Source organism: Ascaphus truei, unplaced genomic scaffold, assembly GCF_040206685.1.
Source record: "Ascaphus truei isolate aAscTru1 unplaced genomic scaffold, aAscTru1.hap1 HAP1_SCAFFOLD_1340, whole genome shotgun sequence".
NCBI classification, from domain to species: Eukaryota; Metazoa; Chordata; class Amphibia; order Anura; family Ascaphidae; genus Ascaphus; species Ascaphus truei.
Window position 1 is genome coordinate 18674 of NW_027454218.1, and position 72089 is coordinate 90762.

A 72089-nucleotide genomic window follows, 5' to 3' on the forward strand; every position below is an offset into this window, starting at 1 on the left:
AGGCGTTTACATTCCTCTATGTAGTCTTCCTGGTTCAAGATAACAATATTTCCACCTTTATCAGATGGTTTGATGATTATATTTTTATCTTGTTCCAGGTCTCGTAGGGCCAATCTCTCAGAATAGGTCAAATTTTGCTTATTTTTGTGGCTATGGAGTCTTTGTATATCTTGGGTTACAAGTTTGTTAAAGACATCTACATTGGTACTACAGTCGAAGGGAGGTACAAAAGTGGATTTATTTTTAAGGTCTGTGAAGGGACCTTCCCCAGGGGGTCTTAGACTTTCTTCTTCGAGTTGTTCAAGAATGTCAATAGTGTCTAGCTGTTGTGTGTTTAGTAGTTCCATCGGAGTATTTACACTTTTCCACTGTCTACGTTTTTTTTAAAAACTTATGCAGTGACATCTTTCTACAAAAGAGGTTTAAATCTTTGACACATTCAAAGTGGTCTAATTGGTTAGTGGGGCAAAATGATAGACCCTTAGATAGAAGATTAGTGTGATATTTAGTCAAGATTTTGGTAGACAAATTGATCACCTGTGTCTCCTCATTCGTCTGGCCCTCTTGGGAGGTTCCTTGTAAGCCCACCTCTGTCGGTCCCGTAAATAGTCCTCCCTTTCCCCTCCTGGTTTTCCTCTTGTGGCTGGTATATGGAAAAGACCCGGATTCTCTAAAAAAAAGTCTCCGTCCTTTGGGGTAGGGGAAAGGGGGTTTCAAATCCTGAATTGAAAATGCCCTGTATATGTGTACCTGGGTCTACTTCTGTATCGCTAGCCGAGACCTCCCATTCTGTGGAAGATTCCTGTGTTTTTGGATAAGGGTTGTAAGCGCCGATATCTACTTTTGAAATGGAAAATTTCCCCTTCTTTGAAATCTTCGTAATCACGAATATATTTTTTGTGTTTCCTATCTTTTATATCTTTTTTTATTTTTTCTATGTTTGTTTTTAATTTATTTTCCAAAGATTCAAATGTTGGATCAGGTTTCCATTTATTCATATCTGCCAAAAGGACTTTAATTTCAGCCTTCACTGTGTCTAGTTTTTTTGTTTCATATTCAACCAAAAGGCCCATTAGTTGTGCTGAGCATTGGAGTAAAATCTTATTACAATTGGAGAGAAAAGTTGCATCAGTAATTTGGTGAGAAGGTGGGAGCTTTACTCTAAGGCCCCTTGGGACCAAGTCGGTTTTGACATAATTTTCAAGACTTACCACTTCCCACCAAATTTTAGTTCTTGAGCTGTAAGTTCTTTCTAAATCCCTAAAAAAACTTTTGATATCTGCTACTGGGGTCTCTGCACTAGGTATGGATGTAACCAAAAAGGTTTCTTTTGCCTCATTCATCCACTCATCAAAGTCATGGTCATCTGTCAAAAAACTCGTCATCATGTATAGTGTCTCAAAAGAGTTAATGTACACCTCACACAATATGGATCAGAAGGTTCTCACTATATATTCTGGAGAATTGGGAGCTGGTTTATGATCTTCATATGTATGTAATGTAACCCAGTTCCCTGCCCGTTCTTGCTGCCCTGGTTTGTGCTGAAGCAGTGTATTATCATGATTGCCATTTACAGATTAGATGGCAAAAATCAGGATAAATAGTTTATATTTTGGGTGACTGATTGTGCAAACACAATTTCTGGTTACAGATAGATGACAACCCCAGTTGTTCTGTGCAGGTCCCCCTGGCCACGCACCGACAAACTCATGTTCCCCAACAGGACGCACATGTATACACGGTGACTTTGCTGTACTTGGAGATGCTGTAGGAATGATGATAATCACAGAAGATGAGCTTGGTTAGTGCAGATATAGGTAACATTTGTGCATCATTTGCAGTTTATTTTTTGTACAAAATGTGCAAAAATGACAATCTTTGCAAAGAATCCCCAAGTATTAAAGTTCAATGAGTGAGGTCACAGGGTCTTTTATATCCTGCCTTTCACTGCCATATTCTGGTGAGAAGTGGCAAAATTCTATGGAATTGGCAAAATATGAAAACATTTGTGATATTGGTGAAGTTCTGAGCAATGTGAACTAACATAACATTTTTCATAAATGCAAAATGAAAACAAAATCCAACACAGTTTGCAAAGTAAAATTGAAGACACTCGCACATCTCTAATGATTAGTGGGAATCTGAGCTTACAGCTGGGATTCCTGTTTCCCAGCGATTACATTTCTATTTGATGCTCTTATACATTATTGTATAGATTATTGTATCAGTATTGATCTGTAATAGCATTATTTGCACAAATTAAGTGTAAAATTACATGCACTTCTTTTGCTTTACAAAGGCCAAGTATTAAATACATATTGCACTATTTTATATATAAAGATATACACATAATACAAATAACATCTTAAATACTAAAACCAGATAATGATTGACACAAACGAAATTATATTTTATAGTTATCTCCTCTCATTGTTATTCCTGATTTATTTATTTCCGTTTATTAAAAGGCGCACACGGGACAGTCAGTGAATCTAGGTTTAAACACACTGACTAATGTGGAAGTGCCCAGTATGATGGGGGATCTCTACAAGAACTCATGGCTGGAAAGTTTCCAGTTCGGTTTCAACCATGGTCTGATCATCTTGACCCTCAAAATCATGGTTACACCTCTCACTAAAGGTATTTTCCAGAATAAATGGAATTGACTTGTTTAAGATCTCCTTGAAGTCACGACCGATAAAGACATAGAGCAGGGGATTGAGGCAGCTGTTGAAGAAAGCCAGGCAACTGGAAATGTTAAGAAATAGGAAATCAAAAGTCCAGTCCGTTTCAATGTCCATGATTTTCAATAGAGGCCAGAAGTTGAAGGGGAACCAGCAGCAGAAGAAGCAAAGCACAATGGCAATCATAACCTTGAAAGGTCTCCAAGACCTGGATAGACTTTTACTTCTCCTCAGCCTGAGTGCGATGAGACCATAACAGACCAGAATGATGGAGAAAGGGATCAGGAACATGGACACAAATTGGGTGATTGACATAGCATTATTCCTCAGACTCCATGTGAGATAGTCAAATGTGGTCCCGTTATTCCAGGAGACATATACAATATAACAGATGGAGATATTCTCATCAGGGTCATGCTCAGGGTCATGCTCAGTATCATAGAAAGCAAGGTACGGGGAACTGGGAATCAGACACAACTCCCAGATAACAATTGAAATGATGGAAGCTAACATGGGTGTCCTATGATTTTTTGACCATACCGGGCAAAGGGTAGAGGTGCAACGGTCAACACTGATGACCATAAGGAAAGAGACACTGACCAGCATGTTTAGATAAATTGCAGTAGAGATGACCGTGCACATTATCCGACCAAAGGGCCAGTGACCATCCATAGCAAACTCAGTTATCTGAAGTGGAAGGAAGATGTTGAATACAAAGTTGGCCACAGCCAGGTTGAGAAACCATATGGTATTGACCGTCTTCTTCATCTTGAAACCAGCAATCCAGATGACCAAGCCATTCCCTATAATCCCTAGGATGAATGTTATGCTGAAGAAAATTATACATATTACTTGCATCAAGTGGAAGATATCGATAAACAGAAAACCCTTCTCCAGATCCTCCTCTGGAACACTGGTCTCAGGGCTACTGAAGGTGAAAGGAACAGGATGAACAGAAGTCTCCATTTCTAGCAGTGTCCTGTCATGTGCAAGAAAATACAGAGATTAATATTATGAAACTAAAATGTTATCTATAATACAGAACTGACGCGACTTTGAATAGATTCTTTTAAGCTTTTGGTGCACTAAAGATGCCAGGCAAAGTATGTTTCCATTTGTGTCATTGTATTTGCATATGGCCTAAAAAACTGATTTAATAAATGAAATATTTAATATATAATACAACACATTTTTATTTATGGGGGAACAGGTAACACATTTGAATTAATTTGCGTGCTCATTTGCATACATTGTGCGAAAAAATATTGCCAGCCTATTGCAGGAGTAAAATCTCATTCTCACTGCTTCACCACTGGTGATAAAGAATTAGTGAATAGGTTAATAAATAAAATTGGCATTAAACACTAATATTCCCAATTTTTCATTTATTGATCATTAGTGAATTTAGACCATCATGCCCTAGGGGAATAAAGGGGATTAAGAGATGTTTGTCACATTCCTCTGCAAACTATGGTAAGAAAGGGCAGTTATATGTTAGATTGAGAGATAGTTGGTAACACGAGATGAGAAACACAACAGCACGTCCATGTAACACAAGTTTAATACGCCTCCCTGAGATCAGAGGGCCTCTATATATGGGATATTAACCTGAAGAGCTGGCACTCTGTCCTGTTAGGCATGTATAAAACTAACCCCATTACAGCTGACTTTCTGATACCGATAATTAGATGCATGAATGCACAGACTGGCAATGCTGGGTCTCTCATTCTTGTGCCCTTCTCATTTCATGCTTACTATTAAGGTACCAGGATCCGCACACTGTGCCCCCCTCACAGAACATTACTGAGATGCCAGGCTTTGATCTACTGCACTCATAATTGAGGGATACAGGAATGTACCCTACCTACTCTCAGACTGGGGAAACATCAGCAGGGTACATTGTTATTTTTATCCCATGTTGTTATGAGTTATAAGGATTTCAGCATTAAAGACTGAAACCTTTATATCTGCAGCACTTATTCTGTCATGTTGGGTGATGCAGAAACCTCCAATGTAATATCTCTGGGGAAGGGCCATATGCAGCATTGTTTGGATGAATAAAAATTAAGATTCAAAGGGGGCATCGGGGCACTAACACAGGGAACATACCATTGAGCTCAATTGTACCTTCCATGCAATAGTGTCCCGATTCCCTATTGGCACTATTGCAGTTTAATGCATAACCCCCTATGTATCTGAGGATTTATTACCTAGAGGTGCACACTGTCAGTACTTTATTACACCATAACATGTTTATACTGCAGATCAGGACATTGATGATATCTCTTATGTCACGCAGCATTACGTGTCACAAGCTATGTATCTCTACACTCACATACTGGCTGCACACTCCCAACTGGAGATACAAGTGATAGGATAGGTGAGTGATTCCCAATAATCTCTGCATCCCCGCACTCATACCCACAGAGTCACACTTAGAAGACCTGTTCCCTTTACAGTTAAAATGAAATAACAGGTGACCCCCTTACTCTGCATTTCCTCTTTTCCATGAGCACTTCTCTCTGGTTCCACACCCCTCCTTACCAGGTAACTCTGCGGGACCTGCTCACCTCTGTGGCTTTGCTCTGTTGTGTCTCTCAGAGCCGCAGCCAAAAGCTTCAATGATCCTCACAAGGGGAGAACTTTTTATGTGAATCATTCTGATTGGTCTACAGGACAACGTGATTTTATTCTTAGATAAAATAACTGCTTTAACCAAACATGGACATTGTCATCTCTAACAGCTATCTCCTGCTGTAAGCTTGGACCCGTATCTATCTAACAGCTATCTCCTACTGTGAGCATGGATCCGTATCTATCAAACAGCTGCACTATCTCCCAAACATGGATCAGTATCTGGTGCTGAACTTCACATGGGGAGTTATATATTAAAGTCTTCTGGTAGCAAATGTGGGGCACAAATAAGAACCAGATTTATCAAAGATAAAAGAAACCCCATTTCTTTCGATGACTGTTTAATTTACTATTTCTGCCACACTTTATTCCCATTTTTTGCATCATTTTCATCTTTTGTCTCTTTGTATCAATGTACAAAGGTCTTTGCTCCAAGTTTAGTGCCATGTGTATCCGCTTGCAATTTGTGAAGTGTCAATAGGAGATCGGGAGGAGGTAACTGATGCACAGATTGTACTGAGATGTATCAAACTTTGTGTCTTTATTCGTCATTTTCATATCTTGTGTTTGAGGTAAAAAAAAAAAAAAATCAGCCATGTCTGAGATGCAAAATGTAGGAAACAGTTCATTCATTTTATACAAACAGAAAATAGAACAATGTGTCAAAACAAACTTCTATGTGCACTTTATATATGGACACTTTTTATCCCCACTGTTTCGGGTAGCTAAGTCTCTAGGATCAGATGCACATTAATATTATGGTAGAAACCATGACATATATCAGGGGTTTCACCAAGGTGGGAAATAGAGAAGTGTGAGAGAACAAGAGGCCCTGCTCTGAACGTGGCGGCTAAATGTGAGGAAATATTCTTCATGCAAAGGGCGGGGGATTCATAGACTCCTAACAGAGTTGGTAGAGTCTAATATGGTAACCAACAGTTTGTATAAAGATATGGAGGTCGCATTTATGCCTAGGCTATATCAGGATAAATTAATTAGAGACTGGTCATGAAAACTTCCCCTCAGGGTTACAACAAAAATAATACAATGTTATTAACATCACTGTGTGTGTTATACAATAAGTGTGTGAATCTTTAAGAACCCCGGTGGTGAGAACCGGATACTCAGCTGTAATGGAAATGCACAGGCTTTTACATTGAACCCATTTAAAATGTAATCCATTGTATTGTATGTCTTTATTTATATAGCACCAAAAGTGTACTCAGCACTTCACAAAGAATACAGTACAGGGAATTATAATAATACAATAAGTGCAGCAAAATCAGACAATAGGAAAGGAAATCCCTGCCCCTAAGAGCTTACAATCTAAGAGGTTTGAGGGGAAACTTACAGAGACAGCAGCTGAGGGAATGTAGAATGCTGTAGATGGGTGTGCTTGGCCACAATGGGCGGTATAAGTGACTGTGGGACAATAGCCATGAGTGCAGGCTATTGGGATGCTTGATTTGTGGGGTGAGTTTTAAGGTTGGTTAGTGTTAAATGAAATGGTTAACACCATTTACAGGGGAAGAGATGGCAGAGAGTCGTGGGTGAGATCAGGTGTGTATGTCTGGCTTCAGGCTTAGGGGAGATCCCCAGCAGCAGGAAGGAGTAGATAGAGGGTGTGAATAGAGGATTTGTGTTGGTGTTTTTTATTGAGGGGTAAAGAAGTTGTTGGGAAAGAGGTGTATAAATAATGGGACAGTGGGGAGTGGGGAAGGTGGAGAGAACAGGGACATTCACCAAGGAGTGAGGAAACAGTAAACAGAAAAAGCAATAAGGAGGGCATAGTGAGATACAGGAGGAGAGGCTTCCCAGTTATTGGAGGATAGGCAGAGTACAATTAATCACAGCTTTAAGAAAGTAAAGTTCTCACAGTTGTATAGTTGTTGTTCAGAGTCCAGATCTATCTCCAATCTTCATCTCCAATTTCAACTCCAAGATTAACTCCACACACTTAAATGTTACACTTTGATGTTACACAGCCATTAACTCCATCAACTGCTGGTATGGTAAACCTGATAAGGAAAATGGTGAACAAATGTATAACCAATTGAATACAGGTTCACTATATGACACTCACATTTAACATAAGGAAGAGCCCTGGGGTTCAGACAGTTCCAGTGTTATCACAAATCCAGTTGTATATAAAGACAGCACACTCTGCAGTCCCAGCTGTAGTTAGTGCAGCATAACAGCATGGGTGTGTCAAGTGTGTTCCCTATGCATGCATAAATACTGCCTTTGTATATGCTATTTTAGCCATGGTGTTTGTTCTAAACCTTTGTAGAGACAGTAAGCGGAGTCCACAGCCTTAGTATTCAGGCTATCCCTGGCAGTGTCATGAGGAGTATCCTAATTACAGGTACATAGGGAAAGAACAAACCCTGTAGTCTTGGCAGTAAATAGTGCAGCGTATGATAACAGCAATGTATCAGATTTGTTTCCTGCCTAATAAATGCATGCATCAATATTTAGCCATAATTAGCCACAGTGGCTGCATTCAACCAGAGTTTGCGCCAGATAATATTAAGAGTACTTTTGCCAGGTCAGCTGCCTAATACTTCCTGCCATTAAAAATCAAGTGGATCATTGCTATACAACCAGATTACAAGCTGCAGCATGTTACTCCTCTGCCTCCGCATCACGTCCCACCACCAGACGCCACCGTCGTGACATCCATAAATCCCAACGCCGTTTCATGTAACTAGGTACGCTTCTTCAGGGGAAGAGTAACTACCGTCAGTACAGTCTCCTCCTAAATAGCCAAAATAGAGGGCGTGTTAAGGATGCATCAAAGAGCGTCATAATCATAGGAGACTCCAGCCATGCCCACTACCCGTGGTCAAATAAGACGCATAGTAAAGGAAAGATAGCAGATACAATCTCATCCTTATTAAAATAACGAATTAGATCAAAAACAGCTAATGCCCTGTGTGGAACAAGTATGCCAGGGAATTTGTGCAGCCATATCAATCATTATGTGGGTAACATATATACACCCTTGCATGTATTTCTGAGGCAGAATAGCCTATTTGGTTCTCTCATATTGATGTGAAGGCTTCTATTTGCTTACACGCATCTTAAAATGTCTACACTTTTCACGACAGTGTTATATGTAGGGTGTAGGCATGAACTGCGTCTAGGTGAACCGCCTCTACAGACAATACGGTCCATAACTGCATTTAATCCTATATACCTGGATCCCAAACCCATCACTAAAAGTTTCTACCAACCTAGTTGCTTGATGTTAGTTCTTAATGGCTGATCCCTTATGCTTAAAGAAAGATGCAGATTATTGACCGATACATATCTTAATCGTCCAGATCTTTACAGATTTGGTGAATAAATTAATCCCTCATTTAAACCTAATGTGTTCAATGTCTCTAAGTCGAAAATCCACGTGCAGTCAGGCTGTAGAAGGTGTTTTTCCCAATCTTCTTTGCGGGAACCTTGGCAGATATGTAAAGTGCAGTAAAGTGCAGAACACTAGTATCCCTTTTATGGGCACAATGGTGTGTCTGGCTACTGGGGTATCTAATGGGGCATTTCTAACAGTACATTGCCCAACACACCTGGCCCTGACCCAAGAGTACAAATGCAGCCACCGGTATTCGACCAGAGTACATCCTGTTGGACCTCTCAAGATTCCCCAAAATTTACCACCCGTGCAAAACTAACCAGTCCACACCCCTCCAGCTGTGACATGAAATTTAATAACACCACCAACACCTTAAACCCTAACTGTCACATGTGACCAGGTACTTTTTACCCCATTTATAGATTACCGGGATCATTCATTAGGCAAAACATGATAGTAAAAATAGATTGCGTTTATTTAGGTAGACCCATGTACAACAAGAAAAAATACACAAAAAACGTTAAAAATACACTTACTGGGGGTCTGGGGGAAAAAGCTAGGTGCAAGGCGCAAGCTTGGATGTGCTTACCCTGACCGGGATATACCCCTGGTTCTCCCAGTCCTCTTTTCGGCTACAATTCCTAGCCCCGACCTCTCCGTTCAATTCTGAGAACTTGGGCGCAAAAGACGGGACTTAGTCTCTGCGAGGCAAACTTTTCAGACTTCAAAACGAAGCCGGTTGATCTGTTATTTCGAACAGAGCAGTTTTGAAAAGCCCGCCTTAGCTTCATTGACTCACCTCATTGGTTGGCTTGGATGGACTGTTTCCCTCTCTTGTCAGCACCTTACATACACTCCGCTGGGCTATCGCCAGAATAGAGGGGGAAGGAGCAGCCAATCGGAGCATGGGAATTCCTCCCCGTCAGCCAATAGAAAGAGGGGCTTGTCCCCAGCTGACGTAAGAGGAGTAGGCGTACCCAGCAGGTTCGAAAAGCTGGGTGAGCGGGAAATATGATTTTAGCCAAAGTGACAGCAGACTCTATGGCTGCATCCTCGCTGGTTAACTCTTTGCCACCTGCGGGGCTGGCTCCTCCAAGTCTGGAAACTACAAAAGGTGTCCCCACAGGGTGCCCTTTGTAGTCCGGACCTCTCCATTCACCCTTCCCTCGCCCACCAAATGTTTTCAAACCTCTGGACATCCTCTCCTCTTTGAAAATAAAATGGGGATAAATTGGGGGAATCCTTGATAGACAGCAGGCTTAGCAATAGTGCCCAATGTCATGCAGTAGCTGCAAAGGCAAACAAGATCTTTTCTTGCATTAAACGGGCAATGGATGGAACGGAAGTAAACATAATTATGCCCCTTTACAAAGCATTAGTAAGACCACACCTTGAATATGGAGTACAATTTTGGGCACCAATCCTTAGAAAAGACATTGTGGAACTAGAGAGAGTGCAGAGATGAGCCACCAAATTAATAAAGGGGATGGACAATCTATCTTATAAGGAGAGGCTAGCTAAATTAGATTTAGTTCCCTTAGCAAAGAGGCATCTAAGAGGGGATATGATAACTATATACAAATATATTCGGGGACAGTACAAGGAGCTTTCAAAAGAACTATTCATCCCACGGGCAGTACAAAGGACTCGGGGCCATCCCTTAAGGTTGGAGGAAAGGAAATTTCACCAGCAACAAAGGAAAGGGTTCTTTACAATAAGGGCAGTTAAAATCTGTTGTCTAAATTTAGCATGTGTTGAACCTCATCTACTATGTAACTCTGTAACTACGGACTCTATGCAGATTACTGCTTGCTGGCACCTTAACTGGATGCCCGGGCAACCTGTATGGAACCTTATAAGAAATGGATTAAACATAATAAAACATACTTTAATACATGAGGGACATTGGGGAGACTCATGTCTGTAAGGAACTTAGGACTGGGATATCGGGGCTCGAAAAGCAGGAGTCTGGGGAATGCTGGACTGCCCCGATGTAATTCTACTCGTCTACCGGCAAATAGTGCCTGCTCGCCGGGTAGAATGAAGGTACTATCGGTAGCTCCAGACCCCGAACGCCTGCAAACAAAATAATTGCATTCTTACCCAAATATCCCACCTAAAACTTACTCACAGCAAGTTTCATGAGTCTGGGGTAAAGGGAACATGGGAAGTGGGAAAGCGGGGTCACTTTAACTTTTCATGCAATGATACTGTACCTGGCCCCTGGCTTATAGGGCTAGGTAGCTGCCAGGGACCCACGGGCAACCAGAGGGCTTAATCTTTATTTGTGTAGCCTGGTTACCCTTTCCCGTCACACTAACCTTTCTTCCTCGTTTTTTTTTAATAAGAAAAGATTTACAACACAATCATAACAATACGCATAAACATAGCATTAGGCCTTGCCCCCGCTGCATGCTGCAGCGTCCGCTGTGACGGACGCTGCGCTCACCAGAGCCCTCCCCGCAACGACGCCGGGCCCGCTGCGAGGGGGGGCCGCAGCGCTCGCGCGAGAGCTACTCCTGCTCTCAATAGAATTGAGAGCAGGAACTCGTGTCAAGCGGCTAGGCACGCCCCCCGGCGGTTCAGCCAATGAGGGCGAACCTGCCGGGTGACGTCATGGCCGCGCCCCCGTCACTCCTCCGGCACGCCCCCCCCGGTCTCTGCTCCTGCAGTGAGCTGCAGACCGGGGAATCGCCGGAACGCGCAGCCGAAAGCGCGGGCGCGCATTAGAGCGCCGTGACCGGGGCCTTAGCCTTACACATAAACCTGACACCCCAAAAGGGGGGGGGGAAACTTTGGGGATGTGGAAAGAGGAAGAGAGAGGTAAGCCACTGGGCAACAGCCCCTCGGGCCAAAGGTCATGTTTCCCTTCTCCTAATAGGTCAGGGGTTTCTGGAGACACAGGACAGAGACAGAGACAGGAGACACAAGACAGAGACAGACAGAGTTACATGAGACACAAGGCAGAGACGGACAGAGAGTAAAAGAAGCCACAGGAAAGAGACAGTCACAGAACAAATACACACACAAAGACAGTCAAAGAACAAATACACACAGGACACACACACGCACACACACACACACACACACACACAGCTTCTCTCTCCTGCCAATGCTACTTCATACTCTGCTTGGCAACACCCTAAGCTCCAGGCACATCCTCCTGATTGGCCGCATTACCCAGCAGCAGCTAACAGAATGGAGGAAACTGCCAAGCACAATAGCAACTGGTGATTTACAGTTTAAAATGTCAGTTTTACTAAAAGAGAATAAGTTCTGCGTACATCAATAAATGTAAAAACAAGCGTTTGCTGTTTGCTGAGCCACCTCTCTAGAAGGGCTGCAGACGCACTTAATGTGAAGCTACACCTATAAGGTCACCATTATTGTTTACATATTTATATATTCACTATATTACAATATAATTTTATCACTATTATCACGTTATTAGCTGCACCATCACTGTTTTTTTACAATAGCAACTGCCCTGCTCTAATCTCTGTCCTGGGAGAATGGAGAAATTATGTGACCCCTTTTGTTCCTCTCATAGAACCACAGGGTGCAGCAGAACTTTCTCATCCTCTGACAGAACACCAAGGAGCAGCGGAAACTTCTCATCCTCTGACAGAACCCCAGGGTGCAACGGAACCTTCTCATGCTCTGACAGAACCCCAGGGTGCAGCGGAACCTTCTCATCCTCTGACAGAACCCCAGGGAGCAGTGGAACCTTCTCATCCTCTGTCAGAACCCCAGGGTGCAGCGGAACCTTCTCATCCTCTGTCAGAACCCCAGGGTGCAACGGAACCTTCTCATCCTCTGTCAGAACCCCGGGGTGCAGCGGAACCTTCTCATCGTCTGAGAGAACCCCAGGGAGCAGCAGAACCTTCTCATCCTCTGACAGAACCCCAGGGAGCAGCAGAACCTTCTCATCCTCTGACAGAACCCCAGGGTTTGTGAAACCCTGGTTGGGAAAATTGCCCTAGTATCGGTTTATCAAGGAAAAAGTGGTGCAATTCTGGGGGGAAATCTGTGCTACATGTACAACAGAGAACAATCTCCACATTCACATTCATCGGCTGCAGATATGTTATTGCCCCAGAATTGCCCCACATTTGCCTTGATACATAGACCCCTCTGTGGGGCCTATTCTAGTATCATCAATGAGTTTGCTGCCGCCTCGGAAGGTTTGGCATGTTCCCGCCGAACGGTTTGTCAGTTGAGTTATCACGGTAATCAGAAAAAATCTGAAACCCTCTCAAACCGTGCAGCAGGCGAATGCCTAAACCACTCGGGACAGCAGCCATGAGATCGCAGACTCCCACAAAGTTCTCTTCCATGCGATCTGGCTGCAGAGCTGCACAGAAAGAGCTGCCTCTCCCTGTGCATATCTCACCAGCGATCGCAGTGTTTTTTTATTGTATACATGTATGAATGTCTTTATTTATATAGCGGCATTAATGCAAAAGCACAATATTACTCTGACAATCTTCACCAGAATACATCAAACCCAGCTAACTTCTGGAAAGTTATCCACAATTCCAGCCTTCTAGCCATCAACACCCAAGGTATATCAATAAGGAGGGCATTAATCTGTGAAATTCCACTGACATTGCAAATGCATTCAATGATTACTTTGTGGGTGTGCCACTAACTTATTAGCTAAACGTAACCCAAACCACAAACATAAATCTCATTCTGTGAGTACCTCCATAGCCCCACCCCCTCCCGTCACCGCCCACCATTTTCAATTTGTCCCATTATCCGAAGAGAAGATTACACAATCGCTCCTCAAATTACTAATAACTAAGCAGCCAATGTGGACCTTACACTACAATCTAGGTTCCTAAGACTTGCTGCCCCAGCCATTGCCAAACTAATTGCTTCCTTTGTGTATTCTGTCTGCAGGCCATATCCCTAATACCTGGAAAACTGACAAAGTTGTCCCAATCTTCAGAAGTGGGGACAAAAACACTGTCTCAAACTAGAGGCCAATCTCTCTTCTCCCAATACTATCCAAAGTCATGGGAAAATGTGTTCACTCCCAATTAAGCGATTACTATACCAAGACAAATTTCCCTAGCCAATTCCAATCTGGCTTTCGCCCCAAACACTCCACCGTAACTACCCTGCTAAAAGTTTACAATGAAATCCATATTGAAATGGAACGGGGGAAAACTCACTGGTGCAATATTCATAGATTTTGCAAAGGCTTTTGATACTGTTGGTCATTTTATCTTGCTTAACAAACTCCAGTGTTCATACTTCAATCTGAGTTTTGAGACTTGAAAATTGGATTTCCCAAAACAAACTGTTTTTAAACACTGACAAGACTGTATCAATGGTATTTGGGACCAAGTCTACATTTTTACTCATATGCTTCGTTAAGCAGGTGTGTTTTAAGGTGGATCTTAAAGGTGGATAGAGAGGGTGCTAGTTGGGTATTGAGGGGAAGGGCATTCCAGAGGTGTGGGGCAGTCAGTGAGAAAGGTTTAAGGTGTGAGAGGGCTTTAGAAACAAAGGGAGTAGCGAGAAGACACCCTTGAACGGAACGCAAGTGTCAGGATGGTATGGGGTGCAGGTATCTCCCAACCGTTTTAAGGTCCCGGTCACGTGACGCGGGGTATTTAAATGTTGCAAGGGATACCGGCACCCCATAATGGGGCCTGTATCTCAGGAAGCAGGGGGACCATGGACCTCAAATCAACGCGACACTACTTTTAAAATTTTAATTAAAACAGCTATAACCAATGAATATAAAATAAAAATAGCAGATAACCGCTAAGGCAATGAAGGGGTGAAACCTGAATAGCATGTTAATTGGAGGCTGAGGGGGGGGAATGAAGGGTGTAGTTGCCCTGGGTGGGTGGTTAGGCCTGCCGAGAAGGTTCCGGCAGTGGTTAACCCCTTTCACTTCCTAGTAGTGGGAACCACTATGGTAATGAAGGGGATAACCACTCCTGCTACCCACCCGGTAGACATAACCTCCCACTCATAGGGAACTACTCCCTTCACCCAATCCGTATACCCCCAAGAATCATTAAAAAATACAACGACCATAATATCCACCTCCTCTACCCCCAACAACCCCCCCCCCAACACATACAGTAATGGCAAAATTACTATTATCCAGATATGGATAATAGTGCATTTGCCCATTCAAAATAAAACAATATGTATTTTTATGGCTTTTTTTAATTACATTTTCGGATTGTTTAGGCATTTAATTTAATTGTTATGTTTGTTAGGGGTTACATTTATCAAGGCTAATAGAATTGCACGATTTTATAAACATTGCGATTTGGTGCTTCTCGCCGGCTACCGCGCCAAGTGTTTGGCCAGAAGCCAGAAATCCCGATTAAATGCTTTCACCGCACAATTTAATCAACTTATCGAGGCTTTCTGAATAACTACCTTGTGAGAACAGCTCAAAAACCTCGATGAGTTGGTTATCGAGGATACTAGAATAGGCACCTGTGTCGTTGTTCAGTGCTTTCTCTCTTTGTCTCTGCTCTTTTTAACACTAGCTGCACAGCAAATGTCTCCCAAACCAGTACTCGTGTAAATCTTTATAGCAGACAAGGAGACGCTCAGTTGTAACGTGCATAACACTGGTAATGTAATCACTGTTTTACTTTGCGGTTCATTGTTTGGTGACTTGATCTTTTGATTAGAATTCAAGATACAGGTTTAGAAGTTACTGGACCAGTTGATCAGAGAGGAAGAAAGATACTCAAGCTACACAGGAAGCATCCAGCTCCACCTTAATATCAGCGTCATCATCTCCTTCCTTGTAGGACTGGTCCGACCGCTCGTTAAAGGCATTTTCCAGCATAGTGGGTATGGACTTCCTAAAGCGTTCCTTAAAGTCTTTGCCCAAGAAGACATAGAGGATGGGATTGAGGCAACTGTTGGAGTAAGCCAATATCATAGAAATGGAGTAAAGTATAACAGTAATTGCGGAATCTATGCCAATTATGGAGTTTCTAATCATGCATATGTGATATGGAAACCAGCAGCAAAAGAAGCAGACCACAATGGCACTGATAACCTTGAAAGGTCGCCGAGACGGAGTAGGCCTTTTAATTCTTCTTATTTTGAAAACTATGGGGCCATAACAGACCAGGAAATGGTAAAGGGGATCACAAACATGCAGACAAACCTTGTAATAATCATAGCCCAGTTCCTTAGATTCCATTTATTATCGTCAAATGTTTCATCATCAAAGGAAGAAACTGCATAGTCAGGAAAACAAGTAGAAACATTGTTAGTGATGTCATGCTGGACATCATAAAAAGCCAGATTTGGGGCACTGATTATCAGAGAGAACACCCAAATAAATACTGCAATGGTGGACGCTAACCTGGGTGTCCGGTGTATTTTGGCCCAAAAAGGCCACAGGATGGAAACACAGTGGTCAATGCTGATGACCGTTAAGAAAGAGACACTAGCAAGCATGTTTAGGAACAGTATGGTGATGCTGACCTTGCATAGTATTTGGCCAAATGGCCAGTGGTACCTCCTATAATACTTTGTGATCTCAAAGGGAAGAAAGATATTAAATATAAAGTCAGCCATGGCTAGGTTGAGGAACCACATGGCACTGACTGTCTTCATCTTGAAGCCGGCAATCCAGATGACTAAACCATTACCTATAGTCCCCAGGATGAATGTGATACTGTAACAAGTGATGTATAGGTTTGGCATGTGAAACATATTCAATAACAAAGTCTCCAGATCTTCATATGTATATATGTCCTCAGTGCTGTTGTTGGTGGGATAAACAGGCGGAACAGGCGTCTCCATGCTGGCTGCTCTCCTGCCACATACAAGGAATATAAAGTACAAAGAAGAATATGGTGAGTACTCAGAACTGAATGAGCTTTCACTTTATAAAATAATATCAAATACTCCCCCAACCAAATTGCACAAAAAGAGAAAACATAAATGACCCTATCACTCCATCACATACAAACTCATCACATACAAGACATATTAAAAGGCTTAAAGCCACATTAAGAAAGTTCAACAATACAAACATTGACAAATTCCAAAATAGCATTTTTAACACAAATAAATGTATCTGAATAGAAAAAATGTATAATGCGTAGGCAGGAGCCTGCTAACTACTCAGTACATTATAATGGTCACTAAATAGAACTCACTGCCCTTGTTCTGAAAACAAACTAAATGCAGGCGTGAGATCGCCAGTAACTATTGAGGTGCACACTATGAGAGCAGATGTTATGCAGCAGCTGGTGGCTGGGTGGGTGGGAGTGAGACTGGAAGATTATATACAGCACATGTGATGACTTCCTCGTTTCTGTGCTCTCAGTGCAGCACTCACACTGTGCTCAGTATCAAGCTCAACGCAGCCATTCACATTACCGTAGGTCACCAAACATCTACTGCAGGGGCGGCCAACTCCAGTCCTCAAGGGCCACCACCAACAGGTCAGGAATTCAGGATATCCCTGCTTCAGCACAGGTGACTCAATCTTTGATTGAGACATTAATTACGCCACCTGTGCTGAAGCAGATATATCCTGAATACCTGAACTTGTGATGGCCCTTGAGGACTGGAGTTTACCACCTCTGCTTTATTCCAATGCATCTTAAGGCCTCATGGGAGCAATTATGGTGAGTGTCATCATGTTTCCATAGAGCTGTCACTTAGGTAAATAGCTACATAGTAGATGAGGTTGAAAAAAGACATACTGTATGTCCATAAAGTTCAAACTATATCACATTGAGACTGTTGAGGGTTAATGCCCCGATGTAAATGACTAATGTCTGTTGAGGATCAACTAAAAAATGTTCATTCTGGATCAGGTAAATGATCTGCCATCAGACCTTGGTGAATCACCCCCTTGCTGAACTATCCCACCCACAACCTCAGTACCATTACCCATAACTATCTCCTAATTCCAATCAATTAGGTCTTTCCCAGTATTTTTTGCTTGTCTCCCACCCACCAACCCCCCAGTTTAAGATCATGTCCAACTTTATAGTCATCATCCCAACCAACACAGCAGATCTCTCTTCAGGCATGTACAATCTCTAATAAAAGGACAGCACCTCTTAGAAAAGGATCCCACAGTTCTCTACTTTCCCCCACCCCCCAACCTTGTGTTCCTACACCAATTCCTCAGCAATGCATTAATCCCCAAGCTCCCACTGCTCCCTCTGGTTTGCACATTATTTATTTATTTATAAAGTATTTTACCAGGAAGTAATACATTGAGAGTTACCTCTCGTTTTCAAGTATGTCCTGGGCACAGAGTTAAGACAAATAATACATGTTTACAAATACAGTGACATAAATGAACAGGGTATACATTATATACAAGACATTGCATGCACAGTTAAAGAAAATATATATTATGAGCGTATGAAACAGTTACAGACCAGATTAAAATGTGAGACCGCCTTAGATTTGAAAGAACTTAAACTGGTGGTGGATGTGAAAGTCTCTGGTAGGTTGTTCCAGTTTTGGGGTGCACGGTAAGAGAAGGAGGAACGGCCGGATACTTTGTTGAGCCTTGGGACCATGAACAGTCTTTTGGAGTCTGATCTTAGGTGATAAGTGCTGCATGTGGTATGGGTGAGGAGCTTGTTCAGGTAGCTGGGTAGCTTGCCCATAAAGAATTTAAAGGCAAGACAGGAAAGGTGAACTTTGCGCCTATACTGTACTTGTGTAATGACCAATCTAGTTCTTTGAGCATTTCGCAGTGATGTGTGTTGTAGTTGCATTGGAGATCAAAACGACAAATTGAATTGTAGAGGGTGTTAAGTTTGCTACGGTGGGTTTGAGGTGGGTACATGGCATATGTACTGTAGTATTGCTTAGTACCTTAGAGACAGTGCGCGTGACAGTACACTAGTTACTTGTAGATGAGAACTGCAAGGTTCCTGGAATCTCTGTACATTCATTCCATTACTTAACAATTATCATGTTATCCCATACAAATGTATCACAACCGGCAACTATTTTTCAACTTTCCAGCACCAGAAAAACCTCTGACCTGCTTCTTTAATATGATGTACAGAATAGTGTAATTTGTGTAAACACATGTGTGCATCAAACCAACAATGTGTGTCTGTAACAGTCATACAGATATACAATAGTGTACACATTAGAATTAATTGCAATTCATGAATATCTGCCACCTGGCGGTTACGCGAAGAATTGCCCCAAATTAAATCCGAACCTTTATAATTAAACAGATCAACCGCGGGTGCTGGGCGGCGCAAATGCGGCATGAATGCGGGGATGCCCAATTTATTGCGCGTGGAATTCAGAAGATGCAACAGTTACGCCCCCGAGAAGTGTTAAAATAAAGGCTGGCGCAGCAGTAGCAGACATTATTAACCCCTTTATCATGAGGCATTGTATTAATGACGCGTTACCACGTGCGCCATTGGAACTATCATAATTTGTATGTTCGTGCCCTTTAATTCAATGTGAATGAATATATTTGTATGGTATTCAGGCTTAACATGGGCAGTAAAGTCTGCTACTTGAACCTTTGCCGCCTGCCTTGACCTCTGCTTGATCACAACTACTCTAACAAGACTATTTCCCCTGACTCTGGTCGGTAATTTTATACCCCTACCTCAGCCCTGTGGGTCCGCTTCCTACTCAGAGACGAGCAACATTACAATTTCAAGACACTGGTGTCTTTTGTGCACATCAAGGTATCCCAGCCATCACCCACCTGATGAAGGGGCTATGACCCCCAAACATTGTGCTTTCTCTGTAAATGTAAAAAGGGAAACATAGAAATGTCCCAATGACTACATCACATTCCCTATTAATGCAACCAACGTGTGGGCGATGTGTGCAGATGTGAAGACAGGAGACCTGCTTTGGGAATATTAATGTAGGCTTTTATTTTGCCAAAGTGCAATAAACAGAAAACACAGGCTTTTCCTCAGCCAAGGTGCAGCAAAAGTCAGGGCAGCAATATAAAGGATAGGGTTTTCCTAGGCCAAAGTTCAGTTTTCCCAGCGTATGAATACACCATTGGGCCCAACACAACTGGCCCTGACCCAAGACCGCATCCTGTTGGACCTCTCACATTCCACCACATTTACCACCCGGGCAAAGCTGACCAGTCCACACCCCTCCAGCTGTGACATGAAATGTAATAACACCACCAACACCTTTAACCCTAACGATTCTAACTCATTTTGTATTTTATTTTTTTCAAAGAAAAGATTTACAACACAATCATAACATTACTCATAAACATAACATTACACATAAACCTTACACCACATGTGTGGGTGGGTGGGAACCTTTTGGGGATGTGGCCAAAGTATGAGAGAGGTAAGCCACTGGGCGACAGCCCCTCGGGCCAAGGGTCATGTTTCCCTTCTCCTAATACAGTAGGTCAGGGTTTTCTAGAGACACATGACAGAGACAGTCACAGGAGACACAGGACAGAGACAGACAGTCACAGAGACACAGTGCAGAGACAGACAGGCAGAGGATAGAGACAGACAGACATGGGAGACAGAGGACAGGGACAGACAGTCACAGTGACAGTGCAGAAAGAGACACAGGACACAGGACAAAGACAGACAGTCACAGAGACAAACTGACACAGGAGACACAGGACACAGGACAGAGACAGACAGGTAGAGGACAGAGACATATACACAATCACAGGAGACACAGGACAGAGACAGACAGGTACAGGTTAGAGACAGAAAGACCATCACAGGAGACACAGGAAAGAGACAGAGACAGTCACAGAGACACAGGGCAGAGCTAGATATTGAGTAAAATAAGCCACAGGGCAGAGAAAGTGACAGAATACACACACACAAAGACAGTCACAGAACAAATACATACAGGCCATACAGACACACAGCCTCTCTCCTGCCCATGCTGCTTCATCCTCTGGCAGCCACAACTCAAGTTCCTGACACCTCCTACTGTTTGGCTGCATTTCCCAGCCAATGAGGATTTAGGAAACTGCTCAGCACACTAGCAACTGCCCTGTTCTCTCCCTATCCTGGGAGAATGGGGAATTTCCATGACCCATTTTGATTCTATCATGGAACCCCAGGGTGCAGCGGAACCTTCCCATCCTCTAACAGAACCCCAAGCTGCGTGGAACCCTGGTTGGGAAACATTGCTCTAATGTCTATTTATAAAGGCAAAAGTGGTGCAATTCTGGGGGGGGGGGGGGAATCTGTGCTACATGTATAACAGAGAACAATCCCCACATTCACATGACTAGAACTCTCATTCATCTGCTGCAGATATGTTAATGCCCCAGAATTGCCCCACATTTCCCTTGATACATAGACCCCTCTGTGCCTTTGTTCAGTGCTTTCTCTCTTTGTCTCTGCACTTTTTAACACTAGCTGCACAGACAATGTCTCCCAAACCAGTGCCTGCGTTAATTTGGGACAGCAGCCTGACAAGGAGTCGCTCAGTGGTAACGTGCATAACACTGGTAATGTAATCACTGTTTTACTTTGCGGTTCATTGTTTGGTGACTTGATCTTTTGATTAAAATTCAAGATACAGGTTTATAAGTCAGTGGACTAGTTGAACAGAGAGGAAGAAAGATACTCAAGGTCAACATGAAGTATCCAGCTCCACCTTAGTATCAGCGTCATCATCTCCTTCCTTACAGCCCTGGTCATACCGCTCATTAAAGGCATTTTCCAACATGGCCGGTATGGACTTCCTAAAGTGGTCCTTAAAGTCTTTGCCCAAGAAGACATAGAGGATGGGATTGAGGCAACTGTTGGAGTAAGCCAGGCAAGTACAAATGGAGACAGGTGCCATAGAAACAAAAAAATCTGTGTTATTCAGGGATAATATAATTGGGCATATGTGATATGGAAACCAGCAGCAAAAGAAGCAGACCACAATGGCACTGATAACCTTGAAAGGTCGCCGAGACCTAGTAGACCTTTTAATTCTATTTATTTTGAAAACTATAAAACCATAACAGACCAGGATAATGGTAAAGGGGATCACAAACATGGAGACAAACCTTGTGATAATCATAGCCTGGTTCCTTACATTCCATTTATTCCATTTGTTATAGTCAATTGTTCTATCATCAGAGGGAGGAACTGCATAGTCCAGATAACACCTAGAATAATTGTTATAGTAGTTATGGACATTATAAAAAGCCAGATTTGGGGCACTGATGATCAGAGAGAACACCCAAATAAATACTGCAATGGTGGACGCTAACCTGGGTGTCCGGTGTATTTTGGCCCAAAACGGCCACAAGATGGACACACAGCGGTCAATGCTGATGACTGTTAAGAAAGAGACACTAGCAAGCATGTTTAGGAACAGTATGGTGATGCTGACCTTGCATAGTATTTGGCCAAAGGGCCAGTGGTACCACATATAATACTTTGTGATCTCGAAGGGAAGAAAGATATTAAATATAAAGTCAGCCATGGCTAGGTTGAGGAACCACACGGCACTGACTGTCTTCATCTTGAAGCCGGCAATCCAGATGACTAAACCATTACCTATAGTCCCCAGGATGAATGTGATACTGAAACAAGTGATGTTTAGGATTGGTATGACATATATAATGAATAAATAAGTCTCCATATACTTAAATCTGTACTCAGTGCTGTTGTTGGTGGGATAAACAGGTGGAAAAGGCGTCTCCATGCTGGCTGCTCTCCTGCCAAACACAAGGAATATAAAGTACAAAGAAGAATATGGTGAGTACTCAGAACTGATTGAGCTTTCACTTTATAAAATAATATCAAATACTCCCCCAACAAAATTGCACAAAACGAGAATACATAAATAACCCTATCACTCCATCACATACAAACTCATCACATATTAATAAAGCCACATTAAAAAAGTGTAACAATAGATACATTGACCAATGGAAAAATAGCATTTTTAACACAAATAAATGTATCTCAATAGAAAAATGTATAATGTGTAGGCAGGAGCATGCTAACTACTCAATACATTATAATGGTCACTAAATAGAACTCACTGCCCTTGTACTGAAAACAAACTAAATGCAGGAGTGAGATCCCCAGTAACTATTGAGGTGCACACTATGAGAGTAGATATTATGCAACAGCTGGTGGCTATGGGAGTGAGTGAGACTGGAAGATTATATACAGCACATGTGATGACTTCCTCGTTTCTGTGCTCTCAGCGCAGCACTCACACTGTGCTCAGTATCAAGCTCAACGCAGCCATTCACATTACCGTAGGTCACCAAACATCTACTGCAGGAGTGGCCAACTCCAGTCCTCAAGGGCCACCACCAAAGGTCAGGAATTCAGGATAACCCTGCTTCAGCACAGGTGGCTCAATCTTTGATTGAGACATTAATTACGCCACCTGTGCTGAAGCAGATATATCCTGAATACCTAAACTTGTGGTGGCCCTTGAGGACTGGAGTTTACCACCTCTGCTTTATTCCAATGCATCTTAAGGCCTCATGGGAGCAATTACTGTGATTGTAATCATGTTTCCATAGAGATGTCACTTAGGTAAATAGCTACATAGTAGATGAGGTTGAAAAAAGACATACGGTATGTCCATCAAGTTCAACCTATATTAAATTTAGACAGTTGAGGGTTAATGCCACGATGTAAATGACTAATGTCTGTTGAGGATCAACTAAAAAATGTTCATTCTGGATCAGGTAAATGATCTGCCATCAGACCTTGGTGAATCACCCCCTGGCTGAACGATCCCACCCCCAACCATAACTATCTCCCAATTCCAATCAATTAGGTCTTTCCCATTATTTCTTGCTTGGCTCCCACCCACCAACCCCCCAGTTTAAGATCGTCTCCAACCTTATAGTCATCATCCCAACCAACACAGCAGATCTCTCTTTCTTCAGGCGTGTACAATCTCTTATAAAAGGACAGCACTTCTTAGAGAATGATCCCCCAGTTCTCTAGCCTCCCCCCCCCCCCCCCAACATCTGTTCCTACACCAAATCTTCAGCAATGCATTAATCCCCAAGCTCCCACTGCTCCCTCGGGTTTGCACATGGCACATATACTGTAGTATTGCTTAGTACCTTGGAGACACTAATTACTAGTTACTAGTAGATGAGAACTGCAAGGTTCCTGGAATCTCTGTACATTCATTCCCTCACTTAACAGTTATCATGTTATCCCATTAAAATGTATCACAACCTGCAACTATTCTTCAACTTTCCATCACCAAAAAAACCTCTGACCTGCTTCCTTAATATGATGTACAGAATAGTGTAATTTGTGTAAACACATGTGTGCATCAAACCAACAATGTGTGTCTGTAACAGTCATACAGATATACAGTAGTGTACACATTAGAATTAATTGCAATTCATGAATATCTGCCACCTGGCGGTTACGCGAAGAATTTCCCCCAATTAAATCCGAACCTTTATAATTAAACAGATCAACCGCGGGTGCTGGGCGGCGCGAATGCGGCATGAATGCGGGGATGCCCAATTTATTGCACGTGGAACTCAGAAGATGCAACCGCTACGCCCCCGAGAAGTGTTAAAATAAAGGCTGGCGCAGCAGCAGCAGTAACAGACATTATTAACCCTTTAACATGAGGAGTTGTATTAATGACGCGTTACCACGTGCGCCATTGGAACTATCATAACTTGTATGTTCGTGCCCTTTAATGCAACGGGAATGTATATATTTGTATGGTATTCATATGATATTCAGGCTTAACAGGGGCAGTAAAGTCTGCTACATCTGTAGCAGTGTGTTACTAATACAGAGAGTGACATTGGTTTGCAACGTAAAGAACAATATGTATCTTTCCCACGCAGAGAAATGTGTCTCTGGAGCACGCAGAGGAAGGGGAGAACTTTCACTTGGGTTTTGGTGCTAAAAATGTGTTTTTGTTTTAATCAAATTATGGAAAAACCTTATAGGGCCAGAACCTCAAAATGTCATTATCTCAGGGATTATACGGTAATGTTATCAAAATCAGTAACGGACGTCAGTAACTCTGTGTTAGTGAGACTGGACGATACGCATTAGCCCTTTAAGATGTATTAACGCCTTACCAGTACCTACCAGTAACATACAGTCAGTTCCTGCAAACTGTGAGAAGAAAGAACTAATAATCTATGAGATAAGGAATGTATCAGATAACCTACAGCAACCCCCCAAACAGTCACTGTGTCAGCTCTGTGCAATATGCACATGCTATTTGGTATGCAAAGGAACAACTATCATCATATTAAGTATTCCCCAACTATTAAATAAAGTGTCAGACAGCTCAAACCTCACAAATGTGTCCAGTGTACTGTATCTCAGACTGGCGAGATTGGGTGTGTGTGTGTGTGTGTGTGTGTGTGTGTGTGTGTGTGTGTGTGTGTGTGTGTGTGTGTGTGTGTGTGTGTGTGTGTGTGTGTGTGTGTGTGTGTGTGTGTGTGTGTGTGTGTGTGTGTGTGTGTGTGTGTGTGTGTGTGTGTATAAATATTTGAATATATTTTAATAATAACACTGCGGGATTTATTAGTTAGATGTAACATAATTAGACTACATTTCTTATTTTTATTAACATTTACAGGTTACGCTATCAAAAATGACTGATAAAATAATTATGCGCTTTTTTAACCATTAATCACATTATTTTAACCCTTTCACCATATTACAATAATCAGTTCAATCTACTAAAGCCTGCACATCTCCGCATTGCTTCCCTGGTCCTGAATGTTACAAATCACAACAGGGTAGATCTCAAATACTGAATATCTCTATCGCACCCCAAATATAAAATGAATTAATTGGAATACCTTGTGTCTTCTCATTTAGATCTGCTCATCTCTTCTCTTTCAGCTGAGGAGATCAGATCGTCTCACTGTGGATATACCCCCCTCTGTGAAACAGGCTCCTTTCTGCTCCTGTAACTTGGTTGACTCTACCAAAAATCCTTGCTGGGACAGTGCTAAGACAGGCTGCTTGGACCGGCTGCTGGGACAGGCTGCTGAGACGGTCTACTGGGACACTCTTCTGGGACAGTTTCCTGGGACAGTCTGCTGGGACACGCTGCTGGGACCGGCTGCTGGGACTGGCTGCTGGGACCTGCAGTCTCCTCTGGGCTGGCACTGTTACTGCTCTCACAGAACTGCAATCTTATAATTACAGCTCCATCACATTGGGCATTAAAGCTCTGGGCTAATAATCCTGATTGGCTGATGTGATGTGACTCAGAATACAGGATGATCACATTCTGAGATAGAGTAACTGCTCTAACCGTATATGGTGTGACAGTTATTTAATGTTATCTGTATAATCCCTTCTCTGTTGATCATGGGACACATATAGAGATATATGTAACACCCCTGTCCCACCCGGCTGCATAGAGATAGCGTGTACATGCATAACAGTCCATACATATATCTTTATGACAGGGTTAGACCTGCTCATATTTTGAGTAGCTCAGTGGGGTGCCAGGAACTTTGCAACTTGTTGATGTTTATTGAACGTCTCTAGGAACCCACACACTGAATCAATGAATAAGTATTTAGCTAAAGCAAATAGCATAGGACAAGATAGCAGCATCAGGACAGGCTTTCAGGGGAACCTTAATAGGGCCTTACACCAGAGTAACCTCTCCCCCTCCAGAAAGGAGATACATTCAGACATGGGAACACTAGAACCTCAAGACCTATATTGCACAGGGAGTATGGTTCCACCTATGGTTCCTCCCTGTAAGCGTAGCCTCTGATGGTTACCTATGTTCTAGGACCCTGCATCTTCCGGAATCTCATACCCGTCTGTTAACCAAGGTCAGGAGGGTTGTTCTAGGTTCTAGCCTGCCTGGTCTGCTCAGCTTCACCTGGAACTGCGGGTGTATTACCTGGGGTCCCTCTCTTAGAGAAAGACCCCACGCAGGAAACTCCTTTGGGATCCCCCTCTCCCTGGATATGTGTGGTGTTCTTTACCCTTGAAGCCAGAGGCTTCTAGGTAGACTGGACACATCTACTCCCCTCCTCCCATTGGGGATGACAGGGCCTCACCCCTAGATAGGAATGAACACATACTCCCTAAGGAGCACTGCACTGCACTTCATTTGGAGGAACCCACATCTTTATACAGTAGGAGGAGCCAGGCTAGTCTGCCCCAGTGACTGGGCAGAATCAACTGTAGCCAGGCCCTCATCCTGTCATGTGGTCCCAGCAGCTCACAGGCCCAGACATGTGCCTATAAACTGCTATGATGTGATCTCAGCAGCTTGTGGCTTATTAACCCTGGCACTGCCTGCTTTTACTGTACCAGGACTGACGTGCCAGGCCATAGAAATGTAGCAGGGTGCTACACATAGGATCCACGGATTTTGTACCTAAATCCGATCCACACGTGGAAATCTGAAGAACTATTGTACACTAAAAAAATACTGCCCAGAATAGCAGAGGTTGTGAGTTCTGATCCTGTTGGGCCGGCTGGAGCATGAGTATACAGTATCTCATAAGATGCCTTTATTTTTACTTTGTTTGTGAGTGTTCATTTGTGAGCTTTTTGGAATAAATTGTATTTGGTTTTATAACAGCAACGCACTATGTTTGGGCGCTTTCTCTTTTTGAAGTGAAACTTCTTTAGTGGCACCTATTCTGATGGAGTAAAACGGGAGAGTTGGGGGCGAAATGTGAAACGGAAGTGACGTCACGGCTCCCCCATCCTCCCCCCGCATCTACTGTGACCTGCGGCGGCCGCCGCCGCTCCTAACAGCCACCGCTCCCCCCCCCCCCACACCCGCTGTGACATGCGGCGGCGGCGATAACCGCCGGCGCCGCTCCTAACGGCCGCCGTTACCCCCACACGTCAGCTGCCATGGGTATAGCAAGATGGCTGCCGCAGATCTTCCGGTGCTAGAGTGAAAGGTGTAGCAAGAAGGCAGACGTGGGGATTTTAAATCAGACTCAGTGAGCCGCTGCTCAGCCTCTCTCCTCCCTCCCCTTCCTTGTGTCCCGCTGACTGAGCGCTGCCGGGGCCAGAGGAGAGGAGCCCAGGGATCATGGAGGGTAACCGGGAGGAAGCAGAGCAGTGTGTCGCTGACATGCTGAATTGCCAATGGACAGGAAGGGAGGAGGGAGGAGGGAGAAGGGAGGAGGAAGGAGGAAGGAGATCGGACCTGGCAACGATGTCCACATTAAAGACTATCAAAAGGAAGAATAGGCTGGGGAGAGGGACATCACATTGAAAACATCACAGTCCTAGTGATTCTGTGTGTGTGCAGCGAGTAGCAAGACAGGGCAGAAGTGGGTGTGCATTCCCTGCCCTTGCAGCCAGCCGTTCAGTGCCTGTGTGTGTGTATGAATAAGGTACAGTCAGTGTCAAATGCTGCCGATGCTGCTTCTGATGGTGAGATATAGCTGCATGCAGCTCCTGGTGTTCTGTGCTCTCTGCTAATATGCACTGAAGGAACCATCCAGACTGGCATGGGCCTTCAGCAGAACAATTAAAGACTGTCAAAACAGGACACACTAAACACTGGAAATCTCAGTGCTAGTAAATACTCAGGGATAAGGAAATAGCAAGGTATCTGTATGACAAATCTCAACTGTCAACCCAAATGAAATATAACTGTAGCCAGGTCACCTGTTTCCCCCTGCGACCTCCTAGGGAGCCTCCGTGGCCAGGAGAGATGTCGGGTACTGCCGGAGGCCAGCGGCAGACCCGACGGCCATCCCAAGGGTGGGGGCCGTGGCAGGGAGCGGTGCTCTGTCTCCGCGAGCGGGCCGGTTGCCGGGGACGCGATCGGGCTGTTGCTAAGGCCGCGGTCGCGTCTCTAAGGTCCCGGCGGCCGGCGAAGAGGGCGCCGCCATTACTCCACCACTCGCGCATGCGCAGTGATCGCGCGAGTGTAGGAGCAAGCCAGGAGAGTCGCGCGAGAGATAGGGAGAAGTTGCGGCGGCCATTAGGGGTTAGTGCAGGCACAGGGAAGGCACGCATGCAGCCCCAATGTTATTGCAGGTGCCCAGGGACTACAATTCCCATAGTGCTTAGCGAGGGAGGCACCAGGTGCCTCATAGGAGCCAATAGGGCTGCAGGATGGTCAGGAGAGCAAGTGGATACATTTCGCGGGCAGAGAGCCTGCTTGTCAGTTAGAGGAAGGGGCAGACAAGGGAAGGAGGTAGGGTACCATAGAGAGGGACCCTGTACTAGGCCAGCACCCCCTTGGCCCAAGATAAGGCCCTAGTTAGCCCTGATTCCCCACCATGATAGTGAGTGTTGCCAGAGATAGTCTCAGGTTAGGGACCCTGTCACTCATTGTAGTAGAGCTGGGGAATAGCCAGGGATAAAGGGGGCTGAGGTTAGTCTGCAGACGCATTGCGGCAGGCTTTCAGTGAATTAGTGACACGAGACAGCTGGGGGGTTCATAGCGGTAACCAGTCCGGGGAGCCATAGCCCAGGGTCCGTGTTGCGAGTGGCGAGGCGCTGGGGGGGTTCATAGTGGTACCCAATCCGGGGAGCCATAGCCCAGGTCGGCGTTGCGCGTAGTACGAGGCAACTGGGGGGGTTCATAGCGGTAACCAATCCGGGGAGCCAGGGCCCGTATTATGAGTAGGGTGGGTACAAGACCTATAAAACATACAGAACACCTACAAGCTCAAATTGAACCCCCAAGACCTACCTATATAGGATAGGCAACCCCGAATGCCCTAGGAATTGACCCTTAAGCCACTTAAGGATGCTGTGTTATAGGGATGGCCTATAGTGCAGTGTGTGTCACGTTGCTATTGTGTTAGTGAGGGACTCAGTGGATGCTGCGGTCCCAGTGAAGGAGTTCGGATCCACGTTGGGGTCCACAGAGAATATCGCCAGGATAGGATCAGACAGATGCATCGCACGTCTGACCCTTTGCGAAGTGTTGCTGACCCGAGCACCGGAGTGCTCGGCAGGTATATACATCATAAGTGCACCACCGGGCCCTTAGCTTAATTGTGACTGCACAGTCACCCATTGACTCTCTGCAAGAGGGCGGGACACGCACAGTCACACGCACACACAGTCACCTGCACAGTCACACGCACCCGCACACTCACGCACACTCACACGCAGTCACACTCACAGTCACCCGCACACTCACAGTCACCCGCACACTCAGTCACACGCAGTCACACACAGTCACCCACACACTCACACTCACAGTCACCCGCACACTCACACTCACGGTCACCCGCACACTCACAGTCACCCGCACACTCACCCGCACACTCACAGTAACCCGCACACTCACTTGCACACTCAGTCACCCGCACACTCACCCGCACACGCATTCACCCGCACATGCAGTCACCCGCACACTCACCCGCACACTCACCCGCAGTTGCAGTCACACGCAGTCACAGTCACACGCAGTCGCAGTCACACGCAGTCGCAGTCACACGCAGTCGCAGTCACACTCAGTCACCCACACACTCAGTCACCCGCACACACGAGGAATTCACACTTAGTGCAAATAGCTAATACAGGCGATGTGTGCCGAGCACGCGCATTATAAGTCAAATTTATTTGCGTTTTGTCAATGAAATTGTATTTTGATTTTTAATTAAAACATCACCAACACAAATACAATTTCTGTGACAAAAGTCAAAGAAGTTTCACTTACTATGTGTGTGTGTGTGTGTGTGTGTGTGTGTGTGTGTGTGTGTGTGTGTGTGTGTGTATACAGTATCTAATATATCTGATAATGCAGATTGAGGTGGATTCCACATAGATGGAAGCAATGGTGTTTCCCGACATCAGAACTTGGAAAGTGAGCAGCCCAGGAAAGTCTATTCCCATTGGGTATTATTGCTTCCTATTGGTGGGTTAAGTTTCTCCTCCCATGCAACATGGTCATTCAATACTTCCTGTAATTCCTTGTCAAAGTGGGATGATAGTAGCTGGTATGGAGGAACAATACATTTTTATCTCGACACCTAGAGTATCAATATTTTTTTATTTACAAACAAAGTTCATTGAAGGGTGCTTGTAACTGTATTTGTCCCAGAAAGAATAAGATCATTTGTTGGCTTTCATACCTTTTAATGGACCTTCATTTAAATCATAGATGGTCGTCTTGGGCATAGGCTAGCATGGTTGCAGATGTCTCTTCCTCAGATGTCTACATTTAGTCCCATTATCTGTAATACTATGAGGCCCAATCACATTGTTTAATCTTTCAGGTCCTGATTTTTTCCCCAGATTTCAAATTGGGAGACTGTGATTCACAGTTTTTATTGGGACTGATTTCTGTAAGGGTTCCAGTCCAGGGTCTGACTGTATCTTGAGCTTACATGGCTGTCGTGGCCATCTTGGATCCTGGCAAGTCTCTTCCTGAACTTCCTGAGTTGGCTACACCTGACCCAGAGCTAAAATAGCTGTCAGTGACTCCCAACACCTGCCTGAGCATTATATGCATTTATTTCCCTGTGTGCCTGGCCCCTTGTGTTCTGATTCCTGAGCCTGCCCTGTTCCTGATTAAAACCCTGGTCTTTTGGATTCCCTTTTGCCGACCTCAGCTGTTACCCCGACCATTGCGCCTGTGCCGCCTGCCTTGACCCCAGCCTGTACCCGGACTTGCACCTTTGCCGCCTGTACCCGGACTTGCACCTTTGCCGCCTGTACCCGGACTTGCACCTTTGCCGCCTGTACCCGGACTTGCACCTTTGCCGCCTGCACCCGGACTTGCACCTTTGTCGCCTGCCTTGACCTCTGCCTGATCACAACTACTCTAACAGGACTATTTCCCCTGGCTCTGGCCGGTAATTTTATACCCCTAACTCAGCCCTGCGGGTCCGCTTCCTACTCAGAGACGAGCAACGTTACAATTTCAAGACAATGGTATGACAAGCCCTCTACAAACGGTCATGTTAAATCATCTTGTGTCTTTTGTGCACATCAAGGTATCCCAGCCATCACCCACCTGATGAAGGGGCTATGACCCCCAAACTTTCTCTGTAAATGTAATGCAACCAACATGTGGGCGATGTGTGCAGAGGTGAAGACAGGAGATCTGCGTTGGGAAAATGAATGTAGGCTTTTATTTTGCCAAAGTGCAATAAACAGAAAACACAGGCTTTTCCTCAGCCAAGGTGCAGCAAAAGTCAGGGCAGCAATATAAAGGATAGGGGTTTCCTAGGCCAAAGTTCAGTTTCCCCAGCGTATGAATACACCCTTGGGCCCAACACAACTGTCTCTGACCCAAGACCGCATCCTGTTGGACCTCTCACATTCCACCAAATTTACCACCGGGCAAAGCTGACCAGTCCACACCCCTCCAGCTGTGACATGAAATGTAATAACACCACCAACACCTTTAACCCTAACCTTTCTAAATCATTTTGTATTTTATTTTTTTCAAAGAAAAGATTTACAACACAATCATAACATTACTCATAAACATAACATTACACATAAACCTTACACCACATGTGTGGGTGGGTGGGAACCTTTTGGGATGTGGCCAAAGGATGAGAGAGGTAAGCCACTGGGCGACAGCCCCTCGGGCCAAGGGTCATGTTTCCCTTCTCCTAATACAGTAGGTCAGGTTTTCTAGAGACACATGACAGAGACAGTCACAGGAGACACAGGACAGAGACAGACACAGGAGACACAGGACAGAGACAGACAGTCACAGAGACACCGTGCAGAGACAGACAGGCAGAGGATAGAGACAGACAGACATGGAGACAGAGGACAGGGACAGACAGTCCCAGTGACACAGTGTAGAAAGAGACACAGGACACAGGACAGAGACAGACAGTCACAGACACAAACTGACACAGGAGACACAGGACAGAGACAGACAGGTAGAGGACAGAGACATATACACAATCACAGGAGACACAGGACAGAAAGAGACAGGTAAAGGATAGAGACAGAAAGACAATCACAGGAGACAGAGGACAGAGACACAGACAGTCACAGAGACACAGGGCAGAGCTAGACAGAGAGTAAAATAAGCCACAGGGCAGAGAAAGTGACAGAATACACACGCACAAAGACAGTCACAGAACAAATACACACAGGACATACAGACACACGGCCTTTCTCCTGCCCATGCTGCTTCATCCTCTGGTTGGCCACAACTCAAGTTCCTGACACCTCCTCCTGTTTGGCTGCATTTCCCAGCTAATGAGGATTGAGGAAACTGCTCAGCACACTAGCAACTGCCCTGCTCTCTCCCTATCCTGGGAGAATGGGGAATTTCCATGACCCATTTTGATTCTATCATGGAACCCCAGGGTGCAGCAGAACCTTCTCATCCTCTAACAGAACCCCAAGGTGCGTGGAACCTTCTCATCCTCTAACAGAACCCCAAGGTGCGTGGAACCTTCTCATCCTCTAACAGAACCCCAAGGTGCAGCAGAACCTTCTCATCCTCTGACAGAACCCCAAGGTGTGTGGAACCTTCTCATCCTCTAACAGAACCCCAAGGTGCGTGGAACCTTCTCATCCTCTAACAGAACCCCAAGGTGCGTGGAACCTTCTCATCCTCTAACAGAACCCCAAGGTGCGTGGAACCCTGGTTGGGTAACACTGCTCTAATGTCTATTTATCAAGGCAAAAGTGGTGCAATTCTGGGGGGAAATCTGTGCTACATGTATAACAGAGAACAACCCCACATTCACATGACTAGAACTCTCATTCATCTGCTGCAGATATGTTAATGCCCCAGAATTGCCCCACATTTGCCTTGATACATAGACCCCTCTGTGCCTTTGTTCAGTGCTTTCTCTCTTTGTCTCTGCACTTTTTAACACTAGCTGTACAGAAAATGTCTCCCAAACCAGTACCTGCGTTAAATGGGGACAGCAGCCTGACAAGGAGAAGCTCAGTTGTAACGTGCATAACACTGGTAATGTAATCACTGTTTTACTTTGCGGTTCATTGTTTGGTGAGTTGATCTTTTGATTAGAATTCAAGATAGAGGTTTATAAGTCACTGGACTACATAGTTGATCAGAGAGGAAGAAAGATACTCAAGGTCAACATGAAGTATCCAGCTCCACCTTGATATCAGCGTCATCATCTCCTTCCTTGTTGCCCTGGTCATACCGCTCATTAAAGGCATTTTCCAACATGGCCGGTATGGACTTCCTAAAGTGGTCCTTAAAGTCTTTGCCCAAGAAGACATAGAGGATGGGATTGAGGCAACTGTTGGAGTAAGCCAGGCAAGTAAAAATGGAGACAGGTGCCAAAGAAACAAAATAATCTGTGTTATTCAGGGATATTATAATTAGGCATATGTGATATGGAAACCAGCAGCAAAAGAAGCAGACCACAATGGCACTGATAACCTTGAAAGGTCGCCGAGACCTAGTAGGCCTTTTAATTCTATTTATTTTGAAAACTATGAGACCATAACAGACCAGGATAATGGTAAAGGGGATCACAAACATGCAGACAAACCTTGTGATAATCATAGCCTGGTTCCTTAGATTCCATTTGTTATAGTCAAATGTTTCATCATCAGAGGAAGAAACTGCATAGTCAGCAAAACAAGTAGAAACATTGTTAGTGATGTCATGCTGGACATCATAAAAAGCCAGATTTGGGGCACTGATGATCAGAGAGAACACCCAAATAAATACTGCAATGGTGGACGCTAACCTTGGTGTCCGGTGTATTTTGGCCCAAAACGGCCATAAGATGGAAACACAGCGGTCAATGCTGATGACCGTTAAGAAAGAGACACTAGCAAGCATGTTTAGGAACAGTATGGTGATGCTGACCTTGCATAGTATTTGGCCAAAGGGCCAGTGGTACCACATATAATACTTTGTAATCTCAAAGGGAAGAAAGATATTAAATATAAAGTCAGCCACGGCTAGGTTGAGGAACCACACGGCACTGACTGTCTTCATCTTGAAGCCGGCAATCCAGATGACTAAACCATTACCTATAGTCCCCAGGATGAATGTGATACTGAAACAAGTGATGTATAGGATTGTTATCAAAAAATAATAAAGTGAAATTCTGTCCAGTAATTCATCTGTAAATCTGTCCTCAGTGATGTTGTTGGTGGGATAAACAGGCGGAACAGGCGTCTCCATGCTGGCTGCTCTCCTGCCAAACACAAGGAATATAAAGTACAAAGAAGAATATGGTGAGTACTCAGAACTGATTGAGCTTTCACTTTATAAAATAATGTCAAATACTCACCAACAATATTGCACAAAAAGAGAAAACATAAATAACCCTATCACTTCATCACATACAAACTCCTCACATACAGGACATATTAATAAAGCCACATTAAAAAAAAGTGCAACAATACAAACATTGACCAATGGAAAAATAGCATTTTTAACACAAATAAATGTATCTCAATAGAAAAATTTATAATGTGTAGGAAGGAGCATGCTACAGTAACTACTCAATTCATTATAATGGTCACTAAATAGAACACACTGCCCTTGTACTGAAAACAAACTAAATGCAGGAGTGAGATCCCCAGTAACTATTGAGGTGCACACTATGAGAGCAGATGTTATGCAGCAGCTGGTGGCTGGGTGGCTGGGAGTGAGACTGGAAGATTATATACAGCACATGTGATGACTTCCTCGTTTCTGTGCTCTCAGCGCAGCACTCACCCTGTGCTCAGTATCAAGCTCAACGCAGCCATTCACATTACCGTGGGTCACCAAACATCTACTGCAGGAGTGGCCAACTCCAGTCCTCAAGGGCCACCACCAACAGGTCATGTAGTCAGGATATCCCTGCTTCAGCACATGTGGCTAAATCTTTGATTGAGACATTAATTACGCCACCTGTGCTGAAGCAGATATATCCTGAATACCTGAACTTGTGGTGGCCCTTGAGGACTGGAGTTTACCACCTCTGCTTTATTCCAATGCATCTTAAGGCCTCATGGGAGCAATTATGGTGAGTGTCATCATGTTTCCATAGAGCTGTCACTTAGGTAAATAGCTACATAGTAGATGAGGTTGAAAAAAGACATACTGTATGTCCATCAAGTTCAACCTATATCACATTGAGACTGTTGAGGGTTAATGCCCCGATGTAAATGACTAATGTCTGATGAGGATCAACTAAAAAATGTTCATTCTGGGTCAGGTAAATGATCTGCCATCAGACCTTGGTGAATCACCCCCTGCTGAACTATCCCACCCCCAACCTCAGTACCACGACCAGGGCCTTCTTAACGTATGGGCATGATGGGCAGTTGCCCGGGGGCCCCACAGCATAGGGGGGACCGACACGCCCAGTCCATGCATGCCCACCAATGCTCTCCCCCCGCCCGGCACCCCGGCCTCTCCCCCGCCCAGCACCCCGGCCTCTCCCCCGCCCAGCACCCCGGCCTCTCCCCCGCCCAGCACCCCGGCCTCTCCCCCGCTCAGCACCCCGGCCTCTCCCCCGCCCAGCACCCCGGCCTCTCCCCCGCCCAGCACCCCGGCCTCTCCCCCGCCCAGCACACCGGCCTCTCCCCCGCCCAGCACCCCGGCCTCTCCCCCGCCCGGCTCCGCTCTTACTTCGGGTTGCCCGGTGTCCGGTATATGAGAGATAATACCGGACATGGGATAGAGCAGGGCTGCTGCAGCTAGGGGCTGGGCTGCTTCTGATTGGTTGCTGCAGTGTAATTCAGCCAATCGGGAGGTGGGAGGTGCCTAGGGGGTGGGGCCAAAGAGGTGTGTGTGTGTGTGTGTCTCAGTGTCCTGCCTGTGTGTGTGTGTCTCAGTGTCCTGCCTGTGTGTGTTTGTGTGTGTCAGTGTCCTGCCTATGTGTGTGTGTGCCTCAGTGTCCTGTCTGTGTGTGTGTGTCTGTCTCAGTGTCCTGCCTGTGTGTGTGTCTCAGTGTTCTGCCTGTGTGTGTGTGTCTCAGAGTGTGTCTCAGTGTGTCTGTCTATCTGTGTCCTGTCTAGGTGTGTGTCTGTCTATCTGTGTCATGTGTGTGTGTGTGTATCTCAGTGTGTGTGTATCTGTGTGTGGGTGTATGTGGGTGTCTCAGTGTGTGTCTGAGTGTGTATGTGTGAGTCTCAGTGTGAGTGTGTGTGTGTGTGTCTCAGTGGGCCTCAGTGTCCTGCCTGTGTGTGTGTCTCAGTGTGTGTCTGCCTATCTGTGTCCTGTCTGTATATGTGTGTGTCTGTCTATCTGTGTGTGTGTGTCTGAGTGTGTGTCTGTCTATCTGTGTCCTGTCTGTATACAGGTATGTGTGTGTCTGTCTGTGTGTATGTGTGTGTCTATATCTGTGTGTGAGTGTATGTGTGTGTCTCAGTGTGTCCGTCTTTCTGTCTGTGTCCTGTCTGTATATGTTTGTGCCTCAGTGTGTGTTTGAGTGAATGTGTGTGTGTGTGTGTGTGTGTGTGTGTGTGTGTGTGTGTGTGTGTGTGTGTGTGTGTGTGTGTGTGTGTGTGTGTGTGTGTGTGTGTGTGTGTGTGTGTGTGTGTGTGTGTGTGTGTGTGTGTGTGGTGACAGAGTACATACAGTACTAGCAACTTTGTTTAATTGCTCACTCACCCTTACTTTTCTTTTACTATACTAACGTCTTCCCATTTTCAAGATCTATTAAAAATAACCAGCATTGTAAATTCTCAGAAAGGCTCCATAACTCAGCTCTCATCACAGCAGCATTGCAATCTCTGCAGCACTCTTACTTACAGATCACCCCCAAGAAGGCAGAGCAGGTTACTTATTCAGTGGCATGATTCAATATGCAATTTAAAGATGGATTTTGAAGTCTAAATTTGAAAGCTACTGTACTGATAATGACGGGGGGGGGGGGTTGTGAGGATGAAGGGAGGTGTGAGAGGACAACGGGGGGTGGGAGGGTGAGAGGACAAAGGGGGGTGGGAGGGTGAGAGATCAAAGGGGGGTGAGAGGACAAAGGGGGTGGGAGGGTGAGGACAAGGGGGGAGAGAGGATGAGGAGGGGGTGCAACAATCTTGGAGTTTGTGGGAGGAGCAGTAAGATCAGTATTGCTCGCCATGTACAGTGTGACTGCAGGTCAGTTATTTATAAATGATCTGACCATTACGTCATTTGTTCTAAATTTCACTCCAAGCATGCACCAATTTGCACCAATTTGCACTATTCCATATTCTATTTCCTAAAACAATCCTCGGAAGGCCGCTCCCTCCCGAGACTCCTCCCCAGATTTTTTACGAAATAGAATATAAATTGGTGCAAATTGGTGAATACTTGGAGTGAAATTTAGAACAAATGACATAACAGTCAGGTCATTTATAAATAACATTCTTCCTCACCAACGATTCCCGCGTGCGTCGCAACCCTACTGCTCTCCCCCTGCCCGGCACCTCAGCTCCGCTCGCTCTCCCCTGCCCGGCACCCCGGCTCCGCTTGCTCTCCCCCCAGCCTGGCACCCCGGCTCCGCTCTCCCCCCGCCCCGGCACCCCGGCTCGCATCACAACCGCTCGCAGCCTAGCAGTGCAGCACTTCCTGTGCCTGCTGCGGCTAGTGAGCGCGTGGGAGACTGGGAGCGGCAGTGTAGGCCGGGCCCCGTGCACTGCTTTGCCCGGGGGGCCCTAATGTTGTTAAGATGCCCCTAACCATGACCCATAACTATCTCCCAATTCCAATCTATTCTATTAGGTCTTTCCCATCCACCAACCCCCCAGTTTAAGATCGTCTCCAATCTTATAGTCATCATCCCAACCAACACAGCAGATCTCTCTTTCTTCAGGCGTGTACAATCTCTTATAAAAGGACAGCACCTTTTAGAGAAGGATCCCACAGATCTCTACCCTCCCCCACCCCCCAACCTTCTGTTCCTACACCAAATCTTCAGCAATGCATTAATCCTAAACTCCCACTGCTCCCTCGGGTTTGCACATGGCACATGTACTGTAGTATTGCTTAGTACTGTACCTTGGAGAGAGTGCGCGTGGCAGTACACTAGTTACTAGTAGATGAGACCTGCAAGGTTTCTGGAATCTCTGTACATCCATTCCATCACTTAACAATTATCATGTTATCCCATTAAAATGTATCACAACTAGCAACTATTCTTCAACTTTCCAGCACCAGAAAGACCTCTGACCTGCTTCTTTAATATGATGTACAGAATAGTGTAATTTGTGTAAAACAATGTCATGTGTTTCCATATTAACAAACAGAACAACATGTGTGTAACATACCAACAATGTGTGTCTGTAACAGTCATACAGATATAGCAGACATTATTAAACCCTTTAACATGAGGCGTTGTATTAATGACGTATTACCACGTGTGCCATTGAAATCAATCATAACTTGTATGTACAGTATGTGCCCATTAATGCCCATTAATGCAATGTGTATGTATTTATTTGTATGGTATTCAGGCTTAACAGGCTCCCCACCCTTCCCCCCTTCCCTCCTCTCTCCCCCCCTTCCCTCCTCTCTCCCCCCCTTCCCTCCTCTCTCCCCCCCTTCCCTCCTCTCTCCCCCCTTCCCTCCTCCCCTTCCCTCCTCCCCTTCCCTCCTCTCTCCCCCATATATTTGTATGGTATTCAGGCTTAACAGGCTCCCCCCCCCCCTTCCCCCCTCTCTCCCCCCCTTTCTCCCCCCCTTTCTCCCCCCCCCTTCCCTCCTCTCTCCCCCCTTCCCTCCTCCCATTCCCTCCTCTCTCCCGTCCCCCTTCCCTCCCCCCTTACCTCCTCACCCCCGTCTCTCCTCTCCCCCCCCTTCCCTCCTCTCTCCCCTCCACCCTTCTCTCCTCTCTCCCCTCCCCCCCTTCCCTCCTCTCTCCCCTCCCCCTTCCCTCCCCCTTCCCTCCTCCCTCCCCTCCCCATTCCCTCCTCTCTCCCCTCCCCCCTTCCCTCCCCCCTTCCCTCCTCTCTCTCCCCCTTCCCTCCTCTCTCTCCCCCCTTTCCTCCCCCTTCCCTCCATCTCCCCCACTTCTCACCTTTCCCTCTCTCCCCCCTTCTCTCCTGTCCCCTCTCTCCCCACTTCTCTCCTGTCCCCTCTCTCCCCCCTTCTCTCCTGTCCCCTCTCTCCCCCCTTCGCTCCTGTCCCCTCTCCCCCCCTTCTCTCCTGTCCCTCCTCTCCCCCCTTCTCTACTGTCCCCCCCTCCCCCTTCTCTTTCTCCCCCCATCCCCCACCACACCGTGTCCCCCCCCCCCCACCGTTCACATCTCTCAGTTTTACACCCCCCTTCACATCTATGTCTACCTTTGTCTACCTTAAATGCCTTTATTCACTACCCCACATCAGCATGTATTATAGCTCACTGATAGTGCTGCTGCCCATGAGTTGAGTGAACCAGGGTTCGATTCTTGGCTCGGATGTTTTTTCCCCCCATTTTATTCACAGTCGAGTGTAAATAGCCGCTTGGCTAATTACTCGCTTGGCGAATAGCCAAGCAGCTATTTACACTCGACTGGGAATATCCACTGCCGGCAGTAAAGTCTGCTACACAACAAACAGAACAACATTTGTGTAACATACCAACAATGTGTGTGTGTAACAGTCATACAGATATAGCAGACATTATTAAACCCTTTTACATGAGGAGTTGTATTAATGATGCGTTACCAGGTGCGCCATTGGAACTATCATAATTTGTATGTTCGTGCCCTTTAATGCAATGTGAATTAATATATTTCTATGGTATTCAGGCTTAACAGGGGCAGTAAAGTCTGCTACATCTGTAGCAATGGGTTTCTAATACAGAGAGTGACATTGGTTTGCAACGTACAGAACAATATGGATCTTTCACATGCAAAGAAATGTGTCTCTGGAGCACGCAGAGGAAGGGGAGAACTTTCTTTTGGGTTTTGGTGCTAAAAATGTTTTTGTGATTTAATCAAATTATGGAAAAACCTTGAAGGGCCAGAACCTCAAAACGTCATTATCTCAGGGATTATACGGTTATGTTCTCAAAATCAGTAACGGACGTCAGTAACACTGTGTTAGTGAGATTGGAAGATACCCATTAGCCCTTTAATATGTATTAACGCCTTACCAGTACCTACCAGTAACATACAGTCAGTTCCTGCAAACTGTGAGAAGAAAGAACTAATAATCTATGAGATAAGGAATGTATCTGATAGCCTACAGCAACCCCCCAAACAGTCACTGTGTCAGCTCTGTGCAATATGCACATGATATTTGGTATGCAAAGGAACAACTATCATCATATTAAGTATTCCCCAACTATGAAATAAAGTGTCAGACAGCTCAAATCTCACAAATGTGTCCAGTGTACTGAACCTCAGACTGGCGAGATTGGTAGTGTGTGTGTGTGTGTGTGTGTGTGTGTGTGTGTGTGTGTGTGTGTGTGTGTGTGTGTGTGTGTGTGTGTGTGTGTGTGTGTGTGTGTGTGTGTGTGTGTGTGTGTGTGTGTATAAATATTTGAATATATTTTAGTAATAACACTGCAGGATTTATTAGTTAAATGTAACATAATGAACCTTCATTTCTTATTTTTTTATAAACATTTACAGGTTACGCTATCAAAAATGACTGATAAAAAAACCGATGCACGTGTTTAACCATTAATTACATTATTTTAAACCTTTTACCATATTACAATAATCAGTTCATTCTACTAAAGCCTGCACATCTCCGCATTGCTTCCCTGGTCCTGAATGTTACAAATCACAACATAGGGTAGATCTCTAATACTGATTATCTCTATCGCACCCCAAATATAAAATGAATTAATTGGAATACCTTGTGTCGTAATTTAGATCTGTTCCTCTCTTCTCTTTCAGCTGAAGAGATCAGATCGTCTCACTGTGGATATACCCCCCTCTGTGAAACAGGCTCCTTTCTGCTCCTGTAACTTGGTTGTCTCTACCAAAAATCCTTGCTGGGACAGTGCTAAGACAGGCTGCTGGAACCCGCTGCTGGGACTGTCTGCTGGGACTGTCTGCTGTGACCGTCTGCTGGGACCGTCTGCTGGGACCGGCTGCTGGGACACTCTGCTGGGACACTCTGCTGGGACAGGCTGCTGGGACAGGCTGCTGGGACCGTCTGCTGGGACCGTCTGCTGGGACCATCTGCTGGGACCGGCTGCTGGGACCGGCTGCTGGGACACTCTGCTGGGACCGTCTGCTGGGACCGTCTGCTGGGACCGTCTGCTGGGACCGTCTACTGGGACGGTCTGCTGGGACGGTCTGCTGTGATCGGCTGCTGGGACACTCTACTGGGACACTCTGCTGGGACCGGCTGCTGGGACCGGCTGCTGGGATCGGCTGCTGGGACAGGCTGCTGGGACCGTCTGCTGGGGCCGTGTGCTGGGACCGTCTACTGGGACCGTCTGCTGGGACCGGCTGCTGGGACCATCTGCTGGGACCGGCTGCTGGGACTGGCTGCTGGGACAGGCTGCTGGGACCGTCTGCTGGGGCCGTCTGCTGGGACCGACTGCTGGGACCGGCTGCTGGGACCGGCTGCTGGGACACTCTGCTGGGACCGGCTGCTGGGACACTCTGCTGGGACACTCTGCTGGGACACTCTGCTGGGACACTCTGCTGGGACAGGCTGCTGGGACACTCTGCTGGGACCGGCTGCTGGGACACTCTGCTGGGACCGTCTGCTGGGACCGTCTGCTGGGACAGTCTGCTGGGACGGTCTGCTGGGACGGTCTGCTGTGATCGGCTGCTGGGACACTCTACTGGGACACTCTGCTGGGACCGGCTGCTGGGACCGGCTGCTGGGATCGGCTGCTGGGACAGGCTGCTGGGACCGTCTGCTGGGGCCGTGTGCTGGGACCGTCTACTGGGACCGTCTGCTGGGACCGGCTGCTGGGACCATCTGCTGGGACCGGCTGCTGGGACAGGCTGCTGGGACCGTCTGCTGGGGCCGTCTGCTGGGACCGTCTGCTGGGACCATCTACTGGGACCATCTACTGGGACTGGCTGCTGGGACCGGCTGCTGGGACCGGCTGCTGGGACACTCTGCTGGGACCGGCTGCTGGGACACTCTGCTGGGACACTCTGCTGGGACAGGCTGCTGGGACACTCTGCTGGGACCGGCTGCTGGGACACTCTGCTAGGACCGGCTGCTGGGACAGTCTGCTGGGACTGTCTGCTGTGACCGTCTGCTGGGACCGTCTGCTGGGACCGTCTGCTGGGACCGCCTGCTGGGACACTCTGCTGAGACCGGCTGCTGGGACAGGCTGCTGGGACACTCTGCTGGGACCGTCTGCTGGGACCGTCTGCTGGGACGGTCTGCTGGGACGGTCTGCTGGGACCGTCTGCTGGGACCGTCTGCTGGGACCGTCTGCTGGGACGGTCTGCTGGGACGGTCTGCTGGGACGGTCTGCTGTGATCGGCTGCTGGGACAGGCTGCTGGGACCGTCTGCTGGGGCCGTGTGCTGGGACCGTCTACTGGGACCGTCTGCTGGGACCGGCTGCTGGGACCATCTGCTGGGACCGGCTGCTGGGACCGGCTGCTGGGACAGGCTGCTGGAACCGTCTGCTGGGGCCGTCTGCTGGGACCGTCTGCTGGGACCGACTGCTGGGACCGTCTACTGGGACCATCTGCTGGGACCGGCTGCTGGGACACTCTGCTGGGACACTCTGCTGGGACCGACTGCTGGGACCGGCTGCTGGGACACTCTGCTGGGACCGGCTGCTGGGACACTCTGCTGGGACACTCTGCTGGGACTGGCTGCTGGGACACTCTGCTGGGACCGGCTGCTGGGACACTCTGCTGGGACCGGCTGCTGGGACACTCTGCTAGGACCGGCTGCTGGGACAGTCTGCTGGGACTGTCTGCTGTGACCGTCTGCTGTGACCGTCTGCTGTGACCGTCTGCTGTGACCGTCTGCTGGGACCGTCTGCTGGGACACTCTGCTGAGACCGGCTGCTGGGACAGGCTGCTGGGACACTCTGCTGGGACCGTCTGCTGGGACCGTCTGCTGGGACCGTCTGCTGGGACCGTCTGCTGGGACGGTCTGCTGTGATCGGCTGCTGGGACACTCTACTGGGACACTCTGCTGGGACCGGCTGCTGGGACCGGCTGCTGGGATCGGCTGCTGGGACAGGCTGCTGGGACCGTCTGCTGGGGCCGTGTGCTGGGACCGTCTACTGGGACCGTCTGCTGGGACGGTCTGCTGGGACGGTCTGCTGTGATCGGCTGCTGGGACACTCTACTGGGACACTCTGCTGGGACCGGCTGCTGGGACCGGATGCTGGGACAGGCTGCTGGGACCGTCTGCTGGGGCCGTCTGCTGGGACCGTCTGCTGGGACCGACTGCTGGGACCGTCTACTGGGACCATCTGCTGGGACCGGCTGCTGGGACCGGCTGCTGGGACACTCTGCTGGGACCGGCTGCTGGGACACTCTGCTGGGACACTCTGCTGGGACAGGCTGCTGGGACACTCTGCTGGGACCGGCTGCTGGGACACTCTGCTGGGACCGTCTGCTGGCACCGTCTGCTGGGACAGTCTGCTGGGACGGTCTGCTGTGATCGGCTGCTGGGACACTCTACTGGGACACTCTGCTGGGACCGGCTGCTGGGATCGGCTGCTGGGACAGGCTGCTGGGACCGTCTGCTGGGGCCGTGTGCTGGGACCGTCTACTGGGACCGTCTGCTGGGACCGGCTGCTGGGACCATCTGCTGGGACCGGCTGCTGGGACAGGCTGCTGGGACCGTCTGCTGGGGCCGTCTGCTGGGACCGTCTGCTGGGACCGTCTACTGGGACCATCTACTGGGACCGGCTTCTGGGACCGGCTGCTGGGACCGGGTGCTGGGACACTCTGCTGGGACCGGCTGCTGGGACACTCTGCTGGGACACTCTGCTGGGACAGGCTGCTGGGACACTCTGCTGGGACCGGCTGCTGGGACACTCTGCTGGGACCGGCTGCTGGGACACTCTGCTGGGACCGGCTGCTGGGACACTCTGCTGGGACAGTCTGCTGGGACACTCTGCTGGGACCGGCTGCTGGGACACTCTGCTGGGACACTCTGCTGGGACAGGCTGCTGGGACACTCTGCTGGGACCGGCTGCTGGGACACTCTGCTGGGACCGGCTGCTGGGACACTCTGCTAGGACCGGCTGCTGGGACAGTCTGCTGGGACACTCTGCTGGGACCTGCAGTCTCCTCTGGGCTGGCACTGTTTCTGCTCTCACAGAACTGCAATCTTATAATTACAGCTCCATCACATTGGGCATTAAAGCTCTGGGCTAATAATCCTGATTGGCTGATGTGATGTGACTCAGAATACAGGATGATCACATTCTGAGATAGAGTAACTGTCTGACCGAAAATGGTGTGACAGTTATTTAATGTTATCGGTATAATCCTTTCTGTTGATCATGGGATCCATGTAGAGACATACGATCCACAGATTTTGTACATATATCCGCTCCACACGTGGACGATCACGTACTGAAAAATCACTGCTGAATATGTGGCTCCCCAGAATAGCAGAGGTTGTGAGTTCAGATCCTGTTGGGCCAGACACCAGTACCCCCTCCTCACACGGTGCTTTAGCTTATCAATATAGTTCTTATTGAAATGTGCTTGGGAAATGTGTCAGTAGCAGCCACCGCCCCCCCCCCATTAGTAGCCACGGCACCCCCCACTCCCACCTCCATGTAGCAGCCACCGCCCCCCACCCATTAGCAGCCACGGCACCCCCCCACCTCCATGTAGCAGCCACCGCCCCCCGCTCATTAGCAGCCACGGCACCCAACCCCCACCTCCATGTAGCAGCCACCGCCCCCCCATTAGCAGCCATGGCACCCCCCCCCCCCTACACCTCCATGTACCATCCACCGCCACCGGCCCCCCAGTAGCAGTCACCGGCCCTCCCTAAGCCACCGGCCCAGTGCCCATCCGCAGCCGCCGCCCCCCCTCACCCTCCCCCCACCACAGCCACCGGGCCTGACCTGAGACCATCCACAAGGTAGGTCAGATTTTTATTTGTATTGGGGGGCTATATTTTTATATGTAATCGGGGGGTGGGGTGTATTTTTATATGTAATCGGGGGGTGGGGTGTATTTTTATATGTAATCGGGGGGTGGGGTGTATTTTTATATGTAATCAGGGGGTGGGGTGTATTTTTATATGTAATCGGGGGGTGGGGTGTATTTTTATATGTAATCGGGGGGTGGGGTGTATTTTTATATGTAATCGGGGGGTGGGGTGTATTTTTATATGTAATCGGGGGGTGGGGTGTATTTTTATATGTAATCGGGGGGTGGGGTGTATTTTTATATGTAATCGGGGGGTGGGGTGTATTTTTATATGTATTGGGGGGCTAAGTAAAAGTTGCGCGCTAAAATGTTTTTTTCCGTGGTAGGTGCGCTATGGGTTGGGGGGGGGGGGTACTCCTTTCATTTGTCCTGGGCCCCATGCTTTATGTTGGCAGCCCCGGTTATCTTGTCAGGGTGCTGGATCCGTGCAGGGCGGGCGTTGGTACTGCAACGATGGGCGACAGGAACTTTATTCATACAAACAGCTGATTTATTAATCCCCATCGGCAAAGTCAAAGGAAAAATCAGGATAAATAGTTTATATTTTGGGTGACTGATTGTGCAAACACAAATTCTGGTTACAGACAGATGACAACCCCAGTTGTTCTGTGCAGGTCCCCCCTGGCCAAGCAGCGCACAAACTCATGTTCCCCAACAGGACGCACATGAATACACAGTGACTTTGCTGTACTTGGTGATGCTGTAGGAATGATGATAATCACAGAAGATGAGCTTGGTTAGTACAGATATAGGTAACATTTGTGCATCATTTGCAGTTTATTTTTGTACAAAATGTGGACAAATGGCAATCTTTGCAAAAATCCCCAAATATTAAAGTTCAATGAGTGAGGCCACAGGATCTTTTATACCCTGCCTTTCACTGCCATATTCTGGTGAGAAGTGGCAACATTCAATGGCATTGGCAAAATATGGTGATATTGGTGAAGTTCTGAGCAATGTGAACTTTCACAAAAATGTCTTATTAACGCAAAATAAAAACTAAATACATCAAAATTTGCAAAGTAAAATTGAAGACATTCGCACATCTCTAATGATTAGTGGGAATCTGAGCTTACAGCTGGGATTCCTGTTTCCCAGCGATTACATTTCTATTTGATGCTCTTATACATTATTGTATTAGATTATTGTATCAGTATTGATCTGTAATAACATTATTTACACAAATTAAGTGTAAAATTACATGCACTTCTTTTGCTGACATATTAAATACATATTGCACTATTTTATATATAAAGTATACCCATAATAAAATAACATCTTAAATACTAAAAGCAGATAATGATTGACACAAACTAAATGATGTTTTATAGTTATCCCACTCTCATTGTTATTCCTGATTTATTTATTTCTGTTTATTAAAAGGCGCACACGGGACAGTCAGTGAAGCTAGGTTTAAACACACTGACTAATGTGGAAGTGCCCAGCATGATGGAGGATCTCTACAGGAAATCATGGCTGGAAACTCTCAAGTTCGGTTTCAACCCTGGTCTCATCATCTTGACCCTCAAAATCAAGATTACACCTCTCACTAAAGGTATTTTCCAGAAGAAATGGAATAGACTTCTTTAAGGTCTCCTTGAAGTCACGACCGATAAAGACATAGAGCAGGGGATTGAGGCAGCTGTTGAAGAAAGCCAGGCAACTGGAAATGTCAAACACAATGAAATTGAAAATCCAGCCAGGTTCAATGTCCATGACGTCCAATAGAGGCCAGAGGTTTAACGGGAACCAGCAGCAGAAGAAGCAAAGTACAATGGAAATCATAACCTTGAAAGGTCGCCAAGACCTGGAAAGACTTTTACTTCTCCTCAGCCTGCGTGCGATGAGACCATAACAGATCAGAATGATGATGAAGGGGATCAGGAACATGGACATAAATTGGGTGATGGACATAGCATTATTCCTCAGACTCCATGTGTGATAGTCAAATGTGGTCCCGTTATTCCAAGAGACATATGCAGTATAACAGTAGGAGATATTCTCAAAAGGGTCATGCTCAGTATCATTGAAAGCGAAGTACGGGGAACTGAGAATCAGACACAACAGCCAAATAACTATTGAAATGATTGAAGCTAACCTGGGTGTCCTATGATTTTTTGACCATACCGGGCAAAGGACAGAGGTGCAACGATCAACACTGATGACCATAAGGAAAGAGACACTGACGAGCATGTTTAGATGAATTGCAGTAGGGATGACCTTGCACATTATCTGACCAAAGGGCCAGTGACCATCCATAGCAATCTCAGTTATCTGAAGTGGAAGGAAGATGTCAAATACAAAGTCGGCCACACCCAGGTTGAGAAACCATATGGTATTGACCGTCTTCTTCATCTTGAAACCAGCAATCCAGATGACCAAACCATTCCCTATAATCCCTAGGATGAATGTTATGCTGAAGCAAATTATGCATATTACTTTCATCATGTGCACGATATCATCAAACAGAAAACCATTCTCCAGATCCTCCTCTGGAGCATCGGTCTCAGGGCTACTGACGGTGAAGGGAACAGGATGAACAGAAGTCTCCATTTCTAACAGCGTCCTGTCATGTGCAAGAAAATACAGAGATTAATATTATGAAACTAAAATGTTATCTATAATACAGAACTGGGGGGACTTTGAATGGATGTTGTATTATTAAACTTTTGGCACAGTAGAGATGCCAGGAAAAGTATGTATCTGTTTTCTTTATTCTATTTGCCTTCTGCCGGAAAAACACATCAAATAAATGAAATCGTTACTATATAAAAGATAATTTTTTATTTGTGGGGGAACAGGTAACAAATTTGAACTAATTTGCGTGCTCATTTGCATACACTATTTAAAAAAATATTGCAGCAGTAAAATTCTCACTCTCACTGCTTCACCCCTGGTGATACAGAATTAGGGAATAGGTTGATAAATAAACTTGGCATTAAACACTGATATTCCCAATTTTCCATTAATCAACCATTAGGGAATTTAGACCACATTGCCCTAGGGAATAAAGGGGATTAAGAGATGTTTTGCTGAAAGCTAAATCGCATTCCTCAGCAAACTACTGTATGATAAGAAAGGGCAGTTACATGTTAGATTGACAGATAGTTGATAACACGACAATTAGTGAATAGGTTAATAAATAAAATTGACATTAAACACTTATATTGCCAATTTTTCATTTATAGATCATTAGTGTATTTAGACCATAGGGCCCTAGAGGAATAAAGGGGACTAAGAGATGTTTGTCACATTCCTCTGCAAACTATGGTAAGAAAGGGCAGTTATATGTTAGATTGAGAGATAGTTGGTAACACGAGATGAGAAGAACGACAGCACGTACATGTAACACAAGTTTAATACGCCTCCCTGAGATCAGAGGGCCTCTATATATGGGATATTAACCTGAAGAGCTGGCACTCTGTCCTGTTAGGCATGTATAAAACTAGCCCCATTACAGCTGACTTTCTGATACCGATAATTAGATGCATGAATGCACAGACTGGCAATGCTGGGTCTCTCATTCTTGTGCCCTTCTCATTTCATGCTTACTATTAAGGTACCAGGATCCGCACACTGTGCCCCCTCACCGAACATTACTGAGATGCCAGGCTTTGATCTACTGCACTCATAATTGAGGGATACAGGAATGTACCCTACCTACTCTCAGACTGGTGAAACAGCAGCAGGGTACATTGTTATTTTTATGGCATATTGCATGTTCCCGTGGCATATTCTGTCAGTCCTACCTGTGCTGGGGTCTTTGTGGATAAAACAGAGAGAAGGAGCAGCTCAGTGAGTAAAGACACCAACTCTGGCACTAAGTGTGAAGCAGGGGAACCTGATTCAAATGCTAGTGTTAGCTCCTTGTGAACTTGGGCAAGTCACTTTTTCTCCCTGTGCCTCAGGCACCAAAACATAGATTGTAAGCTCCACGGGACAGGGGCTGTGTCTGCAAAATGTCTTTGCAGCGCTATACAAGAATAACCGGTTATTATTATTATTATTATTATTGTACATGAAAGTCTCACAGCGGCAAAACTGGGGCAAGAGCAGCGGGAAATAACTGCACCCGATATATCAAAAGTAAAACTCCGACTCTCAGATGAATGTATTTTCTGTGATTAATCTGGTGCTATTTTTTGCACTGGTTTAGCCCCAGTTGTGTAGCTGGGAGACGATAGAAAGAAGATCCTTTTATTCTTGTGCCACTTCTCTGAGTTATAAGGATTTCAGCATTAAAGACTGAAACCTTTATATCTGCAGCACTTATTCTGTCATGTTGGGTGATGCAGAAACCTCCAATGTAATATCTCTGGGGAAGGGCCATATGCAGCATTGTTTGGATGAATAAAAACTAAGATTCAAAGGGGGTTATTCATTTAACTGTAATAGTGCCCATCGTGGCACTAACACACAGAACCTACCATTGAGCTCAATTGTACCTTCCATGCAATAGTGTCCCGATTCCTGATTGGCACTATTGCAGTTTAATAAATAACCCCCTATGTATCTGTGGATTTATTACCTAGAGGTGACACTGTCAGTACTTCATTACACCATAGCATGTTTATACTGCAGATCAGGACATTGAGGATATCTCTTATGTCACGCAGCATTACGTGTCACATGCTATGTATCTCTACACTCACATACTGGCTGCAAACTCCCAACTGGAGATACAAGTGATAGGATAGGTGAGTGATTCCAATAATCTCTGCATCCCCGCACTCATACCCACAGAGTCACACTTAGAAGACCTGTTCCCTTTACTGTTAAAATGGAATAACAGGAGACCCCCCCTTACTCTGCAGTTCCCCTTTCCCATGAGCACTTCTCTCTGGTTCCACACCCCTCCTTACCAGGTAACTCTGCGGGACCTGCTCACCTCTGTGGCTTTGCTCTGTTGTGTCTCTCAGAGCCGCAGCCGAAAGCTTCAATGATCCTCACAAGGGGAGAACTTTTTATGTGAATAATTCTGATTGGTCTACAGGACAACGTGACTTTATTCTGAGATATAATAACTGCTTTAACCAAACATGGACATTGTCATATCTAACAGCTATCTCCTACTGTAAGCATGGACCCGTATCTATCTAACAGCTGTTTCCCATGTATGGGTCAGTATCTTGTGCAGAACTTCACATGGGGGGTTATGTATTAAAGTCTTCTGGCTGTAAAATTGGGGCAAAAATGAGAACCAGATTTATAAAAAAAACAAAACAAGTTCTTATTATTTCATTTGCTATTTCTGCCACACTTTGTTCCCCAGTTTTGCTTCCGGGGACATTAATATATTACACGTCATCCTACTTTAATTCCTGCACTTTAACTTTAAGCCCCCTGCCTCCCGTGATCATATCTGGTTCCATTCCTACCTGTCAGGTAGATCCCAACATGTGTCTATCTCAGGTTTTAACTCCAACCTCTTGGGTATCACCTGTGGTGTCCCACAAAGCTCTGTTCTGGGGCCCCTTCTCTTCTCAGTGTTCACCAATCATCTTCTTACAGCTTGTAAGGGAGCTTCAATACACATGTATGCAGATGACACAATCTTATATGCACACAGCCATAGCCTCTTCAACCTTGAACATATACTTCAATCTGACTTTTTGTGACGAAAATTGGATTTCCAAAAACAAACTGTTTTTAAACACTGACATAACTGTAACAGTGGTATTTGGGACCAAGGCTAACTTTTTAAAGCTTCCAATGACTGAGCTCCAGATCAGAACCAACGCTAATTCCATCCTAACTCCTGTTATTAGTTTTAAATACTTGGGCAAATGGTTTGATTCCCATTTAACATTTGGGATGCACATTGATACCCTGACATCCAAATCTACTGCCAAAATAGGTGTACTTTATGCTAAGGGTCATGCGCTAACCTCACACTTAACCCGCTTAGCATACCTGACCAAACCCCCTTCCACGATACCAGAAAGTCTACTGTTTATACACATTTCCTGACATTTAACACTTTCACCAGGTCGGTACTTTTTTGAAGCCCTGGACTTCTGCAGACACTCTGGAGTCATCTCCACAGGGAGTCTCAGAAGTCTGGACTTACACTATGCATGACTCATCTCTGGGGATGTTTGAACATAAATAACAATAGTGTATGCTTAATGTATCCGCTGTCTTGTCTGACTGAAATGTAAATGTTCTAGTCCCTGTAACGTTAAAATTCTAAACTCAGGGCTACTTCTCATTTATGCCTTTAAATAAATGTTAGAGTTTCATAACTTTACCTGATTACATGTCTAGCCCCTAGCACTCTGAATACCACAAATTAGAAAGCTAGGACGTTCCTATCCAAAGTTAGCTGCTTAATTATGTGAGGACTATGATGTGGTTTGTGGTTTGTGGTTAAATTTTTCCCCGGTCTGCGGTTTGGGGTCGGGATGCAATGTTGCAACGCCCGGCCTCAATCGATAACCGCAGACATACTTTACCAATTGACCTTAATTGAATGATGAACCACATTAGACAATGTTGCAATCCTGCATCTTTTCCTGACTACAGACCACTTAACCAATTTAGCTTGCGGTTAAGGCTTCCCTTGCTTGTCTGCGGTTACACAGTGATACAGTGTTGTAATGCCGGGCCCGACCACATAACCACAGGCACGCTTATCCAATTAACCCTTTAAACAGGGCTAGAGGCCCCTTATTCCTAGTGGGCGCCTTTTAGAAATATTATCACATCTTAATATAACAGCAGCCTGCCAATGTAGCGCATGTGGTCCGCTTATCTCTAGCTGGACGCACACAGACAATTCTAATGCATGTAAAGGCTCTCAACTCGCAGTGGGCTGCAGAGCTGACACTTCACATTTATAATATGACACAGGGGACCCTGCTACATGGCTTATACAGTCGTTACATGGTATTAATCTCGCCCCCTTATTCCTGGGGGAGAAACACAGGCATTTCAATTTATTTATAAAATATTTTACCAGAAAGTAATACATTGAGAGTTACCTCTCGTTTTCAAGTATGTCCTGGGCACAGAGTTAAGACAAATAATACATGGTTACAAATACAGTTACATAAATGAACAGGGTATACATTATATACAAGACATTGCATGCACAGTTAAAGATAATATATATTATGGGCGTATGAAACAGTTACAGGCCAGATTAAAATGTGTGATAGCCTTAGATTTGAAAGAACTTAAACTGGTGGTGGATGTGAGAGTCTCTGGTAGGTTGTTCCAGTTTTGGGGTGCACGGTAAGAGGAGGAGCGGCCGGATACTTTGTTGAGCCTTGGGACCATGAACAGTCTTTTGGAGTCTGATCTCAGGTGATAGGTGCTGCATGTGGTAGGGCTGAGGCGCTTGTTCAGGTAGCTGGGTAGCTTGCCCATAAAGAATTTGAAAGCAAGACAGGAAAGGTGAACTTTGCGCCTATACTTGTGTGATGACCAATCTAGTTCTTTGAGCATTTCGCAGTGATGTGTGTTATAGTTGCATTGGAGAACAAAATGACTAATTGAATTGTAGAGGGTGTCAAGTTTGCTAAGGTGGGTTTGAGGTGCCGAGCCATATACTATATCTCCATAGTCAATAATTGGCATTAGCATCTGCTGTGCGATACGTTTTATGACCAGGAGACTTAGGGAGGATTTGTTCCTGTAAAGTACCCATAGTTTGGCATAGGTCTTGGTTGTCAGGGTATCAATGTGCATCCCGAATGTTAAGTGGGAGTCAAACCATATGCCCAGGTATTTAAAACTAGTAACAGGAGTTAGGGTGGTGTTAGTGTTGATTCTAATCTGGTGCTCAGTCGCTGGAAGCTTAAAAAAATTAGTCTTGGTCCCAAATACCATTGTTACAGTCTTGTCAGTGTTTTAAAACAGTTTGTTTTGGGAAATCCAGTTTTCGAGTCTCAAAAAGTCAGACTGAAGTATGTGTTGAAGGTCAGAGAGGCTATGGCTGTGTGCATATAGGACTGTGTCATCTGCATACATGTGTATTGAGGCTTCCTGACAAGCTGTGGGAAGATCATTGATGAACACTGAGAAGAGTAGGGGCCCCAGAACAGAGCCTTGCGGGATGCCACAGGTGATATCCAGGGGGTTAAAGTTAGAGCCAGAGATGGACACATTTAGGGATCTACCTGATAGGTAGGACTGAAACCAGTTTAAAGCATGCTTCCCTATTCCAGAGCTCTGGAGTTTGTTAAGCAGGATAACATGATCAACAGTATCAAAAGCCTTTGCAAAATCTAGGAATACTGCACCAGTGAATTGACCCCATTCCATTCCACACTGGATTTCATTGCAAACTTTTAGCAGGGTAGTTACTGTAGAGTATTTGGGGCAAAAGCCAGATTGGAATTGGCTAGGGAAATTTGTCTTGTTATAGTAATCGCTTAATTGGGAGTGGAAACATTTTTCCATGACTTTGAATAGGATTGGGAGAAGGGAAATTGGCCTGTATTGTGAGATAGTGTTTTTGTCCCCACTTTTGAAGATTGGGACAACTCTGGCAGCTTGCCAGGTCTTAGGGATATGGCCTGCAGACAGGATAGAGTTTACTATGGAAGCAATTGGTTTGGCAATTGCTGGGGCACCAAGTCTTAGGAACCTAGATTGTAGTGAGTCAAGTCCACATTGGCTGCTTAGTTTTAATTTGAGGAGCGCTTGTGTAATCTCCTCTTCGGATACTGGGCCAAATTGAAAATTGTGGGCACTGTTGGGAGGTGGTGGGACTATAGAGTTACTCCCAGGATGAGATTCAGGTTTGTGGTTTGGGCTGTGTTTCGCTAATAGGTTAGTAGCACACCCCACAAAGTAATCATTGAATGCATTTGCAATGTCGGTGGGGTTTGTCAGAGTAATATCGCCCTTAGTGATATTACTTGGCTGTTGGTGGTTTGAAGGCTGGAATATGTTGTTGAAATACATTTGCAGTATTATTAACCTAGTTGGGTTGCAGAGCTGACACTCTACAATTCCCAACCTGGTTCAGGGGCACCCAGCCAGGCCAAATACCTTTATTTATGGCCAGGGGACCCCTTCACCGCCACAGTCACAGTTTTCAAAATGGTGGCCACCACCTGTCTGCCTGTTTTGTGTTTCCAAAATGGCGCTACTGACTGGAATCGGGACCGCATTTGATGCTCAGTCAAGTTGCAAGCTTTTGCAAACCTCAAGTAAGCCTGGTACCGCCCCCTAAAGTGACTGGTTCAGCCAGAGCCATGTCATCCTGCAATCCACACTGCCCTGCCTCAAGTTCCACCCATGGGAGGGGCAGCCAGCAACAAGCCACTCAGAGCCTGCCTCTGCTCTGGGAGGAGTCGGCATCCTGCTGCATCCACTTCATTCACTAGGAGCTGAGTGAAGAGCAACTATACAGCCTCTCTGCTAACCTTTTTCAATAGCTACCAGCAGAGCTTCTGATGACTTGGAGGTTACCAACTATAACCTTCCAAGAGGTTACCACATCATCCAGGTGAATGGCCAGACCCACCTGCGGTGCGTTTGTCCGCACTGCCGGCTACCCGGAGGTCATAATGCAAACAATATAACAATATAAGTATATACCTTATCATTACACATTGATCTATCCGAGTGCATTCAAGGGGGAATCTTTTGTTTGTTTGTTTGTTTGCATTATTCCCTGTCCCCTTTTGCACCTGTATATGGTCCTTACGATTTATCTATTACTTTCTCTACTTTAGCTGATGCGGGAGCCTTCCTTATCCCTTCCCTTTCCCCCTTCTCTTCCCTTCCCCTGACTTTCAGTTACCCGGAGGTCATGTCAGTCTTGAAGCGCAGTACCAACACTGTGCCGCCTTTTATATGCCTCCTGCCAGCCCCGAACCACCTGCTCTATTCGTACCCATCTCCAGAGTCTCTACACCAACTACAAGTTCTCCTTTCGCGGACCTCGTGGGGCCGTGTGACCTGACCATCGCGCCCGATTGCCCAAGTGGTCCTGTGCCACATGTATCTAATTCTGCTGACAGCCAGGCCCTCCAGCGCTATGGTATGGCCTATCCCGAATTGTATGCCACGGGGCCAACCATGTGCCCTGATGCTGTCTCACCTAGGTGACAGTGTACCGGTATGCAACAAAAGAGGGGTGATAACAGACATCTCCCCAGGTACCCTATTTCCTGCACACGGTGTATTGGCACATAAATGGTGAGGCTCAGTGGTCCTAATTATAACATGTCAGGTAATCATTAGGCATCAATCACATATAGCAACTGCTCTCATCATTGTGGAAGGACAGACACTACTAAAAGCATATAATTGCTAGAAAATAATACATTCTTTAATGAAAAATAGTGAGATGAAGATGCAATGTGTGTATTAATATACAGTGTAAATAAAAATACCATATGTTAAAAACAGTGATAATGAGATATCAATGAGTCATTAAACACTAGATAGTGTGTAGTAGCAGATAATAAAGCTCATGATACCCCAACTCGCCCTCATATCCAACTTATATCTTAATTGTGTGTATAGTAATAACTACCTCAAAAAGGTTATGCCTATAGAGTGTGCACATGGATAGCAGTTAGACTCTATGACTTGAAGGCAGGAAGCTATAACCGCAGCCCAGAGTCCACACCAATAATAATGCACATACAGCTATATGGATAATAGCATAGTATGTATTGGCCCTGGAGCATCCTGCAAGATAGTCAGATTAGCTGCAGCAGCGTAACATATGCATAGTAATGTTAAATACTCTCAGCAGCGTCATAACAATAACCTCTGGTGTCTATGCAATATCAGCCAACTACACTAAGACAAGTAAGATATAAGGATATGTAACCCTCCGTGATGGAAACACTTAGTAGCTAATAACAATTGTATCACATAGTATCGCAACACGGCGGTATACAACCCGTTCCACGAGGGATGGGGCGGTTCATCACGTTCCTCCGCAGATGTCAACGCGATGAAGTCATGACCACCAATGAACGTTTCGCACTAGGAATGGGCGCTTTGTCAAGGTAGGAGGCACTGCAGTGTATCACAAAAATAAACTATGCGCTACTATCTAACTCCTACTTATAAATAAATGAAGTGCAGTGACTAAACCATACATGTACTGGATAAACCACAATACCAAGTGATTAAGTGATTAAATAAATTATATCATAACCGTGTGGTAGATAAGGGCGTCTGCTGCTATAAACATTGGGGGTGGCTCAGCACCCCACACACTCTAAGAAATGGAAACAAAAAGAAAACAGCGCACAACGCCAAATAGTGAAGCAGGTAATAAATGTGTATTACAATATGTGAGGGGTATAAAATCTGCGTACATCAATTTGGAAAATCATAAGCATTTAGTGTGTATCACACTCAGTTACCACTCCATGGTTGTAGACAGGGGAGTCTGGTACTCAGCTTTCTCTACAGGAACCTCTGTGATGATATTCCTTAACAGCAGTCTGGCTCCACTGCAGGTTCAGGTACTCAGTGGAACCGAGTCTCAAGCGTCAATATGCCTCTTTCAGGGTTATGCCACTATATTGTTTTATTGTTCCCTGGATCTGCACTAAATCCATGATATATTTTTTGAGTCATTGCGCTGACCGAGCGGCTTTTGCGCCGCTTCAGAGACTCTAAGGGACTTTTCTCCTGCTCCTTCACTATTGCCACGGGAATTGTGACGTCACTCCGCCATATCACGTGAGCTAGCGGCATCGTGGCACGCTGTGCAGGCGCACACAATTGCGGAAGTGTTTGTTGAGCCTCTCCACCGGCTCTGAACTGCCCGGCTACTGCAGCAGCTGTCTAAAAGGTGATATCTCCATAGGAGAAACGAAGGACTGTAAAAGGGGAAAAAAAACCCTGAAAGAGGCATATTGACGCTTGAGACTCGGTTCCACTGAGTACCTGAACCTGCAGTGGAGCCAGACTGCTGTTAAGGAATATCATCACAGAGGTTCCTGTAGAGAAAGCTGAGTACCAGACTCCCCTGTCTACAACCATGGAGTGGTAACTGAGTGTGATACACACTAAATGCTTATGATTTTCCAAATTGATGTACGCAGATTTTATACCCCTCACATATTGTAATACACATTTATTACCTGCTTCACTATTTGGCGTTGTGCGCTGTTTTCTTTTTGTTTCCACTGCAGTGTATCGTCAGCGTCCTTTATACCTCCAACGAGGGAGTAGCTAGTGGACGTGCACCAATGAACAAGCCTGACAGTCTTAATTTAAGATCATGTAAACAGGGAATTCAATAGTAAACCCTATGCTGTCCCATTAGAATTAAAAGGCACACTGATAAAGGATGGTGTTATGCAGGAGTGTTAAACACAGCACATGACTTACTGTGTATACCTAAAAACAGGCAGTCAGTAACATATAAAGGTTAAATTGTTGCCTGACTCAGATCGCAGCATGATTGGTGAAAATCATTAAATAGACAGAAAATAGAGGTAGATCAGATACAAACACAGGCTAACAACAGCAGACCAAGCAGATACAGTGAAAGTTTGTAGGTGTGTGCTAACCTACTCTGTCCGCCCCGCAGGTCAAAACGGACATCTAAATTTACACTGTATCCCTGGATCCCCTCCACATAGAAGTGATCAAGGAGAATAAGGTCTGCTGTTGTTATCTCTGTTTAAGTTCAACAGTATCTCATCTCCTACAACTAAGATATATTAATAGAAGTGAAGGTGGCTCTCGCTTATAGATGGTGACATGTTGTCAATATCAGATGGTTTTACATTGGCACATGCCCGACCCCAAAATAAGGATACTAAATAGATATCGTTTCTAACATTGGATATCAACCTGCTAAATTGGGATGGAGTGGAGTACAAATGGAGAAGGTGGATGAGAAATAGTTATGGAACTACAGACCAAATAATATAGATGTTAACTTATGGGAGTGTACTAGCTTATTGTGTACGCCCCTCAGGTCAAAACGGAAATCTAGGTGTACATTGTATTCCTGAGTCCCCTCCTCATGATGAAAAATACTGTTATCTATAGTTCCTAACATTTACAGATATGGGGAGAAAATGAATCCATCATTCAAGCCCTGAGGGCTAAGTGTTTTTAAAGTATAAATCCACATACACATTCCATCTGAAGTAACTTCCTTTCCCAATCGCCTTTTCGATGGCCAGTTTATCACTGTCTACGCTGTGTTCCTCAATTATATGCCGAGCTACTGGTGTGCCGGAGGCATTCCGAATCATTCCTAAATGCTCCAGTACCCTGATTTTAAACTGCCGATGTGTTTTTCTGATATATAATTTCCCACATTCGCACACAATCAAATATATTATGACTGTGGTGTTACAGTTTATAAAATGTAAGGATGTTACATTTTTGCTTTTGAGTTGAATCAGCAAACTCCTTCATCTTTGGCACATATTTACAGGCTTTGCACCTGCCACATGGGTATGAGCCCATCGGTATCGGCCCCAACTAGGACCTTGTTCTTTTAGCCGAATAATGGCTTTGTGCCAAAATATCCTTTAAGTTGCTACTCCGTCTACTGGTAAGATTTGGAGATGGATTTAGAACATTACTAAGATCATAGTCATTCATTAGAATATGCCAGTGTTTATTCAGAATCCAGTATATTGTCCCCCATTGATCACTAAATGTGCCTATAAACCGTATAGGTTTCTTATTACTTAAACGGGGTACCAACGGAGTCCCACTTGCTAGTAATTCAGTCCTTGTTGGCATAGCCGCTCTGCTATATGCCGTTCCAATATCTTTTTTGGAAAGCCCACATTCCAGAAATCTATTTGTCATTCCCTCTGATTGATGTTTGTCATCTGATTCCTCCACAGGCTCATCCTTGGCAGCGCCGGCATCGTCTTTAGGCCTGGAGCTCCTCCGATGTCTCCAGGATGGATGCGTCTAGGCCGGAACTCTTCTTTGGACGGCAGGTAAGTGATGGGTTCTTCTCCGCAGGTCCCATCCGGTTCATCTTTTTCTGGGGCAAGGGGGGACACCTCCGCCAGGACTTAATGCCCGGGCGATGCAATATATGCAATGACTATTAGTCGCTGTACTTTTACGGAATATTGTGGTATCTAGTCTCCCACTAGGGCTCTTAAAAATGGTAATATCCAAGAAGTCAATACTGGTTTCACTGACAGTATGTGTGAGTTTTAGATTATATGTGTTGAAATTAAACTTTTCAATAAATTCACAAAAGTCCTTGAGTACCCCTCCATAACACTAGGATGTCGTCAATGAACCTTACCCATAATTCTATATGACTAGTATAGATTTCCAGGTCTGTAAAAGTACAGCGACAAATAGTCTATTGTGGGCCGACAGCCATCATTTTAGTCACATTATTAAAGCTATACCAAATGACCAATATCTGTGACTTTGGAGAAATTGCTCCACATTGACGAAATACATCTCTTACCTTCAGACAGGTGAGGTTCCCATCTCCTACTTCTTCTTGGCTTCTCGGGCCTTGGTCAGTCTGCCGCAGGGTGACGAACGTCCGGTTCAACCGGATGTGACGTCATCATCACCACCGAACTCGAGCCAGCCCGGTGGTCTTGCGAGACTGTTGAATATGACTGACATCATCAAGATGGCGTCCGCGGAACTTACTATACCTACTGAGTCACTGCTGGCTTTGACAGTGATGAGTCCAGGACTGTTACCTGCCGATGCCCCCTGCTATGTGGCCGAATGCAAGGGAAGGGGTCACCAGACCCCTGAGCCCACCCCAATACCATCTCCATGGCGTAGCGGCATGCCCACAATACATGGACAGCTCATAGACAGTGGTAAGCCCCAGTAACTGGCCCTGCCCACTCCTGTTCCTGCCCAGGCCACTACCATTGACCCTACCACCTCCACATTTGTGCTATCCAGGTTCCAAGATGATACTGTGGCCCCTGGGTTATCCCCTGATATACGGGGTTGGTCTTTTGGAAAGGGGGATAGTAACTCTGATGAATCTGAGGGTGATATACGTAAGTCACGTTTTATAAAAAGGTCTATGTCTAGGGGATCTTTCAGATCTTTAAGGTAATCGTCAAGATCACAATCTCAGCAGTCTAATACCTCTGGAGTATCATCCCAGGTGTGTACCAGACCAAGTAGCCCAAGGCCTGAACCTAAGTCTGGGGAACCCCTTAAGTGGTGGAACCCTATGTTCCATGGCTATGTACCAGCATGGATAGAACCAGATAATTGCTGGTAGGTGGTCCCATAGTGGATCACTGGTGAAGAGAAGGCCGTTATTCCATAGAGGATACAGATGAGGCCATACGTCACCAGCTAGGAGAAATAAATTTGGGAGTAAGAGTCCCTAAGGGCCCCATCATTCTATACCAGGAGGTGGACCCAAATGAACCTACATTTTGGGTCTTCACTGACCAGGAGCCAGCCGCAAGATAATAAGGCTTAGCAGAGCTGACCGAGCAATTAAGAACAGGTACTGTCAGTCTCATGGGTACAATTTCCCATATGTACCTGAACCAATCATGCAGACGATAGAGGAGAATAGGCATGATTGGCTCAAGCAAGACATGCTTAGGCCTATCTTAGGGCCAAAACCAGTGTGAAGGATTTCATCACTGAGTCTCTCATATGTACCATCATGGGGGAATGGATGTCACGGTAGACCAATGCTTTTAACACCTAACTGCCCGGATCCTTTGACTGAGCAAAGCAGAAGATAAAATAAATGGTAATTTATTTACACAATGAACACACACAGCTTGATTTACAAAATACCATGAAAATACACTTTCTAGTTATGATGTTAAATCTGGTTACAGGAAAGATCTTAGATGGAACTCTTTACCGCATGATGAATCTTAGATGGATCTTATGTAAATCTCAGATGGAACTTGTTACATGATGGAACTGTTAACTGAGGGCTGCACATATTTTTAAACCTTCCAAATCCCTATCTGTACAGTCTGCAGCCAACCGCTGCGTGGGAACTAAATAAGCTACCTGTCGTCAGGTTTTGCCAGTCTCTTACAGAACCTGGCAGAGAGCTTCAGTATAGCAACTGAGCATGTGCGAACCGCCATCTTCCCCCACTTGTCACGCGAGACCCCCTTCCGGCTCAGCGCGCGAGAGTCTGGACCGAGTAGCCATTTGCCAGGGTGGCTTATTGAACTTCTCTTCCTTCACCCCTCTTTGCTAACAAAAGGTTCAACACCTCTATGTTCTGGATGACCTTTGAAGCTTGAGTCTAAATTATGCATTGCTTACTCACTGGGATTTCCCTCCATGCATTTTAAAGCATATTACTAACACCTTAAGTGTTACCTCCTGTTCTGGACACATGAAGGAAAATCCCCTTATGTCTATAATGTTAAAACAGTTAAACTAGGGTAACTTTAATTCATCAATTTTTTATAAGGCTTTATAAAAATTAAGTGATAACCATTTAAATGGTTTTACCTCAGCAGCGCTCACCTCCAAAACTCAGCGCTCTAGGATGTTCCCAGCCAAAGTTAGCTCACTGCTTATACGCTATGCAGCTATAGGCACTGTACCGTGTATAAGTTTCATTGGATATGCGCTGAGCTCTGTCTGTGTTTCGTGTTCTGTTTCTGGTTTTAAAAATATATTGCCATGCTCAGTAGCACTCCTCTGTGACCCTTATATGCTTATATATGTTGTGGTTATTTTGGGGGTTCAATATGAGCTTGTAGGTGTCCTGTATATTTTACAATTCTTGTTCAGCTGGTCTTAGCTGATTGGAGGGCGGCTCCTCCTTCCTAGTTTGAAGCTCACCCCCTCCCACTTTTAAATGGTTAAAAGCTCACTCCATTGCATCTCCCACTCTCAGGGGAACTTGCTTGCTTGCAGTTTGATTGTGACAAATCTAATACAGAGTGTTTTTCCTGGTAATGTACAGGTTAATAAGAGCTTCAATTAGACTTAGAACTTTTGCAATTAATATTGACAGATTTATTATAAATCATTCTTCCTGGCAATGCACAGGTTATTAAGAATCTATATTAGTGTAGGGACCCTAGAGATGTGGTCTGCAGTGTAGTGGCTCAAGGGCTTACAACACTTTGGCCAAAATGTTAAACTAAAAGACCATTTTATTCAAAAGATATCTGTACATATATGTTTATGCACTGTACCGTGTATATGTTTCATTGGATGTGCGCTGAGCTCTGTCTGTGTTTCGTGTTCTGTCTCTGATTTTAAATATATATTGCCGTGCTCAGTAGCACTCCTCTGTGACACTTATATGCTTATATATATGTTGTGGTTACTTTGGTAGTTCAATATGAGATTGTAGGTGTCTTGTATGTTTTAACTTTAATTCATCAATTTTTTATAAGGCTTTTTAAAAATTGAGTGATAAAATTTTTAATGGTTTTACCTCAGCAGCGCTCACCTCCAAAACTCAGCGCTCTAGGATATTCCCAGCCAAAGTTAGCTCACTGCTTATACGCTATGCAGCAGGCTGCCGTGTTTTAAAAACTTTTTTTTCTTTCTGTGGTTGGCAGCGAAACACTTTTTCAATGCACACACATAACTGATACATTACTTGTTACAACACTTATACAATTTCACTCAGGGTATTAATGTGGTCCCCTTATACCTAGCGGGACACACATAGACAAATTATAATACATTTACAGCACTGCAGCCAATACCGGGCTGCAGAGCTGACACTCTACATGTTAACTTAAAAAACCCTATAACTCTCTTCACCTTATAGCTGGTGAGAGAGGTATGGATACCCCGGGACCTGTAATGTAACCCAGTTCCCTGCCCGTTCTTGCTGCCCTGGTTTGTGCTGAAGCAGTGTATTTATCATGATTGCCATTTACAGATTAGATGGCAAAAATCAGGATAAATAGTTTATATTTTGCTTGACTGATTGTGCAAACACAATTTCTGGTTAGAGACAGATGACAACCCCAGTTGTTCTGTACAGGTCCCCCCCTGGCCACGCAGCGACAAACTCATTTTCCCACAGGACGCACTTGAATACACGGTGACTTTTCTGTACTTGGAGATACTGTAGGAATTATGATAATCACAGAGGATGAGCTTGGTTAGTACAGATATAGGTAACATTTCTGCATAATTTGCAGTTTATTTTTTGTACAAAATGTGCAAAAATGACAATCATTGCAAAGAATCCCCAAGTATTAAAGTTTAATGAGTGAGGTCACAGGGTCTTTTATATCCTGCCTTTCACTGCCATATTCTGGTGAGAAGTGGCAAAATTTTATGGCATTGGCAAAATATGAAAACATTTGTGATATTGGTTAAATTCTGAGCAATGTGAACTAACATAACATTTTTCATAAATGCAAAATGAAAACAAAATCCTACACAGTTTGCAAAGTAAAATTGAAGACATTCGCACATCTCTAATGATTAGTGGGAATCTGAGCTTACAGCTGGGATTCCTGTTTCCCAGCGATTACATTTCTATTTGATGCTGTTATACATTATTGTATTAGATTATTGTATCAGTATTGATCTGTAATAACATTATTTGCACAAATTAAGTGTAAAATTACATGCACTTCTTTTGCTTTACAAAGGCCAAGTATTAAATACATATTGCAGTATTTTATAATATAGTATACTAGCTGAGAAACCCGGCGTTGCCCGGGATGTGAAGTGTGAATAAGTATGTGTAAATGTTGTATGTGAAAGTTGTAATGTGATGCCAATGTTATGTAATATTAGTTAGAATTGTGTTTGTAAATCAACAGTAGTAGAAAGCACATGTATATGAGAGCAAATGTTTGAAGTGTATGTTAGTTGTTACGGTAGTTATTTTTGAAAATGTTATTGTTGGAAATGCTTCTTGAAAGATGTGAATGTCCATTGTTGAGAGGAGTGTATTTGATGTAATGTTAAAGTGTGTGTTGTAAAATAATGTTGTAATAAAAGATGACAGTAGTGTATTGAGTGTCTTTCATTTTTTTGTAATTTCTTATGGCAATATGTAGAGTTCATGGAAATTGAGGAAAGTCAATGTTCATTGTAATGCTTGTTTGTAAACGACATTTTTGGTAGTTCCAGTTGGAGCAAAGATGTACAATTGTTGGGGGGATCCAACTCTAGAGCACGCAACATATAACTGGCCGTGGGAGAAACATGGTGATTCTAAGTTGATACCAGTGCACTTTATAGATTGTCCTTGTGCTTTGTTAATGGTGATAGCAAAAGCTAGTTTGATGGGGAACTGTAGCCGTTTGAAAGTAAAAGGCATGTCTGTAGGAATGAGTGGAATGCGGGGGATGAAGACATCTTGGCCTTTGGCGTTGCCAGTTAAGATAGTAGCTTCAATTAGGTTGGGCATCAATGTTTTTATGCACAGTCTGGTTCCATTACAAAGGTTAGGTGTGTGTAGGTTGCGAAGTAGCATGATGGGTGCTCCAACTTTGAGGCGAAGATGATGTGGTGGCATCCCTGATGGTTCGAGGGAGTGTAGGAATTCAGGTGGATAGTTAACGGCTTCATCGCAATCCACAACTGTATCGATTGAGTTGTATTGAGTAATTGTGTTTGGAATAATGTCTTGAATTTGATGATTGATGTCATTGACAGAAGTATTTTTGGCAGCAAGGATGGCTCTTTCACAGAGCCACTGGTGGTTTGTGTAATTGTGTAAGAGATTTGGATAGACGTGATGTATGAGATCTTCAAGTGATGTCATCATGTGACAAAAATGTGTGGGAAAAGCAATTTCACCTGATGTTAAGTCAGTAGGTAAAGTGCCTTCACCTATTTTAAGAAGTGTGTGTGCAAAAAGTTGTTCATTTGAGTGGCCGAGAAGTTGGACTCGCATATTGGTTGTTAATGGAAAATGTTTGACATGTCGCCATAAAATAGAGGATTTAAGGCATGCATGAAGTTCGTCTGCTGGTGTGGATCGTGGTATGACTGGAAGTGTTTGTCTGAAATCACCAGCTAAAAGAATGACAGCACCACCCATTATTTGTTTATTGTTACGCAAGTCTTGCAAGGTTCTATTAAGGGCTTGAAGTGCTTTTTTATGCGCCATGGTACACTCATCCCAAACAATAAGTTTGCAAATTTGAAGAACAAGGGCTTGGCCAGATGTCTTGGTAATATTACATGTTGGGTTTTCTTCATGAGCAATGTTTAGTGGTAATTTAAGAGCTGAGTGCACAGTTCTTCCTCCATCCATAAGAGTGGCTGCAATGCCAGATGATGCAAGTGCAAGTGCAACATGATTGTGCATTCTTATTTCTGCAAGGAGTAAATTTATGAGAAATGTTTTGCCAGTTCCACCTGGAGCATCAAGAAACAGGATTGCACCTTGTTCGTTGTTTATGTGCTGCATGATGTTGTCATAGGTGTTAAGTTGTTGTGGAATTAACATTGGTTTTCTTGTGGCAACATATTCTTGTAGTATGGAAATATTGTATTGTTTCTCTCGCATAAGGTCTGTATTGAGTACATCGTGATGATGACGTTGGGGAGCTTCTAGACCTAATTGAAGTAGTGTTTTGTTATTGATAGAGAGACATGTATCTTCTAACAATATGAGTACCTCGTTGAAAATGTCAGGTGAAAAGGTAACATTGAGTGATGGGTTGTGTCTCTGTGCTTTGTGAAGTATATCTTCACTCATGTGAGGTAGCGGGATAGGGGGAGGGACATTGGTGGCATGGTGTAGCGGGGTAGGGGGCCTCGCGGTCCGGTTGCGGTAGGGAGATGTGTGAGGTGCAGGAGATGTGAGGCGTGCTGTGCGGTTCGCGGGAGCTACACTGTGTGAGGTGAGGGGTATTTATTTGTGTTTGGTGTGCGTTTGTGTAGGTGTTGAAATGTTGTGTGTGTTTTTGTTTTGTGTTAATGTTGGCTGTGTGTGTGGCAGAATAGTGTGTGTATGTAATTATTGTGTGTGATTGTTGATTGTGTGGGGTGTGTGTGTGGATGAGTGAGTGTGTGATGTGATAGTGAGTGTGTGGTGTGTGAGTGTGTGTGTCAGTGTTGGTTAGTTGAGTGTTTGTGTGCAATAAATTAGACAGATGTGTAAATAGTAATGTTTTGTGTAAAATATGTTATTGAAAGGAAGAGGTGATTTATTGTGCTAGGTGTGTTAGTAGCGGAGGTGTTGTGTTGTTGTTAATGTTTGTGTGTGGTGGGATGTTGATGTGCAATGGGAGTGGGTGGTGAGACGTGTAAATGTGCATTGTATTCAGTGTAGTGTGTATGTGAAGGGTAGGTAATTGGAACAGTGGGTTGGGTGTGTGTGTTTGTTTAGTGGTGGTTGTGTTGTGTGTGGTAGTTAAGGTTATGTTGAAGTGTTGTTTTGTGTGTTGTATCAGCAGAGGAGGTTGGTGTGTGTGTGTGAGTACGTGTGTTGCGTGGTTGAGGGCGTGTGGCGTTGCTGAGTGCGTGTGGCGTTGCTGAGTGCGTGTGTGTGTGCATGTGTTTGTGTATTTGTGTGTGTGTTGTGTGTGATGGTGTGTGGTGTGTGTGAGAGCATGTGTGTATGTGGCGTGTGTGATGGCATGTGTGTGTGTATGACGCATGTTGTGTGTGTGACGTGTGTGAGTGCGTGTTGTTGGTCATAGACATGTTGTAAATTGCATGTTTTTGAGTGTAGTGTGTGTATTATGAGGGTGAAGGTGAGGTGTGATTTGTTGTTATGTGTGGCATAGAATGACAGGATGTTTGCGTGTGTGTGTGTGTGTGTATGAGGGGGTTTTGTGTGGGTGAGTGTTGTGTGTGAGTGGTGGTGTGAGAAGTGTTTTAGAATAAATTATACAGACAGTGAAATTGTTAGGAAAACATATTTTATTGTAAGGAACAGCTGAGTTTCAGTGGTAGGTGTTGTCATACAGTGTGTGAGGTAGCGGGAGTGACATTGGTGGCATGCTGTTTGACTGTAGTCCGCGGCGTCGCGGTCTGGTTGCGGTAGGGAGCTGTGTGAGGTGCAGGAGATGAGGCGTGCTGTGCGGTTCGCGGGAGCTACACTGTGTGAGGTAGCGGGATAGGGGGAGGGACATTGGTGGCATGGTGTAGCGGGGTAGGGGGCCTCGCGGTCCGGTTGCGGAGGGAGATGTGTGAGGTGCAGGAGATGTGAGGCGTTCTGTGCGGTCCGCGGGAGCTACACTGTGTGAGGTAGCGGGATAGGGGGAGGGACATTGGTGGCATGGTGTAGCGGGGTAGGGGGCCTCGCGGTCCGGTTGCGGTAGGGAGATGTGTGAGGTGCAGGAGATGTGAGGCGTGCTGTGCGGTTCGCGGGAGCTACACTGTGTGAGGTAGCGGGATAGGGGGAGGGACATTGGTGGCATGGTGTAGCGGGGTAGGGGGCCTCGCGGTCCGGTTGCGGAGGGAGATGTGTGAGGTGCAGGAGATGTGAGGCGTGCTGTGCGGTCCGCGGGAGCTACACTGTGTGAGGTAGCGGGATAGGGGGAGGGACATTGGTGGCATGGTGTAGCGGGGTAGGGGGCCTCGCGGTCCGGTTGCGGTAGGGAGATGTGTGAGGTGCAGGAGATGTGAGGCGTGCTGTGCGGTTCGCGGGAGCTACACTGTGTGAGCTAGCGGGATAGGGGGAGGGACATTGGTGGCATGGTGTAGCGGGGTAGGGGGCCTCGCGGTCCGGTTGCGGAGGGAGATGTGTGAGGTGCAGGAGATGTGAGGCGTGCTGTGCGGTCCGCGGGAGCTACACTGTGTGAGGTAGCGGGATAGGGGGAGGGACATTGGTGGCATGGTGTAGCGGGGTAGGGGGCCTCGCGGTCCGGTTGCGGTAGGGAGATGTGTGAGGTGCAGGAGATGTGAGGCGTGCTGTGCGGTCCGCGGGAGCTACACTGTGTGAGGTAGCGGGATAGGGACATTGGTGGCATGGTGTAGCGGGGTAGGGGGCCTCGCGGTCCGGTTGCGGTAGGGAGATGTGTGAGGTGCAGGAGATGTGAGGCGTGCTGTGCGGTTCGCGGGAGCTACACTGTGTGAGGTAGCGGGATAGGGGGAGGGACATTGGTGGCATGGTGTAGCGGGGTAGGGGGCCTCGCGGTCCGGTTGCGGAGGGAGATGTGTGAGGTGCAGGAGATGTGAGGCGTGCTGTGCGGTCCGCGGGAACTACACTGTGTGAGGTAGCGGGATAGGGGGAGGGACATTGGTGGCATGGTGTAGCGGGGTAGGGGGCCTCGCGGTCCGGTTGCGGAGGGAGATGTGTGAGGTGCAGGAGATGTGAGGCGTGCTGTGCGGTCCGCGGGAGCTACACTGTGTGAGGTAGCGGGATAGGGGGAGGGACATTGGTGGCATGGTGTAGCGGGGTAGGGGGCCTCGCGGTCCGGTTGCGGAGGGAGATGTGTGAGGTGCAGGAGATGTGAGGCGTGCTGTGCGGTCCGCGGGAGCTACACTGTGTGAGGTAGCGGGATAGGGGGAGGGACATTGGTGGCATGGTGTAGCGGGGTAGGGGGCCTCGCGGTCCGGTTGCGGTAGGGAGCTGTGTGAGGTGCAGGAGATGTGGCGTGCTGTGCGGTTCGCGGGAGCTACACTGTGTGAGGTAGCGGGATAGGGGGAGGGACATCGTTGCCATGGTGTGTGAGTGGAGGCCGCGGCCTCGCGGTCCGGTTGCGGGAGGGAGATGTGTGGCGTGGAGGGGAGGGGGGGTTTGAAGAGGCAGTCTGCAGTGTTTGGTGTTGTGTGAATGTGTGTGTGTGCTCTGTTTGTGCGTTGTGTGTAGATTCTGTACCTCAGTGGTTCCCAAACTTTTTCGGTTCAAGGCTCCCCAAGGCAATCAGAATTTTTTCAAGGCTCCCCAAGGCGATCAGGATTTTTACGCGGCGCCCAAAGTAAAAACAAAGGTGTATATACATACCTAACAGTTGCAGTGCGCAGTTGGTGTCTCCCTCACACACTCTCACTCTCTCTGACCTCACTCTCTCTCTCTGACCTCACTCTCTCTGACCTCACTCTCTCTCTGACCTCACTGTCTCTCTCTCTGACCTCACTCTCTCTCTCACTCTCTCTCAGACCTCTCTCTCTCTCTCAGACCTCTCTCTCTCTCTCTGACCTCACACTCTCTCTGACCTCCCTCTCTCTCTCTCTGACCTCACTCTCTCTCTGACCTCACTCTCTCTCTCTCTGACCTCACTCTCTCTCTCTGACCTCACTCTCTCTCTGACCTCACTCTCTCTCTCTCTCTCTGACCTCACTCTCTCTCTCTGACCTCTCTCTCTCTCTCTCTCTCTGACCTCACTCTCTCTCTCTGACCTCACTCTCTCTCTCTCTGACCTCACTCTCTCTCTCTCTCTGACATCACTCTCTCTCTGACCTCACTCTCTCTCTCAGTCTCCCGGTGCTGCTCCTCCAGCGTGCGCGCCAGGCCTCCCTCTCTCAGCGTCGCTGAGCCGGGCTGAACAGATGCACAAAGCCCCTGCATCTGTAATCAGCGCTGCCTGGCAGAGGAGACAGAAAGCGCGCTTGGTAGGCGGGTATCACTGTGTGTGTTTGTCACTTGGTAGCTGTCAGTGTGTGTGTGTGTGTTTGTCACTTGGTAGCTGTCAGTGTGTGTGTGTGTGTGTGTGTGTGTGTGTGTGTGTGTGTGTGTGTGTGTGTGTGTGTGTGTGTGTGTGTGTGTGTGTGTGTGTGTGTACATAATATAATATTTAAAAATGAAAAAAAAAAAAGACATGTGAGAATAAATTATTTATTAACATTGTGCAACTTTGATAAATATATTCACACGCACACACCACACACACATCACACACATCCATATACACCACACATACATATATACACACACACACACACACACACACACACACACATATATATATATATATATATATATCACACATACATATCTACTATATATTTGTGAAATCACTGTATGTCTGCGTCCCAAGGGTCAATCGCATTGGACCTTGGGCCTGTCACTCCTGCTCAGGCCATGCCCGCCCCCGCACACCTCTCATTGGCCTACGTCCAACACCAATGCCACACTGTCCCACCCCTCACTGACTCTCATTGGCCTGCGTCCAATGCCCGCCCCCGCACACCTCTCATTGGCCTGCGTCCCACCCCTCACTGACTCTCATTGGCCTGCGTCCAATGCCCGCCCCCGCACACCTCTCATTGGCCTGCGTCCCACCCCTCACTGACTCTCATTGCCTGCGTCCAATGCCCGCCCCCGCACACCTCTCATTGGCCTGCGTCCAACACCAATGCCCTAATACTTCCACACTGTCCCACCCCTCACTGAGTTTCTTTGCTTTTGCAACACCTAATCCTCTAATCCTCAACCTGCTCTGGGGCCACGCTTCACAGCTATCAAAACCTTCACGTCTGCTACCACAGACTGCCGAATCAGGTACAGCAGTGTTTCCCAAACTGTGCGCCGCGGCGCCCTGGTGCGCCGCGGCTTGGCTAGAGGGGCGCCGCGATCAGGGCCGCCAGCAGCGGGAAACAAGGGCTGCTAGCTCATTTAAAAAATAAAAAAAAAAAACCTCTGAGGGGAAGCAGAGGAGCGGTCACGTGACCGCTCCCATCCAATGGGGCTGCAGCCTGCCCGGCATTGCAACTGCAGAGCCACCAGACAGCACCAAGGTGTGTGTGTGTGTGTGTGTAAGGTGTGTGTAAGGTGTGTGTGTGTGTGTGTGTGTGTGTGTGTGTGTGTGTGTGTGTGTGTGTGTGTGTGTGTGTGTGTGTGTGTGTGTGTGTGTGTGTGTGTGTGTAAAACGGGCTGCAGGGTGTGTGTGAAAAACGGGCTGCAGTGTGTGTGTGTGTGTGTGTGTGTGTGTGTGTGTGTGTGTGTGTGTGTGTGTGTGTGTGTGTGTGAAAAACGGGCTGCAGTGTGTGTGTGTGTGTGTGTGTGTGTAAAACGGGCTGCAGGGTGTGTGTGAAAAACGGGCTGCAGGGTGTGTGTGTGTTGTGTGTGTGTGTGTGTGTGTGTGTGTGTGAAAAACGGGCTGCAGTGTGTGTGTGTGTGTGTGTGTGTGTGTGTGTGTGTGTGTGTGTGTGTGTGTGTGTGTGAGAGAAAAACGGGCTGCAGGGTGTGTGTGTGTGTGTATATATGTGTGGTGTGTGTGTATATATGTGTGGTGTGTGTGTGTGTGTGTGTATATATGTATATATGTGTATGTATATATATATATATATAATGTGTGGTGTGTATATATGTATGTGTGGTGTGTATATCTACTATATATTTCTGAAATGTCTGTATGTTTGTCTGCATGCCCTGTGTCCCTAGGGCCAATCGCATTGCACCTTTGGCCTGTCACTCCACCTCAACACTGTCCCACCCCTCACCACACTGTCCCACCCCTCACTGACTCTCATTGGCCTTCGGCCAACACCACTGCCACACTGTCCCACCCCTCACCCCAATGTCCCACCCCTCACTGACTCTCATTGGCCTTTGGCCAACACCACTGCCACACTGTCCCACCCCTCACCCCACTGTCCCACCCCTCACTGACTCTCATTGGCCTTTGGCCAACACCACTGCCACATTGTCCCACCCCTCAGTGACCTTTGGGAATGCTTCTAAGCACCTAACACTCACCGCACTGCCTCTTACAAACACCCCCCTCCACCACCACCCCCCCAACCTCATGCACCCCCCTCCA

The 72089-nt window shown here is 45.9% G+C and overlaps 4 protein-coding genes across 4 annotated transcripts; all 4 read right to left on the bottom strand.

The window, feature by feature from the left end:
• Positions 1 to 1903: 1903 nt before the first annotated feature.
• LOC142475724 (formyl peptide receptor-related sequence 1-like) lies at positions 1904 to 5294 on the bottom strand. The gene is made up of 2 exons (XM_075581468.1): positions 5229 to 5294; positions 1904 to 3663 (listed from the first exon to the last, which is right to left on the bottom strand). Exon 2 carries the CDS (start codon positions 3648 to 3650, stop codon positions 2556 to 2558), a length of 1095 nt encoding a protein of 364 aa, XP_075437583.1. The 5' UTR covers positions 3651 to 3663; positions 5229 to 5294; the 3' UTR covers positions 1904 to 2555.
• Positions 5295 to 12223: 6929 nt separating this feature from the next.
• LOC142475727 (uncharacterized) lies at positions 12224 to 25773 on the bottom strand. The gene is given in 5 exon segments (XM_075581471.1): positions 12224 to 12640; positions 15419 to 15804; positions 15807 to 16495; positions 21695 to 22351; positions 25460 to 25773. Coding segments are annotated over 4 exon segments (2136 nt in total). The 5' UTR covers positions 22339 to 22351; positions 25460 to 25773.
• Positions 25774 to 32214: 6441 nt separating this feature from the next.
• LOC142475726 (chemerin-like receptor 1) lies at positions 32215 to 41485 on the bottom strand. The gene is made up of 2 exons (XM_075581470.1): positions 41290 to 41485; positions 32215 to 34723 (listed from the first exon to the last, which is right to left on the bottom strand). The coding sequence occupies exon 2, from the start codon at positions 34708 to 34710 to the stop codon at positions 33643 to 33645; it is 1068 nt and encodes a 355-aa protein (XP_075437585.1). The 5' UTR covers positions 34711 to 34723; positions 41290 to 41485; the 3' UTR covers positions 32215 to 33642.
• Positions 41486 to 46355: 4870 nt separating this feature from the next.
• On the bottom strand, positions 46356 to 51584 carry LOC142475725 (chemerin-like receptor 1). The gene is made up of 3 exons (XM_075581469.1): positions 51460 to 51584; positions 50435 to 50533; positions 46356 to 48112 (listed from the first exon to the last, which is right to left on the bottom strand). Exons 1-3 carry the CDS (start codon positions 51582 to 51584, stop codon positions 47017 to 47019), a joined length of 1320 nt encoding a protein of 439 aa, XP_075437584.1. The 3' UTR covers positions 46356 to 47016.
• Between the last annotated feature and the right edge of the window lie 20505 nt (positions 51585 to 72089).

Excerpts from the sequence above, each read along its gene's own strand:
- LOC142475725 (XM_075581469.1), bottom strand. The coding sequence starts at position 51,584 with ATGACTCCAGAGTGTCTGCAGAAGTCCAGGGCTTCAAAAAAGTACCGA. Across the intron at positions 50,534-51,459 it reads GTGGAAGGGGGTTTGGTCAG|ACCAATCAGAATTATTCACA; the intron begins GTATGCTAAGCG and ends GTTGTCCTGTAG. Across the intron at positions 48,113-50,434 it reads AACAGAGCAAAGCCACAGAG|GACGCTGTTAGAAATGGAGA; the intron begins GTGAGCAGGTCC and ends TGCACATGACAG.
- LOC142475724 (XM_075581468.1), bottom strand. The coding sequence starts at position 3,650 with ATGGAGACTTCTGTTCATCCTGTTCCTTTCACCTTCAGTAGCCCTGAG.
- LOC142475726 (XM_075581470.1), bottom strand. The coding sequence starts at position 34,710 with ATGGAGACGCCTGTTCCGCCTGTTTATCCCACCAACAACATCACTGAG.